Source organism: Abrus precatorius, unplaced genomic scaffold, assembly GCF_003935025.1.
Source record: "Abrus precatorius isolate BTA unplaced genomic scaffold, Abrus_2018 Scaffold11, whole genome shotgun sequence".
NCBI lineage: Eukaryota > Viridiplantae > Streptophyta > Magnoliopsida > Fabales > Fabaceae > Abrus > Abrus precatorius.
This window is the reverse complement of record NW_020874303.1, coordinates 2,463,269-2,532,318: the sequence shown is the minus strand read 5'-3', so window position 1 is coordinate 2,532,318 and position 69,050 is coordinate 2,463,269. Positions and strand designations below refer to the sequence as shown.

Below are 69,050 nucleotides of genomic sequence, written 5' to 3'. Positions count from 1 at the left end.
GGGAAGATAAAATTTTTATTGTAAGAAAATAAATTTCAATTTAATAATTTTTAAAATGATACATTAACATAAATTCAATATATTTTATCATATAGTTATCATTGTAAATGGTAAGAAAATGAAGAGAAGAAAATGAAAAATATTTGGGAAGAAATAAATAATATGCAGTAATCTAATAGACCAATATCCATCCAATCTTTTTTCATTTATGTCCAACATAAAAAATAAAATAAAAATTCTAATTAATGAAGGGGAGAAGTGGAACAAAAATTCTTTCTTCAATCTCCTTCAAGATTTTACCCCATACCCTATAGGAACTAGCATAAAATAAAACAGCATACATAGCACATATGGTTCTGATTTTGGAATGGCTTAAAGGCTCTTAATGGCCTTACATAATCTTTGCTATTGCTTGCTCTTAGATTTTTTTTGCTTGGTACTTCTTCCTATCTCTGAGAATACAAACATCACCATCACATATAAACTCCTTGGATTCTGAGGACTCACAGAAGCAACAGCAAAAGAAAGACAAAGCCATAGACTGATCAAGCTTCAAGCCACAAGAAAGAAAACAAGTGGCTTGTTTCTTTGCATTCCTGGTGCTAGATATATATATATTACATGATATGAACACACATTTTTAGTTTGTAGTGGGGAACAATTAGCATATGAAAAGCATTAAAATAATGGTCAAAGATTGCACAATCTGTCAGTGTCAGCAATCAAAACACGTTTTGCTTTGTTGACAACTTGTCAGGGACAAGAGTAGTTGTCACGAATCACGTTGGATTGGCATGGTAGCTGAAGCCATAAATCTTATGGAGACAGCTCTCAATTCAAGTATACCAAAAGTAGGTAAAATGATTGGACCAATTTCGATTAATCCTCCTAAAATATGAAATTTAGATTGAGGTCTTGACTATTAAAAATGGGAGGATTTAGGTTTTTCTACAAGACATGAATTACTTCAATAGTATCCTCAAATGTTAGAACTCAAGTTCTTTATTTTTTTGGTTGGAACTCAGGTTAATTATGATTAAAATATAAATGTTGTACGAGAAATTCTAAATTTTACTAATATAATTTATCTCAACATGACCCAATTGAATCCAATTTCACAAATCGTGACATAGAGATCGCTCAATTATGAGATGATAAGAGACTTGAAGAGATGGGGTGTGAGAATAATTGAAGTTTGAACATTACTGGCCTTAATTATTAGGCAATAAGAAGGATGCGACATTTTCATATGTATAGCACTAAATAAGAAGTAAATTTAACAGCAGTTTAAATATCTTTTAGTCTGTATAAATATTATTTTATGTGATTTTAGTTATTATTGTTTTAAAAAATTATAAGAAATAAAAATAATAAAAAAATTTAGAAGGTTAAAATTATATTAAATCATATTTTTAACAAAACCCTATTTTAATTTAAGAAATTTTTTTTTCTTTTGACCCAACACTTGCAAATTGTGTCCATTGAAGGGTAATTGTGTGTTATGATCTTTTTCTTTTTATTATGACCCTTTTTACTGTTGATGTATATGCAGAAGGAAGCATACATAATGAAACACTTATAACTGCCAAAAGTTTAATTATATTTGTAATAATTCACAAAAATAATGATATTTTGAATAGTATTCTTTCTATCCTGATCGATGGGCTCATTTATTTAGAAAATATCTTCAAAAGCAAAAAGATAATAAAAATTGTCATCCTCTATACCCTAAAGAAAAATATATAATAAACCATAAAACATTAGCATAATTCAGAAATAATTTGTGCGTACTAAATAGAAATTATAGAGAATATTAAAATTTAAAAACATTTCAAATTATTCTTCAGCTCTAAGATTAGGAACACCATACCCTAACATAAAAAACAAATTTAAAGGAAAAACCTAAAGATCAAACAAAAAAGAGACTAATAAAAACACATTTAAAAGGTCTAATAACAAGAAAAAGAAGGCAAAGTTAGAAAAAAAAAGGAGCAAATAAAGACAATCTGTGACTCTTTTTTTAAAACACGAGCCTAGGCTATAGATAAAAAGCAAGATCTGTACTTTTTAATACTCAAAATTGAAATACAACATAAGCTAGAGTGTGAAGACAAAGCATAATTTAATAGTTCAGTTAGAGGAGGTGTTATATTAAAAATAAAATCTTCATATTAATGGGTTAGAAACAAATAAAAAAAGTACATAAATTAGATAATAAAAAATTCCAAAGTGTCAAAATTTAAAATTTGATGCACTATTATAATATATATACAAAAGGGTATGAAAAAAAGAGAGAGTGAATTACGTTTCATGAACCAATCTACAGCATGCTGTTGATGACAGAAGCATGAGTGATGATATCACCTTTTTCCATAAAGACGAGAAAATGAAATCCTAAGGCTTTGCTTTTTCAATGGTTTTTCCTTCGGATTTCTCAGAACACAAACATTGCCATCGCATTTGTATCCTTTGGATTCTGATGAAGACTCAGAAAAGCACCACCCAAAGATGTTTGATACATACAAAGCCATTGGAAATTAGATATATGAATAACTCTTAACAATTGCATTCTGGTTTGTATTCATAGACCTAACCACTTGTTGACTTATAATATTTTCTCAATAACTTTATATAACAATTTTTATAATAATATTTGTTCTATCATATCACCTATTTTATAGCTTTTTTTCTAATTTTCTAAATCAAACAAAAAGTATAAATTTAAAATTTCTCTAATGCATTAAGTCTATGAGCAAAATCTGAGGTCAATTTTGGGCAGCTCATAACTTGTGAAATTTTCGTTACCATTAGTCCATTGGTTTACTATTTTGTGTTAAAACGTGTTAGACTGGTTATTGTGTTGCTCTTCTTTTTCAATTTGAATTTTCTTTTATTTTTATTTTTTATTTTTATGTGGAAACTACTATGTAGTATCAAATTATCACAGAAAACCGTTTACCAAAAGAAAATGAAAAAAAAAAAAGTTTTGAAAAACTGTATAACACCAACTTTGATTTTCGTCAAACACTCGTTTGTTTTTTAATTTTATTATTTAAACCACTCATTAAGAGCATTCGTTAAATTCATGCAATTTCAATTTGAACCATTCACTATAAAAAGAAAGTTATTATTTATCAACAAATCTTTTATGAATTTAACTTTTGTTAGTATATTATTTTTTAATAAAAATAGAATTTTTAACATATTAAATGTTTTTAATTTTTACTAACAATACAATATATTCAATATATTATATCAACATATAATTTTATTAGTATAAAATATTAATTTATATTATTATTAATACACAAACGACAATATACTGATCTGTTGATATAAATGACTTATTAACAATTTAATTTTTATTAAGCAAAGAGTACTATATTAACAAAAAATATTCTAATATTTAGAGTTTTTTATTGTTAGTAAATGATGATTTTTTATTTTTATTTTGTTGGTAGTGATTGAACACTTCTCTTACATACATGTATTTTAACACTCATCTTGGATGTCTACACTAGACACCCACTATTTTTGGGTGTTAAACTATTATTTTATAATTATTTTATATTATTTGTATTATATTAATATTATTTAAACTCTTTTATACACATAAATAATTTTAAAAAATTATTTCGATACCAAAATATATTAGGTTTCTAATGTAAACATTTATTTTGGGTGTTAAAGACTAGTTCACACTTTCTCCACACCATTTGGTTGATATTCCTCTGTGACATGGATTGTGGACACATTTTCTAAGAGACATTTATAGAATCTTTTATGACAATCAACCATGGTGTTAATTATAATCTTCAACGATTAACCTGATATTAGGATTGGCTAATATTTCTAAGATATATATCACATCAAATGACAAAGCCAAAAAGCTAGTTACCTCTCTCTTTAGTGAAATTTTTGTAAAATAAAGAATTAATAAATAAATAAATATTTTTTGAAAATTTTTAATTTAATTTCTTTAAATTTAAAAAAAAAGTATTTTAAATTTTTATACTATTTTTTTATATAAAAACTTTTTTAGAAGTTTCCTCAATATATATATAATGCGCAAATAAATATATTTTTCTGTTCAATAGTAAAAAATAATAAATAAAATCCAAAATAGTGAAAATATGTAAAAAACAGGTTATCTTATAATTATTTATAATCTTAAATGAAACAAAAGAAACACAAAATTTATATATAAACATAATATTTATTTAAATACACTATCCCTTTTCAGGATCAAATGTATATAACTTTATTCTAATTTAATGTGATAAAAAAAAAATTATATAACCATAAAATGTACTACAATGGTATGTTAAATTTTAAATATTTTAATTTAACATACAATTGCAACAATTTAACAATATTTTAAATTGCTCTACATGGTATGAATATAATTATCAGTTATGTGAATATTTGATATTCTGAAATATAATAACATTATCAATTTAATGATTATTCAAATCCTTTTATATCCCGTAATTAATGCTCTCTCTCTATCATTAATACCTTGTATGTTGCCTGATAATTTGAAATTTTTAGAAAATTGTTAAAAACTTAACCAAAATATATAGTGAGTTGGTTAAAAGAAATATAAACAATGAAATAGCAATGTCACGATCACATGGACTATTTTAGATATCATATAGTATAAATTAATAGATAGTAAATTATGACAATATTTAATAATAAGCACCTTTTATTTTGCTTACAATTGACAAATGTTGCGTAAAAGTTCAAATTCATTTATTTTAGCACATGTTTAGATCAATGAAAAATGATAGAACGGATTCAAATATATTAAATAGAATGGAGTAAAATGAAACATAATGAAGTAAATATTACATTTTATTATTAGTTAGATATATTATAACCCGAATGAAATACATTTTTCATTCAATTGTTTGGAAATCAACAAAATGGAATAAAATATTTTTATTTATATTATTATTCTGTAGTGATATTAGAACTTTATAAATATGGGTTAAAGATACACTAGTAATTTAATAATTATGGAAATAAAATTAATTAAAATTTATTTTCTAAATTGGGAGAACAAAAGTGAGAAATTTAAATAAAAAGGGATGGAATTCATCGTATAAAATATAATCTCATTCTATTAATATTTAATCAATTCGAACAATGAAAGCATTTAAAGTATCATTTTATTTCATCTCTTTTCACTAATTCAAACTCTAAGCTACTAAATTTATTGAAAATGACAACGCTAATTAATATCTTTATGCATTAAATTTAATTGTTCATATTTAATTTCTCTAATTTTTAAAATGCTAAAATTATTATTTTTTATTGTATTTTATATTTTTAGTTAATATTTTTTATTTATACAAATTAATAAAATGTCATATTTTCATTATATTTTTATTGGTTATTGAATAGAATTTTAGAGTGAATAACTAATAATTTAGAAAATTAGAGAGACTAAATGTGAATAATTAAAACTAAAACAACTAAAATTATTTATACATTAAAAATAGGAATCAAAAGTGTAATTAAAAAATATTGTTAAGAGTTAATCACATCATACTGTGAATTGTGAATCTTCTCATTTCAAATAATATAATTCTTACTTATTTTTTCTTATTTTACACGTCTCATTAATCATTTTAGGAGGGCTAAATTCGTTCTAATTATATGCCATAAAATCCTAAAAGAAGAAAAAGGTAATTGTGATTTATTTTTCTTTTCCCTTTTGATGACAATGCAGTTCCATATATCTAATCTTGCATGTAAAGTGTTCACATAATTTTAGCCAATATGTTGCTTTATTTCTTATAATGGCAGCTGTGCCTTATGTATTACAGATAATTGGGCAGGTGCACCTTTATGAAAAAAAAAGTGTATAATTAAGTAAAAAATAATTTAAAGTTTTTAAAAATTTTAAAAAATGTATCATTCTTTAGAAAAAAAAAATGAATCAAAAACTTTATCTATGACAATAAATTTTTCTCTAATTTAACATGCAAGAATAGTTTTTTAAATATGCATTTGTATGACAAAAGTAATCGTGCAACCATTTAACATTAATTAGTATAAAGTATACATAATTACATGGAAGACGCTTATAAAGAGAACTTCTATAATTTAACATTCCAACTCAGTTTCATGGCACCTTAAATGGAACACATAGGACTATGGTTGTCTGAGAAGTCTAAGTGCATGCCACATGTTTACACACACACATTCCAGTGTTGTGTGATGGATTTGCTATTTTTAGCAGCAATCTTTGTAGCCCAAAAAATCCTGGCTTGTCTCTTCTGTTCAATTACCACATTTTCCTTTTATAGCAGCAAAAAAATTTGAGTTGTTAAAAAGTGCACATTACAGGTAGGACTACGAAGAAAATGCATGCATGTACAATTCACCACCACTGGTTCCAAGAGTTTTTCGGAAACGCAATTTTAGCACTTCCTCTAAATTGGTCTCTTCAAAAACCACTGTGAAAACAAAGAACCCTCATTCAGTTTATGTTTATTCATTCTGTTGTCATCTTCTCAACCACGCTCCTCCACTCTTCACCACCGTAGTTCCAATCACCAGCCGCCGCCGCCGCCTTCATAAATAACTTGAATTTCAAGTTACAACCTTTTCTCTCTTCCCAACCTCTAAGCCTAAACTTTCCATTTACATAGTACCAATTTTATTCTTTAGATTTTGCTTAGACATTGATAAACACATACCATTTTATTTGATTCTGATTTATAAATATTTGAACAGGGTTGGTATCACTTGACATTTATTTTATTTTATTAGACATTGTCTCAAAGAGGGAGAGAGGGATATATATATATATATATATATATATATATATATATATATATATATATATATTATTTTGGAACATAGTTTATCTACCAGATTATAGAAGAAAACACAGTGAGAGAGAAAAGTTGAAAAACTAATTGCCTACTTTTGGAGGAAGGCTAGATGGAGCGTATTAATGAAGCTGCAAATTGTGAAAATGGGTTGCTTGCGATGGCCGGTGGCAATGAAAGAGGCGGCGGTGTTGGTGGTGAAGGTGGTGGAAACGTGGAAGAGGTGACTCTTAAAAAGGGTCCTTGGACAACCACAGAGGATGCTATTCTAATAGATTATGTAACAAAGCATGGTGAAGGAAATTGGAATGCGGTGCAAAGGAACACAGGGCTTAATAGATGTGGGAAGAGTTGTAGACTCAGATGGGCTAATCATTTAAGGCCCAATTTGAAGAAGGGTGCTTTCTCCCCTGAGGAAGAGAAGCTCATTGTTGAGCTACATGCACAATTTGGCAACAAATGGGCTCGAATGGCTGCTTTGGTATGCATTTATCATACACCTACATTTAACGTAGCCTCTAATGTACATGACATGTCTTGATCAAATATAGTGTGTATATATCTCTTTTCTAATATGATGTCTATTGGGACAAAGGTAGATACAAAATTTGAACACTTTTAAGTTAAAATTTAACATAAGATGGTACATTCCATGACTTCGATTTTTATTTGTTGTGTGCCGTAGTTACCTGGAAGAACAGACAATGAAATCAAGAACTACTGGAACACAAGGATCAAGAGGCGCCAGAGACAGGGTCTTCCTCTCTATTCAGATGACCATGATCATCATTCACCATCCACACCCACCAACACCTCTTCCCCATGTGTCACCCCAACAGGATCAAACCCCAACACTGCCCCAAAGTTTGAGTTTTTAAACCAACATCAACACCACCCTCTATCTCCAACTGCACCACATCATTATTCTCCTCTCACTTCCCCTCTCCAACATAGACCACCCTCAAACTATAATTCACCTCACACTTTCTTAGACCCTTCGCCTCTTCCACTATCCTCATCTTCACCTTCCCCTCTCTCCTTCACATTCCAAAGACCTGCACCAGTTCTATGCACTCCTCTTCGCTTCAAGCGCTACCGTTCCACTCCAAGTTACAACCTCCAAGCCCCTTCCATCACCCCTTTTTCATCTTCACTCTCTGATCCTACTTTGACTACCCATTTAACTGATCCTGAAGGTTTCAGGTTCCCAAGTTCAAGTTTTTCTCAGTTTTTTCAACCCAATTTGTTAGACTCCGATCGAGGGGTTTCTTCTTCTTCCTCTTCCTCTTCAATTTTCCCGACCAAGTTTGAACTCCCTTCAAATCATTTCTCAAAACCACTACTCCAAGAGCAAGATATTAAGCTTGATATTGAGTTCAATGATCCTGCTTTTCAAACCAGTAGTGGCTTGCTTGAGGATCTTCTCTTGGAGGCTCAAGCACTGGCTTCTGGCCAGAACATAAAGAAACGAAGTTACTTGAGTTTGAATGAAGGAAATGATGTGTTTGATGGGTGCCAAAGCTTTGAGGACTTGCCACTTAGTTCTGTTTATTGGTCTTCTTCTACTCCAGGTAAATTATTCCATTGATTCGTTGATTTTTGTTGCATTTTCTCTATGGTGTAAAACTTTTTTTGGTGAAGTTTAATAAATTTATCAATGATTCTATTTGATTGATCTATGCTAGGATCCAAACCAAAGGAAGAAGCACCAGACCTGAGCAAATTTATGAATGAGGACTTGTCATCATTGCTTACAGTACTTCCTTCTTCCAATGCTCCAGTTCAAGATTGGCATAATAACAATGCACCAGAAGCCTCCAATGTCCATTCCTCTGGTAGTGTCATGACAGATGACAATTTTGGACTTGACATCAAACCCATAGCTTCTTTGTTTCCTCTTACCAACACAACTAACCATAATGAAAACCCTGGTTGCTACACTTGGGACAATTTACCTGGACTCTGCTAAGGTTCATTCAGATTGAAATAGTTTCAAAGTTGTGTATCAAGATAATTTTGGAAGCTATTTGTAATTTTAATAAAGTTTGGTGTTTGATCCAAATGATATCAATTGTTGTTTGAAACCGTTAGGGTAGACATTAATTTTGTTTGATTTCACCCCTTAGGATCTATTGGATTTAAGTTTATTATTGTAATTTAATGTTAGGAGACATGCTGAATGTGAAAAAAAAAAAAACTAATTAAGCTAAATTATGTTACCTTAATAGTTTAAATATAATTAGTTTAGTAGTAAGTGGAATTCACTAATGTTTTATTTAAAAATAAATATACATATAATTTAATAATTAAAGAATAAAATTTTAGATTTTGTAAATAATTATATATATAATTAAATTATTATAAAAAATATTTTTTAAAAGAATTATTTTGACTTAATTTTATTGTTACAAATAATACGTATCAAAGTGATAAAAATTTAATAGAATTAAATAATTTTAAAATATAATTTATTTTCAAATACTTTTATCATAGTGTTAAATGTTTTAATTAAATGTTAATAATTATTTTTTATTAATAATTTTAAATTTAAGAGATAAGATTTATAAAAGTAAATTTTAAATTTGATAAAATAAAAAACTTAAGATAACTTTTGGAAATATAAAAATAAATATTTTCAAAAATATATAAAAATTTATATAAAGTAAAAGAAAAGTGTTAACTAAGTTTTCTGTGTCTTTGGAGCTTCTCACTGGTTAGATCTCTCTTATTATGATGATTTTTAATTTCTAATTTTCTAATAAAATAAATAATATCATACTACTCTTTAATACATTCTTTGAAATCAAATGAGTTAATTAGGTTGGCTGAATATCGTGGTTTTAAAAGAGTTGTAAATTTTTTTTTAAGGAATTTACTTTTAATACCATGTCAATATAAAAACTTTTATACTATCAATCAATCAAATCAAAATACACAATAAATATGAATACATTAATATATATATATATATATATATATATATATATATATAATAAAAGTAACATATCTCATTTGAAAAAAATAAACGTTTCATGTATTTATTAACTAATATAATAAAAAATATTATAATATGATATACGACATATAATTTTAAAGATTCAGGTCAAGATTATTAGTTATTTTTCTTAACTAGCTATACCATTTAATTACTGATTTTTTTTTAATTTACCTCTTATTTAAGGTATCCTATCCAAATAAAAAAAAATTATCTAATTTTGAAATTAATTTAAATATAAGTTATTTAATTTTATATTATAAAATAACATTTCATTATAGAAAATGTGTGAATTACACTTTTTTTGTAATAATTTTAATTTTTATGTACACTTTTATTAATTATGTTCTAAATTTTAGAAATTTAAATTATTGATTCAGTTTTCTTTATTTTTTTATATAATTTTCATAAATATAGATTTTTATATTTATAAAATTATCTTTATTTTTAATTTTTAATTTAAAGTTTAATTTTAAGATCTTTATCTCTTAACTTTATGATTATATATATATATATATATATATATATATATACAAACTATTGATATTTAATTACTTTTTTTACACTGTACAATAGAAATATAATTTTTTCTATAATTATTAAATTATATATATTTATTCTAAAATAAAATATGTTTATTGTACATGCTATTAAAATAGTTTTAGAAAATAAGGTAATCTCATTATTTAATGAATAAATATAATAAAAATAAAAATTAAATATTACATAAATTAATATTTAAATTTTGATTTATTTATGTTAATTATATAATTATGTATAACTGATATGTATATATATATATAATGATAGTTTCATTATTTAATGAACGAATACGATAAAAAAAATCAAATATGTCATAAATTAATATTTAAATTATGATTTATTTATGTTAATTACATAATTATGTATAACTGGTATATATTTAATGATATTTTCATTATTCAATGAATGAATATAATATAATATAGTTTTAGAAAGAAAAAAATAGTCTCATTATTTCATAAATTAGCTTCTTTTTTTTTTAAATGTCAAAATAATTTTTAAAAATAAATAAATTACAAAAAGTATTAGAAAGTTTGTTAAAGGGAATATATTATTAAGATTTCTTTTTTCAGCTTTCAATGCTTTTATGAACAATAGGATCAGACTTATTATTTATAAGAAAGAATTATTTTTAATATTACTCATTAGCTAATTAATAACTATATTTCATATTAATTTTCAAAATTTATTAAGAATTGAAAATGTTAGTATAAGAATTTTTTAAAAATATTTTAAATTAATTTATTTTATATCTGAAATAAAAAATAATTGTTAAACAATATAAGTGTTGGCCTTATTTAGGAAGGAGCCTACGGCCTTAGTATCTATTGAAGTGCACACGCTAAAAGTAATAAATATTAGCTTTTTGTTAAAATTTGTAATATTTAATATTATCTATGTATTCAACTCATTAATATTTTATACTTTTAATTAAAAATTTAATTTTTTAATATCCTTAATATATTTAAAGAATTTATAAATTTAATAAATATAATATTTAATGCTTTATTAATATTATAATGCATTCAAATTTAAATCAAATTTAACTCAATTATGTTTTAGGAGTTAAAAATAATTTAAAATTCAAATATTAAACATCTCTTACATTATTCTAATATAATATATTTTATAAAATTTATAATGATAATTATTCCATCTTTTCATATGTATGCTAATCTCATCAGATATATCTTGCATAAATCTTGCATAAGATAACACATATAGATATTTTAGTTAATTTGGAAGTTTTTTTGTGCTGTCAAAGATTGAGTCTCACTTTATACTGTATTATTTCTCAGAGATGCTAAAGAAATTTCATAATTGATATTACAAATTTTTTTCTTTTATTTGTTTTTTCACTTTTCCTTGCCAAAAAAGTTTAATATTTTTAACTGCATATAATTTTTAATTACTAATGTACCTTAAATTTACCTCTCATTTAAAGTATCTCAGCTAATTAAAAAGGAAATTATCTAATTTTTAAGGATTTTCGGTACAAAAAGATTCATGAAACAGAAATATCAGTTACATAATTAAGAACAAAGAAAATATTAATATTACATTATATTGTAAATCAGAATCCTGACAAACTCAATCTTCTATAAATTTTCTTCCCAAACTCAATCTTCTATCTGATAGATCTATGTGATCGTTACAAAAGGATGCTCAACTGTGAAACTTTTTAAGTGCTCGACCCGTCTTGGTATTCTTCTTTCTCAATCTTACTTTTTTTTACACTCACCGGGTCGAAACGTTTCTGTTTTCTCTTTTTCAATACTTTGATCAATTGAAATTATTGTTACTCATTGCTTGAATGACTTAGATAAACCCTTTTTCCAATCTTTCATTATTGAATTTCTTGTACAATGATTAAATGAATTTGTATCCTAACAGACACACATGGAGCTCATAGGAAGAGAGAAAAGGCCAAAGAATCAATGTCTTCCTCCACCACAACACTACCCTTGGCTTCTATATTTCAATGGCAATGGTGAAGAAAAGAATCAAACTTTCTGCAGCATATCAGATCCAACCAAAACATACTCAAGAAGTATTCCAGAACTATCCACATCAAATCTATGGACTGTACAACATGGTTGGTGCCTTTTGGAAGATATCAAAGGAAGTTTTAGCCATTTATTTCTATGGAACCCCTGCAACCTTCAGAAAATAGAGCTTCCACACCTTAAACACAAGGGCATTAGTGATTGCATTTTATCATCCTCTCCAGCAGCAAGTGATCAAGTTTGCTCCATATTCTTATTCTCTTACTATGACACTAAAACTAAATCTGCTTCAATATACTACTGTGAACTTGGAAATAAGCGATGGACCCAAGTAAACTATCATAAGAACCTTGCAAGGACTTTAGCCATAGAGGATCCCAACTTTGGCAAGTATGGTTTTCTTGTTAACCCAGTTTACCGCAATGGTTGCATATATGCAGAATCAACTTCTGGCAGTGTTCTAGTAGTGATAGAGAAACATGCACCTAATGACCTTAGAATTAAGTCCACAAGTGTTTTGGTGTCGAACTTTATACGAACTAGGTATGACATGAAACTCCAGTTGTTAGAATCAAACAATGAACTGTTTCGAATTGGAATTCTGTTTTCAGAAGATGAGGTTATTGCTGTTGTTGTTCATAGATTAGATTTTGGTCAAATGATGTGGGGAAAAGTGGAAAGCCTCAATGACAGAGTCATTTTTCTATCATGTTATCACCATCCCCCTTTTGCTATTGAAGCAATGGATCCAGAAGCTGAAGGGGGTCGCATTTATTTTGTTTTACGACCCAATGGCCTTCTCTATATTTACAACATTGAAGATAATAGTCTTATGGTCTCTCAGCATTTCTCAAATTTACCCAAAAACCAGTCCAGTCCTGGATGGTGGTTCATGCCAGATCTAAGGTAATATGTTTTGTTTACTTATTTTATAAATTATCATTGCATAGATATCAAAATCAAATAAAATTAGTGTCGTCCCATATTTGTCCAAAATACAATGAGATTTTCTAAACTTTGAACTGTTGATATTAAATTTGGGTATGTTTCATGTAATAAAGTAAAATGATGTGTATTTTTGTTGTGTAAATTATGTAGGATAACGGATTCATTGAAAGAAGAAAAAGGAAGAGCTCAAATCACAGGAAAAGAGAGTAGGGTTGATATATATTCAAAGGAGATTGAGGGCAGAGCAAGAAATGGATTTAAACTTCCTTTAGATATGGTGGAAAAGATTTCAAAACATCTTAATATACATGATTATTTGCAATTTCGAGCTACTAGTAGACTCTTACGTTTAGGAGCACCACCAATTCAATGGAGATCAACCTATTCAATGTCAAGATTTGATGATAAATCATTGACACCACTATTTGTGTGCATGGAAAAAGACAATGTCTTAACAACTGTGCATCCAAAGCATGGTCTCAAGTACAAATATAGCATTAATTTGCCCCAAGTCCTATCAGATTGCACAATTAGATATTCAAAAGATGGGTGGCTATTAGTATCAGTAAAAGCATTTTATTCATTTTTCTTCAATCCCTTTACAAAAGAAGTGTTACCACTTGCATATGGACCTACAGAAACAAGGAACATTGGCTTTTCACACACCCCAACCTCTTCACAATGTGTGGTCGTTGAGTTGCATCATTTTGAAAAAAGAAAGTTCCATCATTTTGAAAGATCTCCCAGAATGATGGCATTTACTACTCACCTTGGGGATAACGAATGGTATGATTACTTGTTCGAAAATGAAGATTTCCCTCTCAGTAACACGAGCCCTGTCGTGCACAAAGGAGCATTTTACCTTCTTAGCATAGAAGGAAAGTTGGGAGTCCTAAAAATGGAAAGAGAAGATGAAGATGAAGCAAATTGGAAAGAACTTAGGCCTCATGCTCCATGCACTGATTACTACAGGAGTTTTTTGGTAGAATGTGATGGCAATCTCTTGTCAGTGTTTGAAGGCCATTTTGGAAAGTGGGTACGTGTTTTCAAGTTGAATGAATCTACAATGACATGGGTCAGAGTTGAAAGTCTTGGAGATTACATGCTTTTTGTTGGTAATACATCATCATTTTCTGCAGTAGCAAACATCCCTGGAATGGAAAATAAAATCTATTTTTCTAGATTCTGTGATCAGAACATTGTGTTTTATTCACTGGAAACAAACAAGTATCAAACCTTTGGTAATGAGGAAGAAGTCAATTTTCATCGAACAAGAGAACATCTTAACAGCACTTGGATTCAACCAAAGTGGCACTGAGCATTTCAATTCTGTAGAACAGTGACTTATTTGGAAAATATAGATTTAGTTACAAATTTTATTTGTTATTCTTTTGCTGCGTAGAGAATATTTTGTTTCCATGTCATTATTGTTACATTTTTGCTTGGTGTCTTTTATCCATTTATGGTTTCTATATTTTCTCTGTGAATTTTGTCTAATTTCCATATTCCTATTGAAAGCAAATCTACATGACGTAACTAAGACTATATATAATTTATTTAGTTAGCAAGTTTTTATAATTTTTTGATAAATAAAAAATAGACCATAGCTTTTAAAATATTAATTTTTAAAAACAATATAAAGAACCGTTTAGCTCTTGAGAGTTTACTTATTTTTACTCTTCAATTTTTTTAAGTACTTACTTTTCATATAATTAAAACTCTACATATGTATATTAATCTCATTATCTTTTTTTATTTTCTTAATAATTCCTTACTTTTTTTTTCTATTTTTTATTCTAATTAAATTTTGATAAGATTATAAATAACCATTAAAATATAATATATTTGTTAATTATTAAATAACTAACGATATTTAATTAATTTTTTTTCTATCCCGTCTTTTAACTTCTAAGGGTCCATTTGGTTGGTGGATCGAAATGGATATGATATGATAAGTTTTTATTATATTTAATATTTGCAGATTTGGTTAAAGAAAAAATATGATATAAATATGTAAAAAATAATAAAATTATTTTTTATTTATATTTATTAAATTAAATTTTAATTTATTATTTTTATAAATTATTTATTGTTAATTTATAAAAAATATATAAAAAATTTAATAATTTTTAATTTAAAAGATACATAAGAATAAAAAGGAGAGAGAGGAGAGAGAAAAGAGAGGGAATAAAACAAATTAAATACATTTTAAGAAAGACAATTACTATTATTTTCTTCCTCTTTAAAAAATAGGATAAGTAATAAAATAAACTAATCCTATTATTTTGACTTAGCAAACATTTGATATTTTATTCTATCTAGTCTTATCTTAGCTACCAAACAAGTTTTAGGAGTTATAGATGATAAGGTTCTATTTATTTTGATTTAACATTAATGATATTACTACTTTTTATTAATATTAATAATAAAATTAATTTATGCAAAATATTTGTACATATATTTTTGGTAAAAAAACACACGATACAATTAATCAATTAATAAATATATGTATTATTTCTTTATATATCTGTTAGTAATTATTCACTAAAATTTTGCTAAAATTTTAAAAGTAATAAGTCAATTTCAATTATATTGTTACTGCAAATTATTTTAATTATCAGTATAATACATCTACTCAAAAATATTTAATAAAGTAATAATAATAATAATAATAATAATAATAATAATAATGTATTAATTTATTTGTAATTTAAAAAAAATAAGTCAATATTATTATAATTTTATAATGATAATATTTTTTATTAATTAATTTTAAATTTGATTAAGGGTAATAAACATTAATTAGAAAAAATGTCTACAATATTCTATGTCTAGAAATATAATTTTGAAATATATTATTCTTTATAATATAGTTAAAAGATCAATGGTGATATGAAATACATTAAAATTTGAGGAATGGAGAGTATCTATTGCAGTGACTACAAAATTTGAAGGGGGTTTTCTGGTTACTATGGTAGAACGTGTAAATAGAAGAGAAGGAGGTTGTGAAAGAGATAAATAAAAAATTAAAGTTTATATTAATTTTTAAATTTTTTTAATAATTGATCAATAATAATAAATTATCATTCTCTAACTCTATTTACATGAAAAAAGTTAAACTGGAATATAATTTTGTCAATACCAAAAACAAAAACGAATGACTTAGTCATGAATTATATCTATTTAACCTCTAAATAATACCTTGAATACATTAAGAGTCTAAAGCTTAATAATGCAAATATATTATAATAAAATAAAATGCATGTAAATGTAAAAAAGAAAGTCAAAAATTTGAATCAAATATTAAAATTTTAATTAAAGGAAAAGGAGCTTTCAAGGAAAAGAAAGACTAGAATTGGAGAGGTAGAATATTAAAAAGAAACTATGGTCAAAATACTCATCTTCTCGTACGGTGGGTCATAAGTATGGTATTGCATAAATATGAAAAAAAATATTAAGTAAGATACTTATCGTTAGTGAATCTTGACTTTTATAAATATACACAAATATTTGTTAATATTAAGTGTTAAATTTAACCAATAATTGAATATTTTATATTATCTCCATAATATGTATTTCAAATTTTATATAATTTATTTATTAGTAGAAATGATATTAAAAAATTAATATTTAATTATATCTTAAAAAAATATAATATTTTTTAAAATAAAGTAATGTAATGAAGTGTATATTAATTTTGTTTTTGCATAAGGTTTTATAAAATTGATCTGCTTGATAAAAATATTTAAGATAAAAATATTCAAATTAGTAGTAATATTGATTAATCTTAAATGGAAGAATTTTTTAAAAGTGATTTTAAGGATTATTTTTTTAATTGCATTAAGTGATTTTTTTTATAAAATGTATTTTTAATTTAATTTTTCATTATTTTTGTTTTATTTAATATTATAAAGTTTTTATCATTAATAAGTATAATATTTACTCTTTTTAAATTTCTAATTTTTTTAAAAATTTAAAAATTTATATATTTAATTGAAAAATTTAAATTTAATGATACAAAATGCAGGGGAAAAAAAACCAGTAATGTGAAAATCTCACTTAAAAGAATACGTATCTTATTTGTTCCAAGGTTTTAATATGACAATAAAATGTCACATTTTAAGTTTAAATTACTTTCAGTTGCTGATCTTTTAATACCAAACAACTATATCTTATAATTCAATCTCATTTTAAGCGATAAAATGTGACAAATCTCAGATAAAACTTGCAATAATACTTACAAATTTACAGCAAAAGTTAGTTTTAATGAGGAAAAAAAATCTCTAACCCAATCTCTCACCAGCCATTACCAAACTGGCTTAAGAAAATCTTTGTTGAACCGAAGCTTGAGAATTATATTTACTAATGATAACATTATATTACAGCCATTAATTCAATCATTGGGTGCATCATGTTTTACATTGTAACATACTAAAAATAACGTTTCCAACGTATATATGTTCTCCACTTTATGAGGTTATGGTGCTTTTTAGCTAAATAGATTAGACCCTAATCAATCATAAGTGTCTTTTGCATTTAATAATCCGTATGAAACTGAAACAATGGGCACTAATTTGGATCTTTGAAAGTCAAGAATGATCATGCATTGCGTATGTGTAAGAGCTTCTATGGAATTGATCTTTATTTTTATGGAGATCAACATTTAGTGTTGACAGAGACTAGTCGATCTTTTCTCCTCTTCCCTTTATCACATATCATTAGATAATAAACCTTGTTCTTTTCAACAATAATTAAAGACAATTAGTTGGTGGCATGTCTCTCTCAATTTCCCACACTATGTATAATTCAATAATTGTACAACTGCAACACAGTTAAGTTATTTGAGTTATTATAATGCATGTTTCATCTAAATTGGCTTTACAGTGAGTAGAGTTTTAACTTTAATCACACAAATTTTATTCAAATTTATATTATTTCAAATTCACTTTTGTTAACATCATTTTAAGAATTTAAAAGTAATAAACTTTTGCTCAAAATTATCATAAATATTAATCACTATTACAAAAACTACAAATATAAACAGATTTTATGGACAAATTTTAAATGATTATAAACGAATTTTAGTGTTACAGATAAATTTATAGATGAATAAATTATATCTGTAATTTTGGTGTCGGTAATTTATATAGACAAATTTTTAAATTTGTCTGTAATTTATAGATAGAAAAATCTACCTGTAAATTTATAGACAAATTTTTTTTATCTATAAATCCGTTTATAAATTTAGAGATAGATTTGAAACCAGAAAGCATCTTAAACATTACGATACGAGCTAACAGGAGTTAGTTGCTAGCTACAAGCCCTTTAGCTCCTTTATCATCCGTGCTCCTGACTCGAGGATCACTCACTTGCTTGACCTGACCCGTTCGCTCACGTTAAGAAGCTCTCTCTTGGGTTAGGACTCTTGGTTTGACTCTCTGGCCCTTCCTCTCACTTTTTGGGCTAACAGAAGGGCCAATGAAGAAGAGATCGTTCCTGCTCCACACCCGTGGTTCAGTCACTAGCTTAGGAAGTAACTTATTAGCAACACTTTCCCTGCGGGGCTAGTACACTCTTTCCCTCTGAGGGAGTTACCAAAAGTGGTTAGTATTCGCTCCTTCCCCTCAGCCGAGAGTAAAGAGCTAACTTAAATGTCTTAAGTGGTTGTGGAAACTAAGTGTTAAATCTTCAGTGGTTAGATCCATCTATCATAAATATATTTATTACAGATAGATTTTACTCTAAAATTATAGGCGGATTTTTTTGCCTGTTATAATTAATTTATAACAATTATTTCGTTCATAGTTCTTATATCACTTCATCAAACGCATCTTCTATTATTTTTCTCATCTTATTCTTCACTTCTCCAAAACAACACTTCTCATTCTCAAACACTTTGTTTCCCTCACACTCCAACACTTATTCTTCTTCAGCTCCAACCTTATTGTATCTCCGTAACTCCCACCTTTCTTTAATTTGATACATTCACAGTGACTCTCCCTCCTTCATTATTGCTAAGTCCACTGTAGATTTCAACCTCCTCCTGAACCGCAAGATGTTCAAAATTGATACATTCTCTCGTATGATCCATCTGTAATAAACAATTTATAATAAATAAGTATATATCCTACACCAAAAATAAAAAAATAAAATCAATTAAAAGTTTGAGTATAATACCATAAATATAATGACGTAATTTGTTTGCAAAATGGAAGCTCAAATCAGTAACAATGTGCATAAAAGCGAAGATACTAGAGAGAGATTAGAGAGAGAGAGAGGAAAATAGATAAATGAAGAAGGAGAAGACGCGCTTTTATACTATTTTGTATATTATAGACGAATTTTTCCATTATAAGTGTATTGATTAAATGTAACGTTTTATTAATTGACTTATAAATAAAAAAATCCATCTATAACTCTATTTATGGAATACTGTGTCTCATTTATGCATTTACAGACAGATTTTATTTATATAATTTGTGCCTAATATTTTTCGTTTTAGTTTCAAATTACAAATAAAAAAATCAATCTGTAAAATTCATTTGTAAAATTATAGACTAATTTTTTGGTATGTAAATTTATCTATAAAATTACAGACAAATTTTTTTATTTATAATACAGAAAGAAAAAAAATTATCTATATTTACAAATGAATTTTTTCTATCTATAATACAGATGAATTTACAAATGAATTTATCCAAAAATTTAAAAAAAAATCTATTTTTTTTTAAATTTAAAATCTATAAATTTATCTATATTAAAGATAAAAAAAATTCATCTATGAAAAATTATCTGTAATTCACGCATTTCTAAAAGTGAATGTTAATATTTTCTTTTAAAATTTACCTATACTAGTGAATTTTTTTTAGAGCTGGTATATATAAAATCACTGAGTTTTGAGTCATTAAGAGCATAGGTACTACACAAATTAGTTCAGTACTATTAATTCCAGTTCAGTTGGGTCACGAGTTATTCAATCAAGCTACAGATTTTACTTTTTCTTTTGGTTCTTATTTCCTTCTGATCCAACTAACACACCATTACGTGGCTTTTATTCAATTATATATGTCTTCTAACCCAAGAAGAAGAAAAAAGAATTAGAGGTGTCAAAGATTTGGACAAGACTATTTTGTCTCTAGAAAGAGTACACAAAAGTGAATTTACGCTAAATTTTACTATGTAAAGTGCATCATGATTTCAACTAAGATGTAAAGGTAAAATATAACTTTGCTTCTTTAATTCGGAAGCAAATTCAATTTATACTTTTTTTCCCCTCAAGATCTAGGGAATAACTTGGGACAATTATTATGGCAATGGTCTCAAACACTTTTGTGCTTCTAAATGATTAATGGCTTTATGATTCAATTTTAATAATTAACCCGACACATCCTTCATTGTTTCTGCATGAATGCTCTAAACAATATAAAAGCCAAAAGGTACAAAATTTCACATAACTCCATTTTAAATCAACTTTTATGTAAGTAGTTATATAAGAAAAGAAAAATTACAAGTTAAAGTCAATTTTACTTCAAGCTTAAGGAAAATTAAATGAAAGAACTTCTATAAAAATATATGAACATAAGTTGATTTGAATATATAAAAAATAATAATTTATTGTTTCTTATTCCTGAAAACACTTTTTGAGTTGCCACAACAGGATATTGAAATGAAATCACTTTTGAGTTGCCACAACCATGTCCAATCATTGTTTTTTCATGGTAAAATGCCTAAAACTAATATTTCGTACACATCCATGCACACAATCTCAATAACTAAGGAACAACTAGAACAAATCCCCCCTATACATCACAAATTTTATTAATGGAAACCCCTTCACAGTGATTCAAGGAAACCAGTTTTTGTGAGAACAGCATTCCTCACTTTGCTAAGATCCCTACCTTTGAGGGTCCTCCCAACACCTTCAAAAACTGAAAATGATGATATTTGACTCCTTGCAAGCCTTCTTGCAATAAATTCATGAGGAGGGAGCTTGGTATCATATTCATCCTCTTCCTCTTCTTCACCATCACTGTCTCCACCACCATAATTGACAAGACCAACACCATCACCTTCATCATCAACAGAATGATAGAAATCATCATAAACACCAAACCTTGAAACATTCTTAGGGGTCTTACTTTGCTTGTTCCTATAAATCTCTGACCAGTCAGGAATATTGACAGGTGCTGATTGCTGAAGAACCTTGGTTTCATGAGAGGAACTAGCACTACTATTACCACTACTAGTCCTTGGGATCATCCTTGCAGCACTTGGGAGGGTTCTAGGAACAGCGAGAGGAGAGGACCCTTTTTCCTTTGGCTTTTGAACTCCTGAAAAGTAATCAGATTTGTCCTTGATAACTGCCCAAACATCTTCTTCTTCAAAGTCTCCATCTCTCAAGGATCTCCATATCCCACTATGCTGCCTATTAAGACTATACTTATCCTCCATTAACCACTTCCTACATAACCCAAATCAGTAAAAAAAAGAATTACTAGAAATTGAATCAGAATTGGGCTTCCTCCAAACTCTATGATTGTTAAATATAATTGACGAATTAGAAGATTCAAAGATGCATACATACATAAAGAGATCTAAAAACCTGATTATTAAAAAGGATATTTAATATTCCATTAAACTAAACAATAATATACCTTACCTTGAATCAGAAGCTCAAAAGACCCAACTTTATGTTAATTCTATATTTCTTTTCTTTTCCTTTCTTTGCCCTGCAATATGGAAAAATTAGAAGTTGAAATCAGAGATGAGTCAATTTTGATTCTGATATCAGAATTTGAGGTTGACAATAAATAATAATACTAGTACTTCCCAAGTTCTAAAATTCCTTACCTCTATATGTTTGAAGGAGTCTAGTTTATGATAGGTTTTATGGAGCAGGAACACACCCCACAAGAGCTTAACACAGCAACAAGGCCCCAAGGGGCAAGAATAAGACAGACCTGACTTCTGCCCCTAGAGATCCTCTAAATGATGGATCTCTCTCTTTCCATCTATTTAACTCTTGGTACCTGAGAAGACTAACTTTTGACAAGGAAAGGTAGAGAGGGAAAGTAAATCTTTTTTACTCTCTTTATCTGAAGTTGTATCTATTGGAATCTTTTATGCAAAATAGAGGAAAGGAAATGTTGAATTTCATGTGACTTAGACCTGAATAGAAGTGGATGCTTAGTTGTTTTTGGTCATTCAAATAATAAAGTTATGTATCTTTACCTTTTTTCCTTGTGGCATTCTCAGGGCTCATGTTTCCTTTTCTGTCCATTTATAGCTTTCACAAGACCACTTGTCATGGCTAGTTCCATGTTTCACTTTCTGTCCTTCAATTTTACCATTTGGTAATTTGATGAAGAACAGAATATTGGCTTTTAATGGAACACCAAGGGTGAAAAAAACTGACTTCTTTATGGCTTGTAGTACAATTCCTAGATCCTATAGCCTATGTAAAAAGAGAAAAATATTAATTTTTAAAAAAAATTTACATAAATTTTATAATTTTATATTAAAAATATGTGTTAGTGCATGTAATAAAAATATGCAGAACACAGCAAATGAGGGTCACAGAAATGATGGGATTGGTACATGCTGTGCCTTGTGAATGGACGGCTAATAGATAAAGAGTGGTAATTGTCTAGGAAGCAGACAAAGTGTCTAAGTTTTCAACGGAAAAATACAAGTGCTATTTATTTGTATTAAAAAAATAAAATAAAATAAAAATTGCACACAATCACCTTTTGTTTTTTCTGTCTGATACCACTGTCCATAATAATGTTAATAACATAAACATACTATGAATATGCAGAGAAAGAGAAAGAAAATTGACACACGGAAAATTCTCTGACGTGGCACACATGACTCTCACAGTATTAAAAACAAAACACCAGCGTGTATTGATATGAGTGGAAGGAGTCAACATCTTTGAGCATGCAATTTCCCTATTTGTACATTTTAAAATTATTTTCTTTATCTAATATTAAATATCATTTTAAAATATTAATGATTTTTTAATAATATTCTTCTTTTTTAAAAATAACACCGTTACTCTTCACTATATTTTTTAAAATGTTAAAAAACATATTAGAAGTCGATAATCTTAAATATAAAACCATTTATAAAATTGTAAGATCATTTATTATTTTAACCTTTTAATAATCAATATAATAATAAAATTTGACTTTTACTAAAGATAAATCTAGAATTTTATATTTTTTAAAAATAATATATTAAATACATGAAAAATAAATAAATATGTGTGATTTAGTTAAGAGGTTCTCCTAAAAAGAATTAGAGAAAATATTACCCTAAGAATATTTTTTTTATCAACAAAATATTGCAATAACTTTAATATTTTTAATCAGAGTTTTAGTAAAATCAATTTATCCTATCATAGTAATTGATAAAATCAATCATTTTTTTTAAAATTGTGTGCATTAGTATTAAGCAACATCTAATATAAAATGAAGGGAGTAATATTATATATGACACACATAATTTGATGGATCTTGCTAATAAACTAGTTAAAGAATTCATAAATAATAAATTTTTAGGTTTAAATAAAATTTTGATCCGTCAAAAATTTGTGATTTTCCTATCTAATCTTTCATTTTGATTTTTTCCTTTTTCTATTAGTTATTTATTAACTTATTTTATTATTTGCTTATAGCATCAAGTCAATTCATATAATTTTATTGAAAAGTAATATGATCAAAATGTATCATTAACATAATCACATCGTTTATATTTTTTAAGAAAATTTAGATTATAAGATTATAACTTTTGAAATTAAAATTTAAAAATATATAAAATAAAATTGAAGGTGTAAACATTGTATCCACGTCAACTCCATGTCATATAATGTGAGACAAGTTAGATGGCACTTGTGCAAATAATAAAAATTAATTAATGAATGATTAACATAAAGACTATATTAGAATAAAAGTTAATTTTTGAAGAATTTATTTAGAAAAGATAAAAAAAAAAAAAAAAAACAGATACTAAGTAGAAAAATTATGAATTTCAATATAACAGGTCCCACAATTAGGGTTTAATGTATTCAATATATCAGCACTTATTTTACAGGTAGTTAGTGGGAGCATGAACTCTATTTTAATTTTTATATAATTATTGATTATATATATTGGATTACTGTAAAATACAAAATTGATTAGAGCATATCTGAAAAAGAAAGATAAAATATTAACTGAAGTTTTAGTTAAAACCTGAAGAAGTTCTTCCTGGAAGTTCCAAATGTAGAACAACGTGATCCACATGCACCTATTACCTAGCCGTCATTCATCGAATTTAGATACCTAATGCCAAAGCTGGAGAAGAAACAAGACACTGTCGGTGTCCCAACCAAAACAACTATCTTAGATTAGTCCTAAGGTTCAGGTGAGAATAATGGCAACTTAAGAATCTCAAAATTTTTCCAACGCTGGAATAGAATCATGGTTCTGAGCTTCACTCCTCAGCTGCATCGTTCATTTTGAATGGCAGCTGTAAAAGGGAAATAACATGGGACCAAAAAAAGTAAAGTTATCACATAAGCACAATTAAATATTCATGTTAAGGTTGATTTTGTTCTTTGTTGGTGTAAGTAAAGTTGGAAACTTTTTCCTTTTGATATTGAACTTTATAACAAGGAAAATATTAAAAACTTTGACCCATGTGGAATGTTGTTACCACTTTTTATGCAAGTTGTTATTTACTTAATGTAAATCATAGAGCATTGTGACTATAATGTGTCCAGGTATTATTGAAATATGTGCCATTATGGATGAGATTCAGACATCTCAGCCTGATTTCTGGAGCCACACCACTCAATTATGGCCTATTATACTTGAAGTGTACAAATTTTCTTTCTAGGACATCAATATCACAATGAAATCCTTCTTGTTGTTTTTTTCTGAAGTATAAATTCTTGAAGAAAAAATAATAATACCCTCTATGAGAAATGGCATTTTCCAAAAATGGGGTTCATGTTAATGACAAGAGCTGCCATGTATAATTAGTTAGTAGTGAAGCTATTCCTGCATTCAGCCAAAAAAGAATCACATTTTTAATTATAACAGTACCAGACCACATGAATCGAGGATAGATTTGGTTCAAGCTAGAACATTATCAACTGAGTCAATTTTGGCGGGGCCTTATAATATATAACCTATATATACAGTACCAACCTTGGTCATTTTTTTCTTTACCCTTTTTACCAACCATTAGTGGTGTATGTATTATGTGTACAAGAGTGGGGGAGAAAGAGTGAGGAAAAGTCAGCATTATAATTCTAATACAGCAAAAGAATATTCAGTTATGCTTTCTGGAAAAACCAAAAATTAACATTTTGATATGTTTAGTTATTTCTCTTTTTTACCTTCTTTTTACAAAACACATTAAAAAAAAAAATACTCGAAGTACAGAAACAACTGAAATTATCCTCTAAAATCGTTCAAAAAACATTTCTCTATAATACTTTTATCTATTATAAATTTTGAAAAATGGGTCTCGCTTGTATTTATTTAAGATCCAACGAAGTTACAAGTTTAAAAACTTCGAAGTCATTTAAAATCATGCTCCTTGTTGAAAAAAAAAACCTTTATTGTGTTTAAGAAAGTAACTAATGACTTTATTTGTTTTACTAAGTGTGCTTGAACATACGTTAAAAAATTTATAAACATAAATCATAAACTTGTTAATAAATTTTCATTTTATAAAGTTTATAAGAATTTATTATGTATATACTCAAATGTGCCTAAAAATAACATAGTCTAACTTAAAGATGAACCATCAAACCTTATGCCTCGACTACACATCTCATAAAGCTGTAACTTTCAGTTTTTTACTCTTCCTTTCATAAGAACATAACTAGCAGTTATTTTGGTCCACCAATTTCAATGTCATGCAAAAGAATGTTTATTTCTTTTAAAGCCTTGAAGCAGCACGTGGTCTTTAACCCCTCTAAATCTAAATTGTACCTCCAATGCTGAATTACAATAGAGGAACTAACCAAAATGCCAACCAAAACCAAGGAGTGTGGGTCAAGTATCGTTTGATGTAGACACCCAGACATTACCAAAGCACGCGTGAAGATCTTGTCATTTCAAGGTGAACTATATTTCCAATCGTCAATTATAGGTCCAAAAGACACTTTTCTTGAAAAATTTTCACTTTTCCAATCAGCAGCACCTTGATGCATGAATCAGTTTTATATACGTACTTTAATTCCATCAATAACTCAAACACAAAGCAACTTTATATTGAGTCCCTTTTGAATCATTATGATATTTAATGTTCAAGTTAATGCATGGCAACAAAGAAAGACAGAGGAGGGACCAAAGTTTTGCTTTGATCCTGCAAGTGTTCTTGAAAACAGATGAGTCCAAGGTGTTGCTTCGATTCTCTCTTAAGTTTTCCTTAGATCAAAGTTATAACTCAACCTACATTTCACTTTCAAAACAAAGCATGCAACTAAAAATGCATAAAGCATTGATAAGAGATAATAAAGAAAAAGTATTGAACTTTCCAGAAAACGGGTCAAAAATCCTCACCTGTATTTCTCAATCAACTTTTAAGAAGCTATTAGTGAAGTTGGGAAACTCTTCAATCCCATATTGTGTAAACTCACTTTGACATCTGATATTGTAAGCATTTTTCACTTTAATCCTAACAAAACTCTCATTTTAATCCCTGATTTTGCAAATGTTGCAAAACACCATTCATTTAATCCTTTTTCACTACATTTTTAATCGCATTAAAGACTAAAGTAAATAATATTTTCCAACGTTTTACAAAATTCAAGACTAACGTGAATAATGCCTAACTTTACAAAACTCTCATTTTAGTCCCTGACTCTACAAATGCTACAAAATGCCATTCACCTAATCCTTTGTCACCACATTGTTCAGTGACAAGAAGAATTAAAGTGAGTAACATTCTACAAAATGCAGGACTAATGTGAACAATGCTTGCAATCCAAGAACATAAAAAGCAGCAATGTCAGCAATTCTACAACAACACAAGAAGATCCAAATCCAAAATAAAATCCATATTAGTCAATCAATTTGTGGCAATGCCTCAGCTCCAGCAACAATCTCCAACAACTCCCCAGTGATCTTTGCCTGGCGTTCCCTATTGTACGCAACTGAGAGACTCTTCTTCAACTCAACAGCATTATCAGTGGCAGTAGACATGGCACCCATTCTAGCAGCAAGCTCACTAGCCACAGATTCTTGCAACCCCCTCAAAATCTGACTATTCAAATAAAGAGGCAACATGGCATCAAGAATCTGAACCGGGTCTTGTTCAAACTCCATAAGGGGAAACACCTCATCACTCTTCTTCTTTCTCAACCTCACAACATCCCTCTCCACAGATAACTTCCCATCTTTAGAACTCAACCTGAAAAACTCATCCTCCATTGCATCAACACAATTCCCATTCACATCACAAACCTCTCCTCTTGCTGACAAAGGCAACAAAGTGTGAATCACAGGATCAAACTTCACCAAAGACACAAACTTTGTGTACACAAGCTCAACCTTATCAACTTCCTCACTAACAAAGAGTGAAAAAACATCATCAGCAATAACCTGAGCCTCTTTTATGGTTGGAAAACCGCCACTTTCGACGAACCTATCAACTTCGACAAAAGGGTCGTTTTTGTGACCAAAAAAAGAGTTACCCTTTTTGCCAACACTAATAACAACACACCCCACATCGAGTTTCTTCAATTCTTCGATTCGGGTAATGGCCTTTCTTATCACTGAGTTGTTGAAACCGCCGCAGAGGCCACGGTCACCTGTGATGACTACAAGGGCGATTTTTCTGACGGGTCTAACGACGGTCAATGGTACAAAAACGTCGTCGTTTTGGAGATGTTGGTTGATGTCGTTTAACATTTCGGTGAGTTTTTGGGAAAAGGGTCTTCCGTTAACGACAGCTTCTTGAGCTCGACGGACTCTGGCGGCGGCTACAAGCTTCATTGCTTCGGTGATCTTTTGCGTGTTCTTCACCGTTACAATTCGTTCTCGGAGTTCGCGAATGCCGCAGCGAACCGGGGTGGGTTTGAACCGGGTTTGGTTGAACCGGGTTTGGGGGAAAGAAAAGATGGATTTTGAAGGGACCTCACTAGGGAGAGTGAGGGAAAACATGGGATTGTGAAGTGAGGTATGTGAGTGTTAGGGGTTCAGATGGGGTAGTGGTGGTTTTACTGTGGGATGGCGTTTCTTCATTGTTGACTGTGCTAAGGAAAGTCAACGTCGTGGTGCGTTTGGTTTGCGAGAAAAACATTAGGACAGGGAAGTGTTATGGTTGGTTGGGCTTTCTAGATTCCAAATGGTAGGCCTTGTTGGGCTCAACATGGGCTTCCATAAACAAAATTCTTGGTCTAAATAAAAATTAAGTCATAATTATTTTTTTCTTTTTTTATCTGATTTTTTTGACAAAAAATTCAGAAAAATAAAATTTTCTTATCCATATAAAAATTATTTTAAAATCTTAATTAATGGACAACATTTTAGAAGAAATTTGACATCATAAAATTTTATTTTGTGATAAAAGTTATTAATGTATTATTTTTTAATTAAAGAAAAAGAAAATGTGATAATCGAAGCACCAAATGTATTAAATGAGAAAAAATTATTTATCATGAAAGTAAGAAAATTAAATATTAATTATTTATATATAAATTGTACGATCTAAATTTATTTTTTAGCTTTCATATAAAAAGGAATCTCTCGTTAAATATATCCCTAACAAAAATATATACGTCTTCTTAAGTTAATTATTTCAAATATAATTTTATATAATAAATTACAATGTGTTGTTTTGAGAGCGATTTTCTTAGTGTAATATCTTTTTAAGAGAATGACATATGTTATTTTATATTTTATTTTTTTAAAAGTATTTATGCATACTTATGATTTAAATATTTTTCTCTTTTAATATTATTTTGAAATTTTATGAAAATTAATTTATCATATTTTTAAACATATTTTTAAAAATTTATAAATTATAATATATGTTAAAAATGTATAAAAAAATTTAACAAAAAAATCAAATAAGATTAAGTGACAAAGTTATTAAACTTTGAATATCAACTCAATATTTTACAAGTTTAGAAGCCTTATTGGATTATTTTATTTTACATTTTGAGGAATTTTATTATATTTTTAATTCAAAATAAATTAATTTAAACATGTCCTGAGATATTAGTACGTGAAAAACAACGTTGAAATATATTATTCGTTCATTCTTTTATTCTTAGTTCTTTTTTATTTCAAAGAAAATTGAAAATGGACAATTTGGTACAAAGAACCGGATCATGGGTGGTCCGCAATAGATCCGAACCGGACACAGCGAACAATACCAAACTCGAGATTTTCCGTTTTCCCCGTCGCGCACACACTCCCTCCCTCTCTAGAATCAACGTTGAATTGCAATTGTAGCAAAATTGTATTGTAATATTTCCAATCTCCAACGTTGGATTTTTCCAACGACGATGCTGTCACTGCAACACATTTGAATTTCTATTGAAAAAGAATTTAAATTTTTTTTTAAAAATGCGGAGGCTGCTTGGGAAGATTGCTGGGTTCTTGAGCAATCGAACTATGGTGGGAGTCGATAAATCAGGGAACAAATATTTCACTAGAAAGGAAGAGATTGATGGTATCAGTAAGTCACTTTCTTTCTCTCTTTCTCTTCTTGTGTTAATATTGTTTAGTATGTTGAGTGTGTGTGTGTTTAATGTGTTTTATTGTGTTTTGAGATTCTGGCTTTATATATGTACAGTTTGTTTGCCTTGTATGAACATTTTGTGTTATCTAGCAAAAAGGGTGTTTTTGGATTGCAATGATCGGCACACTGTCAATACTTTACTCATATGATATACCTGATATTCTTAATTTTTTATTATTAAAAATGTGATAATGAACCAAAAAGGTTGAATGTTGGGCTTTGAGATTGGTGGAGGTGGGGACTAACTGTGCAGTTGTCATAGGTTTTTTGAGGTTAGTAGTTCTTGTTTGATGTTTACTTTGGTGAAATTGACATGATTTTGGAAAATTAAATAAATAAATTGATTTATTGGCAGCTAAAATTTGGCTCCATTTTCTGCTGCTAGATTGAATCACTTAAGGATTAAGATACCATTTTAGTGTGTGAGTATGAATTTGGAATTTAACTCCAGTTCTTACTCTTTCTTTTTCGGTGTGTTTTTGCGTTGTAGCTCATTTTACAATGAATCTGTCTGATTCTGCTATTTTGTTTTGGTTTACTAGTGAAAGAAAAAAGATGGGTGATATTTAAGGGAGAGGATGATCCTACCTCTATTCCAGGTATACATTTTACAGTAGCTATCATTTGACTGCTAAATTATTGCATTTTGATTCGGGGGTGGATTCAGTTATTTTATATGTTGAGGATATTCAGAAAAAACCCATGATTCTTTATCCTATTTCCCCATTCTAAATGGATAATTACTGTTTAATTATTTCAGTTGAATGGATATGTTGGCTGAATGGACAGCGTAAAAAGGCTCCAACTCCAGAGGTAAATTGAAATGCATTTTATATATTGTATCATTTTGTCAGTGCAATAAAGCTATGTAAAGACAAATTTATAGATGCTTCTTTGAATGTTCATGTAGTGGATACACTAGATAATATGATATATTGCTTACAATGATTTTTTGTTAAAGTTATGTTTATCTTCAAAGATTGATTTGCAATGAATTTATATTGAATGATGTTATCTCTCTATCACATTGTAAAACTTCAAGTCTCTTCTTTTACAGAAGTAGAATAGGACAAAGGTTATCTTCACCAGAAAAAGAAAAATATGAACTAAGGAAACAAGGAATGCAATAGATTAACCATTCCTTTTGAAATTCCATTCATGTAATAACCTTACATCCAGCACAGTAGTATAGGCAATTTTATTTAAAATATGTCCATTGTTTATCAATTTGCTTCTGAGACAATAATATTTAGATTGGACCAATGACTTTAAACTAACTCCGTCAGCGTATTTATCATAAGCAAACTAACTTGTTTTGCAATGAAGCGTTCTAAAGATGGTACCTTGTTGCCCTTGAATTGTGTGAATTCAATAGTATAATCAGACAAACATATGAAAAAGGAAGATTACTTAACTTAGAGACTATTAGATTCAGACTCAGTCAATGTTATATTGTTTTTCTTTCTTTTACAAATCTTTTGGAGAAGTCATTATTTTTTTATTTGTTGAAGTGAATTTATCTCTGATCAGTTGATTGCAGTAGTTGGATCCCCCCACCCTCACCTTCTCTTGTACAGTTGTTCTATCATATTTTATCCACTTTTTCTTTATTTGGGGTTTTTCTATTAAGTTACTATGCAGTATTATTTTACAATACTTTTCTATTCAGGAAATGATAGAATTGGAAGCAAGACGTGAACGTGTTAGACAGAATGTTGCTCGTATGTGTCACTTATACTTCTACCTTCACAAATCAATATGTTTGAATTGAATACTTTGTTCTGATTAGTTATATCCCTCTCTTAAGTTTGTCCTCATAATTACAAGTGATAGTTCTAAATGTAATGAAAGAACATTCTAGACCAAGTTTAGTTCTGTACATAGACCTTAACATACTTTTTTTTCATTAAGTTCGCAAGAAAGAAGAAGAGGAAAGGATGGCCAAAGAAGGCAGTAGAGGCAAACGTGCCAGCACTGGTCAGTGGCTTCACATTTTGTTTGTACTGCAATATTCTTCTTTACGTACCCTTGGGAGTTATTGACTAATTCATAATTTTCTTGCAGGAAAAAATGGTGGTCCAGACTTGAAAAGTTTTATTCGGCAATTTCCAGTTCCTTCAGAAGGTCATCTTACTTTTATTTTCTTTTTGACAGAAATATTGAGTTCTTTTTCATTTTCTTTTTGAAAGAAAGTGTTTGGCTAAACCGAAAGTGATTTTTTTTTTCATTTTGAGGGAGTAAAATGTTCCCCTTCCCTTCATTTAAAAAAATAGAATTTTAATTAGTTCATGCAAATAATTAGAAAAATGCTAGTAGCATATTCTCTTTAATAAACTCTTTACTATTGGTTAAAATTTATTGAAAACTACAGAAATATGTCGAGAAACATTAATTTAGGAGTGAGAAAAAATGAGACTCACATGAGTTTTGTAGTTTTCAATAAATTTTAATCAATAGTGAGAAATATGTTAAAGAGAGTATATTGTTAGCATTCCTCAAATAATTACGTTTACTTGTTCATAAATAGATTTTTGAGATTTTTTATCCCACCCACCCCTCCTAAAGAAAGAGAGAAAGCCTTCCCAAAAGAGGGGATTCTTGCAATATCTATGCATTACATATTCTTTGAATAAAATTTTTGACACATTGTCTCCACCGTAGGTAATGAAGTTGAAGAATCACCTAGTGCAAAGGGTGGCTTAAGGTGAGTCTTTTTTTTTTTTTTTTTTTTGCTATTTAAATGAGGCATAAAAGCCCAAAAAAACAGAAACCTATCTCACACTTGAGGTGAGTCTTTTGAAATTGATAATTTATTACCTAATATATTGTTTAAAATGCATGCACTTGTTGTATTGCAGTCTTGGGTCAGCATAGCAGTTTTAATTCTTCTCTTATGTCTAATTCAGGGATCCGAATCCAGTCTAATTAATGCTAGAACTGAACGTTCAGTTTCATTTCTGTTTAAGCAAAAATGCAGAAAATAATAATTTTTTTATATAAAATTAGTTTAAGCAAATTATTTTGTCTTAAAGTGAATTTTATATCTTTTCTCTCAATCTTCTCTTCATGCCTAACACTCCTTTCAATTTTCATATTCAATCCTCTTTAACTTCCATATTTAACCTTTTTTTCTCTCTTATACTCAACTTTTCTGTTCCTCTCCCAACTCCCTCTTTACTCCACCCCATGCCCAACTCCGTTTTTCTTCTTCTCACCACCCCTATACTATCACTCTCTTTATCTCCATTTATCCTCAGTCTTCTCTTCCCCTCACACTTAGCTTTCATCTATTCAAATACACATAATTCACTTAAGTCAAAAAAATTCGCTTAAGTTAAATTTGCATAAAAAAAAAAATTTATTGTTTTCTGCATTTTCGCTTAAATGAGTTTATTTTTGTTAAAGTAAAAATGAAACTAGACGTCTAGTTCTCGCATTAACGGGACTGAATCTAGATCCCTAATTCAATTATCAGAATTTGATGGTAGTTTAGCTTTCCTTTTTCTTCCCATCCTTTTATTAAAATATTGTCAAGAAGTTGTTTGGTATTCTTCTCTTTATTCATGTTGCAACATTTTGGTTTATTTTCCATAAGGGTACATGCGGTTTTGGAAGGATAGGGAAGGAATGGTAAACTTTTTATTTCTAATAAATATTCTCTAATTTGATCATTTTTAAAAATAAAAGAAATAAAAATAGCATAAATTTGATAATATTTTGTGCCTTCTTTAAATTGATGGCTGTGATTCCTGTAATATCCTAGAGATTAAAAACATTTATGCTTTTTCCAAATAGACCAGTAACCCCCACTATCTATTATACATATTTTATGTAAAATCAACGTTGCTAATTGTTCTACATGTGAGAGGGCATAGAATATCTTTTTAATTTACAAAGCACTGTAGAAATTATTTAAACTTAGTGTCTTAAACTTTTGTTTATTTTTATAAACATTATGTAACTCTTCATTTAAAATTAAAAAAGTTGTCCTGCCTTCCCTTTCCTTACAACACTCCACTCCCAAATATACATCAAGGAATAAAATCTATATAGAGAGTAGATCCAGTGACACTCTTACTAATAAGCATACACATTCTTTGGTTGGATGGTTTTGATTTGCAGTGTCATGGTCTTGAAGTCCATATTCATGGTCTTATTCTGTTGTAGATGTTCTTTCAACCTGCAATTGTTGTTTGTGTCCTCTATTTTCGATTAAATCTAGTTGTTTTCGTTTGTAAAAAATGGTTTAGGCATAATTATTCAACTTAATAGAAATCATATGATCTATCTGCAGGAATCCTAGAGAGGGCTTAGCTGAGAAAGCAAAAGATGAGTCCGAGTAAGTCCAAATATGTATATTCTTAAGTCTGGGAACATTATGATTGAGCAAAGCCTCTATAAATCTTAATTTTAGTTAATGAAATAAAATCTATGCTCTTACCCATAAACCTTGAAGCAAATTTCAATTGTTTCGTAAATGTTAAATGATTTTATCAGAGATATCATGTGTGATATCATTATTATACCTTACCTGTTCATAAAACTTTGTCTTCAGGTCTTCAGAGCCAACAGGATCTGGTGCGTCTTTTCGACCAGGAACCTGGCAACCTCCAACTTGAGCTTTCATTACAACTAAGAAGGACTTGCTGACTCCAACATTCTTGTATTAGCCTCACTCTCTGTTTTGAAAAGCCGTGCATGATATTTATTTGTTCCTCAAGAATTTTGATATAATTCTTGTGTGCACGTTTCAAGAAATTTTAATTCATTGATAATTTGATAGACATTTGTCCAAAGAATACGACCAATAAGACAACCTGATGCTTTCTGCATTTGCAATGCGTCTGCATACTCTACTGAGTAATTGGGTTCTTCCCAAGTAGATTTTGTTGCAGCTCTCAAATCAAAGTTTTGTTAACTATGCAGCTCGTTGAGAAAGGCATTTGTACTTTTGGTTGCATTTGCAAGGACCCTTGCCAGAGCCTGAACTGTAAAACCGAGATAACACAGAACTCAAGATTAGTAGCCTTAGTTATTTGTCTATGAAAAAGTGGATTTGAATCCTGGGTAGTTGAATTGTAGATGTAACTAGAATGAGATAGACAAGAGGTGAATTTCGAAATTTACGAAAGAATCTTGCTAAGTGCTAACCAATGCCTTTATGGTACTGGATAAAGAATCAATAAATAAATAAAAAGATTATTATTAATTATTTTGATAGTGCATTAGAAATCAGAAAGTGGAAATTCACATTTTTTAATAGAATTTTGTTATTTTATTTCTTAACTAGTATCTTTAAAGTATCAGTTAGCATTCCTTTTCTAAACAATGAGACCTGTATGCTCTCTGTATCTCTCTCACACCGCACATGAAGTTTGAGTGTACAGAGGATTCAGATCCATGAATTTCTACACGTATTAGATTCCACCCATGTCTGATCCAGAAACTTCTGGTTGCGGTCTCATAATTTAAGCCTTGCAGGTTCCAAAAAATGAGACCTGAAAATTTTCTTCGTCCAAATGCGGCTATTTTTTGAATCATAGCCTGTGTTTGAATTGTGTGTTATTGATTATAACTTTGCAATGAATTCATGTTAAGTTTTTGAACGTGTTATAATGCTATGATTAACCAATCGCAAAACGCTACTCTCTGTAGTTAAGAAAAGGCGTGTCTCAGGTTAAAAGATACAAAACCAAACATGTGAGTAAAATGTTGTTTATAGTATACTCCTAATTCTGTAATAAGCTGTTTTATAATTTAAAGTGATAGTAATGTTACCTCAATTTATCTCTTTCCATTCTCATTTACAGCCCCCAAATTAATAAAATAACTATGAAATGCATGGTTGAAATGTGCCTTGCTGTTTGTTTTTATTACACTTAGAACTAAATAAATTTGGCTTATATTCAAACACATTTTTTTTATTAAATATAATTAGTGGATCTTATGACTAATTACATTGAATTTTTATTTAATAAAATTATCCATTTTTTTTCTAACAGGACTATATTTTATTTCTTAACGATTGATAAATTTTATAAAGTCTATATGCTTATTGTTTATTTAAAAGTTAAGGTTTGATTATTTACATAGTATTCTGCGAATTTTTAAAAGACTAATGTAATAAAATATGTAACTTTAGAGTATCAAAGTAAGAATTTTCTTGAAAATACCCACAAAAAGCAATCAGAGAAATTCTAGACTAAAATCTTATTTCGTATCTAGACACATGTTATCAATTTAGTAATTTGCAAAGCAAAAATTATCAATAATATTTTTTAAAGATTAAATCTTAATATATCATTATTTAATCATTAGTTGAATTGAATAATCAAAGAAAATATGAAGCAAACTTTTAAAAAATAATCTTAAAATTTTATTTGACAAAAGTTTAGCAATATAAGACTTAAGGATTTCATTTAAAAAATTTAAATTGTTCAATATAATTTATCCTTTAAAATATTAAATAATTTGATCAGTTTACGTTATTGAGAGCACTCTTTCTGTGTTTTATAAGAGGATTCTTGTACTAGTCCTCCCCTTGTTCCATTGAAGAAGCTTTAACCTAATTTTTTTTTTAAGACAGAAATTATTAAAATAAGTTGTATATGTTATAAATAGCTAGTATGAAGAGAAATAAATGAACCAATATATCTATTTTGAATATTTAAGGTTAAATATTTGTATTTATAATATATTTTAGAATTTCCACCAATTGATAAGAAAAACTAATTTAACTACTTTTAAAATTTAATTAAAATAATTTGACTTACATTATCATCTAATAATAAATTATCATCTATTAAAATTATTAATTTTTATGATAATTGCTTAAAAGTTATATTCACCATAACTTTTAATTAATTAACAGTGGCAGGATATCAAAATTCAACTATTTTCACAATCGAGATATCAAAAGGTAAAAAGCATTTATGTTCTAATTATCGATGAAATTGATAGTATCAAATTTAAGATGTTGATAATATACATATTGATAATATATATATTACAAAATTTTAAATTTTGAGTAAAATATAGAAAATAAATTAAAAATATAAAAAAGTTGAATTAATTCAAGTAAAATTGATAAATTTAAGTTGTAAGATTTAAAAACCTTTTAGAAAAGAAATAAATAATTTTGAAAAAATTTAAATTAAAAATTAACACACACAAACACACGAGAAAATAAATTTGAGATATAATATTATATAAATGAGAGTATAAATTTTTTATAAGTCAAAATAAAATATAATTTAACATGAAAAATATATTAAATAACCTGCATATAATAATAAAATACAAAATATAAAAGTAGGTGATGAACAATTGCAAAAGTTACTTATAAATTATTTTTGCCAATTTCCTTCACGTTTTTTAAAGGCATTTTCCGTCACCTTAGTAAGTTTATCTTAAGCCATTTTATTAAAATGATTTTTCAAAATATTAGCATGTTTTGGTTTATTTTAAAAAAATTATTAGTGATCATTGCCACGTTCACTTTTACAAAATTAAATAAATGTATTTAGCCACTATTTTTTAGTTTTTAATAATTAATCAATTTATTGAAATTCTTTAAAATAAATTACTTAATAGTACAAAATCTTTTGAATACAAAAATAATGAAAATTATTAATAAGTAGCATCCCTTGATTTTTGTCAAATTAATTACCGATCTTTAATTTTATTATTTTGATATTTAACCAATAAGAAACAAATGCATTTCGTGTTTGTTGGAATAAATCGTTGGTATCATATAATATTGTTGAATTTTTTTAATATTTATAAGAGACAAAAAAGATAATACCTCAATTAATTTTTTTAAAATAATGTTATTAAAAATAAATTGAAAATTATTATAACTGTATATTAATAGAAGTTTCTAATAGTTTGATAATTTATTTATTTTATGTTATTTTTTCTGTTTGATAAATCAATGTTCTTACTTAGCATGAAGAACTGATATGTAGAATAATCGAAGGGGAAAGGAAGAAGCAAAGCAAACGCTGTGGAAGTGTTGTTCTTCTTCTCTCTGAACCATTCATTCCTCTCTCATTCACATCATAACATGCCCTCTGCTCAGGATCCATTTTACGTTGTCAAGGCCGAGATTCAAGATTCTGTAATTTTTTTAATTATTACTATTATTCGCAAATTACCTAGGGTTCGCTTTCAGTCTAATTCGAATAAGAAATTTAATTTTTCAATGGATAATTCGTACTGCGTATTTGAGTGAAAGATTGCTATTAAGTTTTTATTTAATTGTCTTATCAGTAATTGACATTTCATTTTCTGTTTTCTCTGGTTATTAATCAGATTATGCTTTTCCCTGGGTAAATTTGGGATTCTGAACGGAACCCAATTGCGATCTGTTACTTTGTCGTGTTTACACTACGCGATTTCTTTGTGGATGTATTTGTGATTTGAGGTTTGAAGCAGAGAACAGTGAATAGACATACTATTTGTGAATTTAGAGTTTTGAATTAAAATTGAAGTTGGATCTGTGACTGAAATAGGAAATTCTACTAAACAGAAATGTGAACTGATGATTTGTTATGGTGTTGGGATTTATTTTTTGATGGGATGGTTTTTTATTTTTTAAGTAGGATGATATATTTAATTGTCTGATTATTTTTCCATTTTTTGCTAAGATTGATAAGTTGCAATCTACCTTTCACCAATGGGAAAGAACTTCTGATGCTGTGGAACGAGGACATCTTACGAAGGAGGTTGTTGCTGGATGCGAAAGCTTAGAATGGCAGGTAGACTTACAGCATGCATATGCAGAATCAGTGACAAGTTGGCTTATCTTTCAATGATATTTTCCATTTTTCCAGCATGCTCTTGCTGTTATTTACATGAATTCGGAATCATTAGATGTGCTTTGGTGGCAGTTGGTGCACATGAAACTCCAAATATTTCAATGCTAACTTTTCTAAGTTCCTCTATCTTGGGGGATTTTGAAAGAGAAAGAAACCAAGTTATTGTAATTTCGTTCAAAATGTTTCTAATATCATTTTTATACGATTTTAGTTTTGTAATGGTACTGTAACTGATTATTAATAAATAACTCATTTGTAAAAATGTATCATAATTAATTTGTTATTATCATTTAGCTCTTCTTTTCCTTCCCTTGTTTATTGAAATATCTAGTTCTAGCCTAGAGAAATAGAAACAATCATTTATCCTCCCAATCCCTTATACTTAGCTTTCCCACCCGATTCCCTAACATACCCTAGGTGAGCTAGCTAGAGGGAGATGCAAAATAAAGAGTGAAGTTAAAATAGAGTTGGATGGGAGGATTTTGATTTTCAAGCATCTTGCTTGGTAAAGCGTGGAAAATGGATAGAAAGTCACTTTCAGCCTTTTTTATGCTATACAAAAGTCCCAAACTTGTGGGAGGGGAGCGAAAATGAGTTGCACTTCACTTTCAAGCATTGTACAATTTTGTATAGTACTGAGAGCTAGTTTAAAGTGATTTCGTCCAAAATTTTCCACCTGCTCTTTTCAGCTCAACAAAGATACATTTAGTCTTTTAGGATTGAAGGCCTCTGTCATTCCACATAAAAAACAGGGCTAATGTTTGGAGTAAATCATTCTTTGTTGCGCATGGTCTTTTCTTCTGTAACTTAACCTATATACGATGGCTGAAGTCTGATTTTTCTGATAGAAAGGTGGATGAATTGGATAAAGCAATTGCTGTAGCATCTAGAGATCCTTCTTGGTATGGCATTGATGAAGCAGAGGTTGAAAGCCGGAAGAGATGGACAAACACTGCTCGTACTCAGGTATCCAAAATGTATGCCAAATTTTAGGAAGGAAGACAATCAATTTTTTCAAACTCAATAGACAGTTTCTGTTTATTATTCCGGCTAGTCCTTCTTATAAGGAATCTTTAACTAAATTAGACAGACCAATAAAAGTTGTTAAAGTTTGTTGATTTTTTTTTTATAAATATTATAACATGAGAATTTTACCCTTATTTAATATCATTGAACCTAACTCCACTATCAACTTTTACCCTTCTTAGTTTTAATTTAGGTTCCCTCTAACTCCATTTATCAAAGATAAATGAGAAAATATAATAAATACTTCATAAAAACTGCACAGTGCCTTATAAAATGAACCACCAAAAGCTTCTATAATGTGTCTTAGAAAAAGGATCAGAGGGAGTATTATTATTTTCTTATTAATATCAAACATAAAAGATTCCATTGTTGCATTATTAGGTTGGCACAATGAAGAAAGCAGCAGAAGCTGGAAAAGGATCAAGTACAATAAACCATGCTAGTGTAAATGGGATGCGTCGAGAACTCATGAAGCTACCAAATTCTCATCAAACCAATGCATCCAACCAGTATGCTTCCCAAGATAATGATGATTTCATACAATCAGAATCAGATAGACAGACGCTTCTTATAAAGTACTCCTTCCCTCTCTCTCTCTCTCTCTCTTTGAAGCTGGATTTTGCATTTGTCTTTTGTTCTACCATGGCCTGACATTATTATTCTTTTTAATTGACCTTTGCATATCTTCTTCTAATCATGGCTATTTTTCTGCATATTAGGTAGAAAAGAATGTCTTGTTTGTTTAGTTGACCTCTTAAGTGGATTAAATTGTATTGCTCACTCCTACTCCTCCCTGGTGCTTGCTCAGACATAAGTGAGGGACTGAGATCCTTCCTATGTGCATGAAACTTGTGTGAAAGTGACATGTTTTTTGAGCTACTTCTGTTGTTGAATGAACTGTGATGTTAAACCTAAGTGATTGCTCTGTGTGTGATTGTATGCAAATTTTCTACCATCATCATTTCATTAACTGCTTATAAATTTATGGTTGTGAAGAAAGTTTCTCTCATTACTATTTTTGCTAATTAGAGTGATATTTGGATGTACTCTTATGATTTATTTAGACTCAGAACTGACATGGTCGATTTCCTTTTTCTTTCTTGTGGAATAAAAAAGAAAACAGAAAGAAAGGAATAAAAGCCAATAGTAGGGAACCTTTAGGACATGAATCACACTGCTCAACAGTAATGAAAACATTATGTGCATGCCTATCCTTTCTGGAAATACAATCTGCCTCTGGTTGCTATGTAGTTTTGATTTATATCTGTTGGGCTGACAGGAGACAGGATGAGGAATTGGATGAGCTTAGTGAAAGTGTACGGAGAATTGGAGGTGTTGGACTTACAATACATGATGAACTTGTTGCACAGGTAATGGTTTGAGCGGTTTTACACTCCATGATTCTTGCTATTTTAATTTATACAAATATTTGAAAACAGGAAATAGAATTAAATAAGAAAACATTTTCTGAAACCAAACAGCTCCTTAAGTCTTGATGTGTTATATCCTTCATTTTTCTTGAATAAAAAATATGTTTTCATGCCTCTGTAACTGTGAAATAAATTCTATTTATGTCAGAAATTTCTGATTCTTACACCGTCAAAATCTTCAGGAAAAAATTATAGATGAACTCGGTACCGAGATGGACAGTACAACAAATCGTCTTGATTTTGTCCAAGTGAGTTTCTGAGTCTACTCTTCATTTCTCATTCAAATCTTCATGTTTGGTTTTATCTGACTTTTGGAAATTTGTTATTTGGCGGCTTTACCAATAACAAATTTGAAAGACAAAAAAGTTGTCACTCTTTGTTGTTATTACTTACTAGTTAATAACTCTTGAGGAGGTGAAATGTTGCCCTTTTGTTATGCTTACAGAAAAAAGTGGCAATGGTTATGAAGAAGGCTAGTGCAAAGGGCCAGATCATGATGATATTGGGTTTGTTGGCCCTGTTCATCTTCCTCTTCATCTTAGTATTCTTCACCTAGGCGTTGAGATGGGACCAAAATCTGCGCTGTTTGTACATGAAAAGAGAGATCATTTTTTGTTGAGATGCAAGATTAATAATGGAAATGCATTTTGTCTATTTCTGAGGTAGTAGAAAGTTCTGATTGTGATGAAAACCTGAAGCAATGTACTTAAAAGGTTTATAATAGGAATATAGGATTTTGATTCTGCACACTTTGGATTACGTAAATGATGTTAGTCACATTCTTTGGTTAACATAAATCATTTTATGCTCCGTGTAATGTTTATTAATTGTTTGCATTGCTTTGTAAAATATTGGCACATTCACTTGAAGGGGGGACAAAGGATATTCTTGCAATGGATTAATGAAATAGTTTTTTAAGGAGTAATAATATCAATTTGGTCTTCACATTATTAAAATGATTTTTTTTTGCTAGAATTAAAATGATTTTTTTAATGTTTGGTCCTCATAAGTTTTTATTAAAACTTATGGAATGCATTAAAAACTATTAATAATATTAAATGTTATAATAAATTTTTTATTATGTGTTTTTGAATATATTACCAAAATTGTTATTAGAAAATAAGTTTAATCATTGAGTTTGGCAATCATCAATTAATTTGGTTGTTAGTGTTAAGTGTGTGTCAGTTATTTATAACCAAGTTTTTATATGACATGTTAAGTATCATCTTAATATATACATTTTACATAGCAACTCGCATACAGCACTGCAACATTTAGCTTTTGCTGTCAAAACAAGTGATCATAAAAAGGTTTGAACTTGGTGATTTTAACCTAGAAATGAAGTTTGTAATCACTGAACCATTAATTTTTATTGTGTACTACGAGCATATTTTAATATATATTATATTATTTCATTTGAATATAATAAAAATTTAACTTAATATAACAAAATATTTAATATATACAAAAGCATGTTAAAATAAATTTATATAATAAATATATTTATGAAAATATAATATATTTTTATTATTAATTTGTAATAAAATTTATTAATATAAATTTAAAATATACTAATGTACGTGGAACAAAATTTACAGGTTCATATTTTAGTAAAAGATAAAATAGTTTATTAAGAATAAATTTTTATTTTACCATGTTAGGTTATAAGTGTCAATTCTTTTAATTTTATGTAATGTTTAAAATCTTGACATTTTAAAATAATATTTACTTTAATCTTTATTATATAAAATGATAAAATAATAATTTTTATAAAATTAAGGATAAGATTTTATAAATTTAAAAGATTAAAGTGGTTGATACATTTAATTTTAAAAATTAAAATGAGTTTACTTTTTTATTTATCAAACTACGTGCACTTTTCTACAATAACTTTGAATTTTGTAATAGATAAGTGTTGTTGAATATTGTACAAATTAATAGATAAAATGAAAAAATTAGGGTTGATCAATTTGAGAAATTTCATCCTAAAAAAACATATAACAACTTGGACTAACACATTATATTGTAGGTAGCTAGCCATAGATAAGCAGCATCATTTGACATTAATATATTAATTTTATTTTAACAAAAGCTTAATAACATCGTTAAGTATGTAGATTGTTGTTACAAAATATTACATTGAAACTTAAACTCACTACATAAAACATTCCATATGTAAAAAAGCTATATTTAGAGGTTATGAAACTTTCATATAGAAAAGTCAATTTGATTGAGTTTGTGAAGTTGGGTTCAAATTTTCTCCTTCACAAATGGCATAGGGTGGGACAAATTTAAGGTTATCGACATGCAACTTCACCTCGTTCTTTCTGCAAAAAGCATCATAGTAGTTGCTGTAATGACAACAAAGTTGCTCTCTTTGAGGCTCCTCTTTGCCTCCTTCATCCTTTACGAGTTTTCTTCCTTTTTTTTGAGGTTTTTTGATTTCTTGTTTGTAGTAGTTTCTATCCACATTAGATATGTTTGTAGTATTTTCTATCATTTACTGAAGCATCTTAGTAGCTGTAACATTTTAGTTAAAGCACTGTTGTATAACATTATCAAATTTATTGTCATTTTTATTATAAAGGTTTGGTGGTTTTGTGTTAATCCAAAAGAGAAGGAAAAAAATCGAGATTTTTTTTATTTCTTGAAATTCTATAAATGTTCTTTTTTTTATCAAATGCGTAATTTTAAGTTTTTTTTTCTTTAAGACTGTAAAATTATGTTTGGATTTGAGCATTCCACACTTATTTGTTTTATTTATTTATTGCATAATATTATAATATCCATGTGATTTAGCACTTTTATTAAATCACTTTTTATTTTTGTAAGTGCCATTAAACCTTTTCATTTATAATCTTGTAAAAAAAAAAAAAAACTCAACTCAATTATAATTAAATTAAAGTAATATTAATTTATAAAATTAAACTTCTTAATAATATAGTTGGACTCTTAAGTTTTATACATTCTTAAGATTCTCAAAGTTTATTTTTATATATTATTATACTTGAAATATGTTTAGAATTTTAATTTTAATACAGTATTATAAATTTTTTATGCTATCAATTAAATAAAAAAAAATAGTAGCGCAGAAAAAAAAAAAACTTACTAATAAATATATTATATACTTCAAAGTACATTAAATGACTATCAATTAATATTTTTTTAACTTCTTAAAACATAATTATAAGCACAAATTAAAAAAAAAAGTTAAAAGTCGAAAGATAACATGAAAAAGAAAAAAAAAAGGAGGGAGTTTTCTCTTACTTGACAAATGGATGCTTCATTTTCAAATTTTTTGGATGATGGGATGGTTGGAGTTTGAGAAGTGAGATCTTCAACTTCCACTTCATTGAACTTGCCTCTTCTTCAAGTCTAAGGCACAAACCCCAGTAGTGATCGATACCGAAAGGGGCTGTCTTCAAACGACACCGTTTCGATCAATGGTGAAGGGACTGCACGGCCAGAACCTCCCCGCCGACGTGGCGCAGGTGGTTGATCAGCTGGAGCGCCACTGCTTGGCTCCCGATGGATCTCTCATCTCCAAGCCTCTCTTCAACGATCTCCAACTCGTACCTCTCTCTCTTGTTTCTAACGACATCCCATTTTGATTTCTCTGTGTTTGTGAAATTTCCCACCAGAATTGCAAAATGGGTGCTCAGTTTTGTCTCCAAAAATTCAAACTTTTCTTGACCCATTTTGGCAAATATCCAAATAATTAAATACAATCTAGTTGGGTGTTGATTTTGTGTTAATTTGCAGGCCAGAGAGGAAATGTGCAGGGAAAGACTGCGTTACCTGGAAGCCATGGTAAAGGTTTTTCTATATGTGATAGTTGAATTGAGAATTATGATCTTGGAGTGAGAGTGTTTGGTTTTTGGTATTGCTGGAATGTGTTGGTTAAGTGTAGTGTAAGTGTTTGTTTGGTGATTTTTATTTATCTCTCATATGGTGGTTGGGTTGCAGGCTATATATTCTGAGGCCATTGCTATGGTGGAAGAGTATCAGCAAGCCATTTCTGTGTCTAACCTTGGTGGAATTAGAGATACTGGAAGTCTTTATCCGCAGCTTGGATTGAGGAACACTCCTCAGGTTTTGAATTATTATTTCTGGAAAGTCAGATTACTTTTCCTCTGGGAAAATGCTGCTGATTATGGACTTAGAAAGTTTTAGCCTGTTCAGTCTGTCCTTATATGTTTTTTTGTTTGGCACATTTGTCTACATTGGTTTAAACAAAATCTACATGTGTATTTATTGTCAGGTTTATCAGACTTTAGAGCATCAAATGATTGTTGCTGAAGCAGCTCAACGATTGAGACTACCTCTAATCTCCAAAGATGGAGAAGTTCGTGATGAAGATATTGAAAAGCTGAGTGTAGTGTCTCGAACATCCCTTGACAGTACTAGCAACAGTGCCCTGATCAACTCAAACACGAATTCTTCTAATTATAACACTCCAAATAGCTCTGTTAGCGGGGCTAACTCTTCTCTTGCTGCTTTGGATCCAGTGGAACCTGGAGTTGGTGGTGTCCCCAATCGATTTTTGGGAATTACACCTGGTTATTTGTGGCAAACTCAGCATCAACAAGCACCATTATCTGTGGTATACTATGTAACTGTGTATGAAAGTCAGTCAGCTTCTAGGAGTGCTCTTTTTGTGTTTTCTTTTTCTTAAGTAATTAATATTATGTTTTTCATTATTGACACATTAACAATATCTTTAGGATATGACAGAATACCGCATGGCTCTTTCACGAGAGGTAGAGGCTCGCTTGAAAATGAAATGTGAAAAATTATCAGATGCCTTTATATTGGATGACAATGGTAAGTGAGAACTGCTTCTTACTGTATAACATGGAGATGTGAAGGAGAGTTGGTGTTTTTGTGGTTACCATTTGGTATTTACCTGCTGGTCGATTCCTCATTTCCCCATTTATTGATTCAGATCCTTCATCTGCAAGTCAAGGTTCAAGTTCTCGGCTTCCAGAAAGGTTTGAGCTCATTGGAGTAGCCTAATCCTTTTAATTTTTTCAGCAATTCTTATTCACTTGTAGGTTAAAAAATAAAGATTCCTTAAAGGTGTGGGTGTGTGTGTGTGTGTGTTGAAGCATGCAACTAAGGCTTCTACATGAGTTTAAGGTCTGAAAGGCTACAACCTAGTTTCAATCATTTGTCTCCAGAAATGAGACATGTTAGTTTTTGCACAGACAGTCAACTATAATTTAAAGACCCACAAAATCATATCGATATTTTTGTGAAATTTGTTGGAATGAGGTCAGATCTTTATTCATACAATTTTAGATTAGTGTAATGATGAAAGTTACAAATGCAACTGATATGACTAATAGGCTAAAAGTTTGCTTTAATCTTGATGATCTGAGTAACAAAGATTGAAGTTTATTTGATTTCTGGTTTCTTTGCTCCACTAGATGGAGGGCTTTTGCCTTTTTAAAAATAATTGCCTTTTATTTTAAATTCTAGATGCGGACCAACCTTATATTTTCCATTACTTGTCTCTTATGCTAATTACAAATATTTGAACTGGGAAAGGTTTTCCGTAGTACCAATGTGTTCAGTGCATGCTTCTGTACATGTAAGTTCCACACAGGACATATATCTGTAGACTAAAATTTCTTGCTCTTCATATCTGTTACTTTACCAGGGTAAAGCTGTTGATTGAGGAGATTGAAAGAGAAGAAACAGCACTGCGCAATGACCTGTATTCTGCAGATAGAAAATTTGCTGAATACTATAATGTATGTGCGTAAGGAATAATACAAGAATAATCTCTCTTGCTGGCACAAACATTTCCAAAACTCCCACATTAAGTGTCACTGCGTGTGTGTGTGTGTGTGAGAGAGAGAGAGAGAGAGAGGTTTCATTTGTGGTGTATCATGTATTACAAGTATATCTTTTTGGTAAACATGTTCAGTTTGGCAGGTAGATACTGAATGCTGTTATTCTTAAATAGGTCTTGGAGCAGATACTTGGTGTGCTTATTAAACTTGTCAAAGATTTGAAGTTGGAGCATCAACATAAATATGTAAGTTATACTATTTAATAAATACCACTATTTTGATCACATGTTTACTTACCCCTATGTATTTTGTAGGATGAGCTGCAGAAGACTTGGCTCTGTAAAAGGTGTGAGACCATGAGTGCAAAATTGAGGTTGGTTTGTTATCTTCTACCTTAATATATTTTCGTTGTTTTTCACTATAAATATACTATCAGGGTTTTGAAATAATAAGGATGATAGTAGAAAATCTCAGATGAGATTCTCTTGGTTAAAAAAGAATTTAGCTTTTCATTTTGTAGTAGGTTGTGTCTGAAATTCCAAAATGGATGTTACCTCTTACACAAGTTTGCTACAAAACATTGCTTCCACTGAAAGATTCAGATAATGCAAAACATCTGGACAATGCAAGACTGGCTGAGCATAGTTTTAATTCAAGTGATTTGGGCATAGTTTTGTTGTTGTGCCACATTGTTAGCACCCAACGGCTAGTTTGGAAGGTTGCAACAGGAGAACTAAGAATGGGCTAACCAAGTAGCAGTCACTGTTAGTTAGGGCTTGTCAGTTGAGATGGGCCTTGTAATCTGTTAGAGTAGGTAACTAGTCAAGGCTGTTATAAACAAAGGCTAAGACTAAGAGGATGAGGGGAGGTAGTTAGTTGGACAGAGACAGGTGGTATACTGTATACATTTTACAATCATTCTTTCTCTTCCTTACCTGGTTTTCTTCATTGATCCAGGGATAGAGAAAATCAATCAACAAAATCCCACCTTTGCTTAATTCTTTCCCAATTAGTGTAAATTTCTGATTTAACTGCTTTCAGAATTTTACTGTTTAAAGAACTTTCAAAGAGTTATATTCACATGGTTTGTGTACATGCATGTAGAATAAATAAATAATTTCAAGAAGATTAAAAATGGAACACTGTCATAAGACCCCAACTGAATATGAAAATTTGTTTATGTTCTCAAACCAATAATAGTACATTTTTTCTAATTTGTTTCTTATTCTAATGGTAAGTCAGTTTCATTATTTTGTTACTGTGGTTAAGATGTAAAATTTAAGGAGCTGGGGTTATGGTTTTATGGTTGCAGCATTTTATCGTAGATAATTCATAACTTTGCTGGAATTATGTTGCTTAAATCTGAATCAAATTTAAATTCGTTGTTGTGCTGGTCCTGCTGGATAGTAACAATGTATCAATAGATGTCTTGAATGGTTATAGTTTAACCAATGTTATCAATGGCAGATGGCGGAAACCAAAAAAACTGCCATAAAGTTATGGCGGTTGCCATGGCGGATATAATAAAATATATAAAAAAATACTATAGGTCATAGAAAATGATAGAAAATAATTAATTCAAAATATATGTAGCATAACCTACAATCCAAAATATAATTCAATACAAAATATGCAATTATCAAATGTCAAATTAACAATAAAAACAAAGATGATCAATTTAATCCTCTTCAACTCCAACATAATCATCCTCTTTTTCATCTACCAAGGCATATCTCTCCTCCTCTTCTCCCTCAGATTGTGGAAGATTAATTTTTAATTCATCTTTTGTTTCTTCCGACATCTCCTCATCTTCTAAATCTTCATCATCTTCTTCAAGAACTATTTTCTCTTTTCTTTTGGCTGTTGAACATGCCTTGATTTTAGAAATTTTTGTAGCTTTGATAGTGATACCACTTGATGGACTCTTTCTTTTCTTAGAATGACGCCTAGTATATGTTGTAGGCTCTCCAATTTCAGAAGCTTCATAAACAGTTGCCCAATTTAAAATGTTATCACCATAAAAAATTAAGTCATTTTCAGCATCCTCATCATAAGTATCATCATCTATTTCTCCAACAAACCACTCATTACACTCATCAATGTCATTGAGTGTAATTGGATCAATTACATCTTTAAGATTGTAACGTTCTTTGAGTTGTTGGTTATATTTCACATAAACCAAGTCATGTAATTTTTTGTGATCAAGCCTATTTCACTTCTTTGAATGAATCTGTAACATGAGTTTAATTAAAAAAATATTAATTAGTTTCTTTCTAATTTTTAGAAGAAAGTAGGCTTGATAGATGAGAAATTACTTGCTCAAAAACACTCCAATTGCGTTCACATTCGGATGCACTACATGTCAATCTCAAAATTTTGATAGCTAGTTGTTGCAAATGTGGAGCTAAATGTCCAGACAATAAATTCTGTACCATTGAACTATAAAATGAAAGATAAATTATAACTCTAAAGATGAATTATAACCTTAAAATCAAAAAGTTGAAGATTTTGATGAATTACCAGGAGCAATGCTTTTTCTTTGTGATTTTGCAAAGTCGGACCCAAAGAGACCACCACCACTCTTATAAATTGGTAATTCAAGTAGTATGCTTTGTTACACATCCCGACTTGACACTAACCTCTTGATACAATCATACAACCTATTTGTAACTTCCAAATCAAATTCTATTTGGGGGTTGTCATAAAAGAACTCCGGATTTAAAATGTGACCAGCTGCATGTAATGGACGATGAAGCTAACAAGTCCATCTATTATCAATGATTTCAAACACATCTTTGTATTTGCTTTTATTATTTTTGAATGACTTCATAATAGCTTCTTTACCTTTCTCCATTGCTTCATAAATATATCCCATGGCTGGTCTTCTTTCCCCATCAACCAAACGTAACACCCGAACAAGAGGAGTCATGATTTTCAAAGTATATACCACATTATTCCAAAATACAGGATTTAATAGAATTTTGGTTGCTTGCTTTCCTTTAATTTCTTTTGACAATTTGTTTTTACACCACTCCTTAGAAGTAAACATCTTTCTAAGATTTGCTTTTTCTTGATGAAGCCTTTCTAATGATAGAAAAGAAGTTGCAAATCTAGTAATTGCATGCCTCACCAATTCCCTCTTGTTTGTAAAATTTCTCAACAAACTCAAGGTACTTGAATGACTGTAGATAAAGCCAACAACAGATATTCCCCTTTAAATTGTCTTCTTTATCAAGGGAAGCTTTCCAATATCTTCAAGCATAAGATCTATGCAATGAGCTGCATAAGGAGTCCAATAAAGATGTTGTCTTTTTGCTTCCAACATCTTACCAGCCAAGACATAATTGCTTCCATTATCGGTTATCACTTGCACAACTTTATCTTCTTCAATCTCCTCCACAAGAGCATCAAGCATCTCAAATAATTTTTCACCAGTCTTCACAAAATTAGATCCATCAATGGACCTCATAAACATAGTCCCAGCTAGGGGTGTCCACGGGTCGGTTTGGTTCGGGTTTAGGAGAAAAAAAAATCCGAATCGATCAAAAATTGATTGGTTTGGTTTGGTTTGGATTTGTAAAAAAAAATTGAAAATCCGAACCAAACCGAACCAAACACGAACGGGTTGGTTCGGTTTGGATCATCGGGTTGTCCGATTAAATAAACTAAAATAAAATATGTATAAAAAAAATAGAAAAATATCAATATTTTTCATTTGAATAATTTTTTACACATAAATTTAACACAATTACACAACATTCTAATACAAATATATAAATTCAAAATAAGTCTCAATCAAAACAAAAAAATTATATTCAAGAAGTGGATATATTGGGTTGAATTTGAACATCTGTAAATGCTTCAGCTTCTGCCATCTCTGAAGCCAAAATAATTCAAACAGAAACATAAAAAGGGGAAAAAAATTAGTTCAAAACGAAATAAATATAGAACTTTGAAGATATAGGTTAAAAAATTAACAAGTTCAATACCTTCTCCAAGCATCGTAAGTTGATCCATTTCAGCCTGTAAATCAACTTTCTTGCTAGCTTTTATCCATTTTTTGGTACAAATTAAAGCTTCAACAGTTGTGGGACTTAAACAACTACGAAATGGGTCAAGAACTCGACCTCCTGTGCTAAATGTTGACTCAGAGGATACAGTGGACACTGGAATAGCCAATATATCTCTAGCCATATGAGAAAGAACATAATATTTCGTTGAGGACTTTGATTTCCACCATTGCAAAATATCAAATCCGGGAGCATTGTCTTCAACATCATCCTCCAAGTACCTTTCTATCTCATTCCTTTTCACTTGACCTTGCTTTTTTTTCACATTCATTCTAAATTCATCCTCCCATGCATCATCATCATCATTACCATCATTGCTAATATCAAGATTAGACTGAGAGGCAACATTACTAGATTCATCAATAGGATACTGTGTCATATAAAGTTCAACCAATTTATTGATGAGGTCCTTCAACTTTTTCATCAATTCATTGCATTTTTCTACACCATACATCCGCTTAAAACAAAACTCAAGGTACTCAAGCTTATAGCGAGGATCAAGGAAAACAGCTACAAATAAGAGATAATTTATAGTGTCATTCTCCCAATACTTGCTAAACTTGACTTGCATATTTTTGGTCATCCTTTGTAATACAATATCATTACTTTGCCTCCACTTATTCAATGTTTTTTTAATATCTTTCAACTTATGGAAGAAAGTATTAGACGTAACATGCAATGATCCAGAAAAGGAAAGAGTTGCATCAAAGAAAATTTTCAGAAACTTCACAAACATGCGTGCACGAGTCCAATCATCGCTATTAGGACACCCCCCTTCACTCTCAAGATTTATTAAATAGGCAGGATCATCATACTCAAGACGACTAAATGCTTTCTCATATTTTTCAGCAACTTCTAACATTAAATAAGTGGAGTTCCACCTAGTGGAACAATCAACAATTAACAATGCTTGACTAGGTATATTTGCCTCTTGAGCACACCTTTTAAAAGTGGCCAATCTAAGCGGAGATCCCTTAACAAACTTACATGCAGCTCTAATTCTAGCAATTGAGATATCAATTTCCTTCAAACCATCACCAACAATTAAGTTCAAAATATGGGCACAACATCTCAATGCATGTACTCTCCATTTAATAAAGTTCTACCATTCCAATCACTCATGCCCCTAATTAAATATGAAATAGCCAAGTTGTTAGCACTTGCATTATCAACAGTTATACAACAAATCTTTGAAATCTCCCAATCTTTCAAGCATTTCTCTAGGTATTTACCTATGGTGTCACCTTTGTGGTCAGTAATCAACCCAAAGCTTAATATCCTTTTATTCAATTCCCACCCAGCATCAATATAATGAGCAGTCACACAAATATAATTCATGTTTTGAATTGAAGTCCAACAATCAGTCGTAAGTGAAACCATTTGATCGTTTTTAGACAATATAGCTTTCAACTTCTCCTTTTCTGATTCAAACAGTAGCATGCACTCTCTAGCAATAGTTTGTCGAGAAGGAATTTTGAATCTCGGTTGAGCCTCAAGCATAAATTTTCTAAATCCGAGACCCTCAACAAACTTAAAAGGTTGCTCATCCATAATTATCATCCTAACTAGTGCTGCCTGGGTTCGATCTTGATTAAAATCAACTAGTTTAAAACTAATAGTAGAGGCATCCTCACTCTCCTTTTCAAGTGCAAGTGTTTTTTGTCTCTTATCAACTATCCTATTTGGGTTTTTCGGACAACACAAAATATGCTTATTCAAGTTTGTGGTTCCATGGGTAGAACTATTAGATGCATATAACTTTTGGCAATAGTTACAAATAGCCTTGTCATTTTGTCTAGTGAAATGTTCCCAAGCATTGGATGGCGGTCGACTAGGTTTTCTTTTTAATACCTTGAGTTTGCGTAGGAGTCTCTTGTCCCTGTATAGGAGTCTCTAGTCCTTGTGTAGGAGTCTCTTGCAGCAATGGAGTGTCTACACCACCTTGCTATAGTTCCATGCCACTTGAGCTTGTTGGGGTATTCTCAGCAGTTTCACTGTTATTTGCCATTTGTGGGCTGCAAAATCATAAGCATAAACATATTTCAGACCAGAGTAAAAATTAAAAACAGAAAAAGTAGAAAAAAAATTAGACATATACTTACTTTGATTCAGATTTGAGATGCGGAAGCAAGAGAAATCCAAGTTGAGCTGTAGCGGAACAACAGTTTCACTGTTATTTGCCATTTGTGGGCTGCAAAATCATAAGCATAAACATATTTCAGACCAGAGTAAAAATTAAAAACAGAAAAAGTAGAAAAAAAATTAGACATATACTCACTTTGATTCAGATTTGAGATGCGGAAGCGAGAGAAATCCAAGTTGAGCTGTAGCGGAACAACAAAACAGGTTAATGGCGGTTGTCTTCACCAGCGGCGTAAGTGCGTAACTAGGTTAAGGGGTGCAACATTTGCAGAGCGGTTCCAATATAACCGCTCTCCGAACCGCTCTCCAAAGGTCACTTCTGAGAGCGGTTTGGATTGAACCGCTCTCTAAATATCACTTCTGAGAGCGGTTATATTGGAACCGCTCTCCAAATGTCACTTCTGAGAGCGGTTATATTGGAACCGCTCTCCAAAGGTCACTTCTGAGAGCGGTTCGGATTGAACCGTTCTCCAAAGGTCACTTCTGAGAGCGGTTGAAATTGAACCGCTCTCCAAAGGTCACTTCTGAGAGCGGTTGAAATTGAACCGTTCTCCAAACCGCTCTTCAAAGTGAATTTGCTCGGGTTCATCGGGTATAAACACGGGTTATCGGGTTGATATAGTAATACCCGTTATCCAAACCAAACCACGTCGGGTTTAATCGGTTTGGTTCGGATCGGACCCGTTAAGCATTGGTTTGAATTTTTTTTAGTTTGGATCGGTTTGGATTATCGGGTTTATTGGTTTACCCGATCCAATGGACACCCCTAGTCCCAGCAGGAGAATTGACCAAGAAATTAATCAAACATCTTTGCTTTCGATCTGTCCATGCATCTGACATGATAGAACAACCATGTTTGCTCCATTGCTCTTTATGATCTTTCATCAAAGAATTAGTATATTCTAGCTCTTAAGAAGTGGAACTCGAATATCATGATAACTTGGAGTTGGTAAATTTGGACCAAAGGCACCAACAGCTGTGATCATTTCTTGAAAGCTCTTTAGTTTAACAAGGTTAAAGGAAAGGCCAGCTTGATACCAAAATCGAGCTATGTATTGATGGACCCTTGCCTTGGCTTCTTTGTCACGTTGTTCTCTTATATTTGTTTGTCTCAATTTTTCTTTTTTCTTTTCTCAATTGCACTTTCAAGCTTTCTACAAAACAAGTCCATTGGCCCTTTCTGATTTCCAATGGCAACACTACGGGTTTGGGTATCCTCTTCATCCTCACTTACATCATAGCTTATACCTTCAAAGCTTCTCACATTTGGCATCTCAAAATTATTTTGATTCTTTTTTTCCTTTTGATGTCTCAATCTCTTTTCTAACTTCTTCTGGACACTTGGGACAAGCTTTCATGTTAGCCTTCTTTCCAATTAAATGTTGTTTCACTCTAGTGATTCTAGCACTCATAACTTTTTCACAAAAGTCACATACAATGTTGTTTGTATCTCCATCCTTCGAATGAGCATATTTCCATCCCGGGTCAGAACAATTAGAAGTTCTTGAACAATTTGATGAAGACTCATGTTGAGCCATGTTAAGAGTAGCTGAAATAAATAGAATTTTTTTTTTTTGAGAAAAATCAGAGAAAAAACAGAGAAAAATAGAGATGTGGGAGAGGTAGAAATTGAAAGATGGAAAGGGTAAAATTTAAATGGGGGAAATAAAGAAAAAAATGAGAGGAAAAATGACAAAAAATAGCTACCAGAAAAATGGAGTCGTCGGAGATGGAGGTGCAGTCGCCGGAAATAGAGACCAAAATGCACCAAAACAGAAACACAAAAAGCCCAAGACAAAATGAGATCTCAGCACAGAGATCTCAGAGAAAGCAGTTGCAGAGAGAGAGAGATGGAGGGCAGAGAGAAAAGAGGTGATGAGCAGAGTGGCGAGTGAGTGGAGAGTGAGATCGCAGAGAGAGTGCGATTGCAAAGAGAGGAAGAGTGAGATCGTAAGGAGAAGAGAGAGAAAAAACCTGGATTTAGGCAGTTGGGTTTTGAACTGGGTCGGGTTGGATCTGGCCCAAAAGTGCAGAAAATCCATTTTTTTTTTTAAAAAAAGCCATTTATCATGATTTCCGCCATGGCCGGCCGTTACCGCCATGCTCGTAACGGCTGCGATGGTGCCGCCACGTCATTCCGCCCCGCCACGCCACGCTATCTTCATAACGGCGACTGTCATTTCCACCACGCCAAACCGCCATGGCGCCGCCATAACCGAAATTTGACAACACTGAGTTTAACAAGGACCATTGGACAAAAATTGGATGGAATTGAGTGGTAAATAAAAGGGGCTTGAATCTGAAACTTCAAGGCATAATTCTTGAAATTAATTTGTACTAATTTAAGATGACAGGAGTTTTATTGCATCTCCCAAGTTCCTTTTATTGTCAGTTTAACTGTTTTGGTGTCTGAATTGTACCTCCTCCACCTCGAAGCAGATGGAAGCATGATTTGTCTTTGTCCAAAATGGTAATCAGATTATAAGTCTAGATTAATCTGGTTTACCTTATACATAGTTGCATAGCATTTATTTTATTTTCTTTTATATTAGCTGTAATTTGTTAGTTTTGTCAGGTTCTGTAATGTAATAATTGTGATATTTGTCATTGCTTGTCAGGGTTTTACAACACGTTCTCTTGCTCGAAACCTACACCAAGGATTCTATACCTGCCCTTCATAAGATAAGGTATCAATAACGAAACCTCTGTAAGTCTGTAAGCAGTTCCTGTTTGGTGTTGATAAACCACTTTCCCTTTTTAATTTTAGGAAGTATCTTGTTGAAGCGACAGAAGAAGCTTCTATTGCATACAATAAAGCGGTATGTTCCTATGTCCACATGCATGTTAGCACTTAGGTAATTTGGCAGTCACTGACTTTAGTTCTATGTGGTTTCTTGCCATGAATTGGGCTCTTCACAAAAGAAAATGTGATGAGACATGAGGCAACTTTGTGAAAATAGCTCAGAATATGTCATCCCTGTAAAGAGCAAATTGTGAATGCTATATCATCTGCATCATGGAAATGCAAATTCACTGGTGCAGATGAGCATGAAAATTGTAATGCGTGTTTTTAATGTTGTACAATGCATTATGGAATATGAGCCAAGGATTGTTGGTTATACTTTGTTAGGTATCCATGATTTAAGAGAGTTTGTTGACAGAGAAATAAAGGAGTGAACTTTGACTCTCTGAAATAATTTCTGCACATGGCTTTGGACTTATCAATACCTAAAAATCTATTCACTTTCTCATCAATTTCTTTCCCTCTAGATTCTCTCTTTTCATTTTCTTTGTCAATCCAGACAAAGCATTAATGTCTTATCAATACCTAAGACATGAAAATGTGTTCTATCTTTGAAATAATTTCTACGTATAGCTTTGGACTTTGGTTTGTAATTCTATGCTAGTAGGAGGGTATAGTTGAGCTACTTGTAAACTATTTAAGCTCGGCTCATTAAATGCTTGGCTGGATTTGTTTATTTAATTAAATAAACAAGCTCAGGCCTCATAAGTTGGACATTAATAACTCATGAGTAGCTTGTGTGTGTATATATATTATATTTTTTATTATTGTTATCATTGTGCTTGTGTGTCTTTTATTTATCTAATTTTAATTTTTAAGAGTTATATTTTAAACAAGTAATCATAATTTTTGTAAAGAAATATACTCTTATAATAAAAAAAATTATTTTTAACCTTAAGTCATTTTCATGTAGATAAAATTATATTCTATTATCATTTTACTTTACTTTTTAGCATAAAAATATTCATTAAATACTAAATCAATAAAAAAAAGTTATTCAAAACTTATAAAAAATATTATAAACAAGCTAATGAGCCAAGCTCAAGTTTCAAAATTTGTTAATCAAGCTCAGCTAAGCTTTCAATCTAGCTCATTTAAATAAATGATCCAAGCTTGAGCATTCTCTTTTATTTTTAGTAAGTCAAGCTTGTGCTTTAAATACTTGGCTTGGGTCATTATACCCCTACATGCTAGTCATCTGGTATCTAATTTACTTTTGTCTTCCCTCCCTCATTTTGATCATTCATCATGTTTGTCGTGTACCAGGTTACTCGCTTGCGTGAGTACCAAGGTGTTGATCCTCACTTTGACAACATTGCAAGGCAGTACCATGACATTGTAAAGGTGATACTATTATATTAATAGTTTTTCATTCAATTCCCTCATTTCTATTCTATTTTCCTGAAACTTCTTATTTGGGATGACAATAATTATAAATTAAAAACTTTGAGGATATAATAGTTGAATTAAATTGAAATTCCTTGAAAGTGAAAAGGAAGAGTTTTATCATTTCAATGTCTTTCAGTTTATGTTTCTCAATTTCCTATGCTGATGTGCAGAAATTGGAGAACATGCAATGGACAATCCACCAAGTTGAGATGGATCTAAAACGTTTGCCAGATAATCCCAGCACATAAAAGTTTTATGTTTTGTCTCCTTATCATGTTTGAATCTATATGTAAATGGTATTAATGGAATTCCCCTCCCTTAACCCTGCATTAGTTATGTCACTAATGATTAATTTGTGTGCATGTTTGAACACTTTAACTACTATGCATTAACTGATAAGAGGGGGGAAAAGAGGATTAACAAAGTCCTGTTTCTACTATTTTATGAAGTTGTGGAATTCCAGTATTGGTTGATGTAGATATTTGGTGTATAAGTTCACTTTACAAGCTACAATGACCAGGCTTGTTGCTCAATAGTGTTCGTTTATTGGATTTTTTAAAAATGATTAATGTTATGTAGTCACAAAAATTTAATGATTATTTCTAATGAAAATGGTTAGTTTTGTATGAATTGGTGAACCATAGTTTGGATTCTAATTTAGAAAAGGTCCATATTTAGTGTACAATCATGCTGAATAAGATTGCTTGCATATGTTTAAGAAAATGAAAAAAATCAATATTTTGGTCATAAAAGAGTAGTTCTTAGATAAATCAAACTACTGAATATTATTTAATCTTCAATCCTTCACTTATCAAAAACCTATAGCGGCAAAAAAAGAAAAAAAATACAAAATGCTTGGCTGTATAGTATTTTCTTCCAAAAATATATTGAGAAATGAGTATATAGTATATACTTTCCAATAAACAAAAAATTTCTAGCATATTCCCGAAATAATTGGTTTTTTTTTTTCAAGTGTGGTTGGGTGTATAGGTTTGGGCTTACCAATTAATCTGTAAGGCCTGCATTTACTGCGAGATTGGGCCTAGAAATCAGTGATTTGTTTACAAAATGAGTCTGGCCCACGAATTTGCGGGTTAAATGGATTTGATTTGTCGATTTGCAAACTAACTCGCAGGTCAATCCTCACCATTGTTGCAAAAGTTTGATAAACTTTCGATTGCATCTAATTTTTAATCCAAATTTGAAAATTCAATACACATTATGTCTATATCTTTTAGTTTCATAGTGTGTCAAAAGTTGATTTAAATTGAAATTTATTATGTTTATACTAGGCTTGGTTTAAAATCTTTTTATGTTAAAAAAATAGTTCTTAAAAAAAATGATATCTTGAATTTAATATAGTTATCAAGAATTAAAATTTTAAGTTTAATTTAAATATAAATTGATATGATTAAATCAATAATAGTAAAAGAAATAAAAGTATTAAATAAGATATGTAATCTTTTAAAAAATATAAATCAAATTAAGTAATTGATTCCAAAATTAAGAATTTTATTATATTTTGTATTTTTATTTCAAAATAATATATATATTATTTATATAAATTAATAAATATTATATCTCCATTAAATTATATTAATTTTAAAATAAAATTGTAAGATGAAAATCTTAATTTTAGCGTTTAAAAAAAAATAAAGAATAAGTAATTAAAAATAGAGGAATCAAAATTACAGATAAGTTAGATAAAGTGAAATTAAACTATGATACAAGATTAAATTTTGTTTTAAAGGCTAGTAAGATAAAATTAAAATTTCCTTTATAAAAGATAAAACGAGATTTTTTTATTTTTGTAACAAAAAGATAAAAATATATTTAAAAACAATGTAAAGATTACATTGATTTTGAGTAAAATGATAAAATGTATAGCCTTAATTTGATCCTAAATAGGTATTATTTACCCAAAAGGATTGAAATTAAAAAAACAAGAAAGAAAGAAAGAAAAAGAAATGTTAGGCATAACAGCGAAAATAGAACACAAAACCAAAGAGTGAGAGAATAATGTATGCAGTGCTCTCTGGACTCTTCCGTGTCTTTCTTTACACTTTGGTGGCCCCACTCTCCAATTATGACCTGTTTGGATGCGCTATTCTTTATGAAGCAAAAAGCGCTTTTAGTTGCGTTCGTTCCACCCTTCTCCGCGTTCAACCTACGCGTGTACCTTATTCTTATCCCCAATAAGAACACGATTCTATGTCCAAAATCACTTCCCAATCGTAAAACCAGATAATCACCGTCCACGTGTACGCATCACGCAATCTCATCCGTTCAAAAACAAGTGGCCCTTCCCCACTTGCGCACACACTGGCACCGCCTCTTCCACGCACTATATATATGCGTAACCCCCCTTCACGTTTTTCCATATCGTTGTTCATTGTCTTCTAAGTCTCTAGAAGTCTTTTTCTCTCTCTATCTTTCAGGTTCCTTCCTCTCTCCTCTTTGTCATTTTTGTGATCTGCTGTTTGTGGGAAACAGCGGTTTTGTGTTCTGGGTGCGTGATTTTTGAAGTTTGTATTGTTGGCAGGTTAATTGGGTGTGGAGGAATGTGTTGAATTAATGATCTTCTACTAGGTTGTTCTGTTTTGTTTGTTTGAATCATGGATGGTATCGAAAGTTCGTAGATTTTTATGGTTTTATTTGTGGATCCTGAATTTACCTGAGATTTCTATGTTTGATGATATCTTATGTTCCTATCGTTGTTTGATGATATATCCATGGTGTTTCTTTGTTGGGGTGGCAGCTGAGAATTTTAACTTCATTTTTTACACGATTGAGATTCGAACTTTTTATGCTCTTATTGTTGCCTCTTAGGAATTTATATAGTAACTTTCTATTAAAAATTATAGAATTCAATGCATGGTATTGGATTTTATATTTTTCACACAAATCTACTATCTATCAATTTTTTATCACATGAAAAATACATTTTACTATGAATGGTCGTAATTAAAATATAAAACCTACGTGATCTTTTAATTTGCTTTAATCTTTGATCATATCATATGCATGGCTATGGATATATTAGAAATTTTCATGGATTTGGTGTATATGTTGTGTTCTAAAAGTGTGATGGATTGTTCCTTGCAGTAGCTTTCGGTTACAAAGTTTCCATCAAGCAAAGTACATGGTTGATTTGGAAATTCAAGTTCCCACCCCATTTGATCCATTTGCTGAGGCTAGAGAATCTGATGCCCCCGGAGCCAAAGAGTATGTTCATATACGAATTCAGCAAAGGAATGGAAAAAAGAGCCTAACCACAGTGCAAGGGCTGAAGAAAGAGTTCAGCTACGAGAAGATCCTCAAAGACCTTAAAAAAGAGTTTTGTTGCAACGGCAATGTTGTGCAAGACAAGGAACTTGGCAAGATAATTCAACTCCAAGGTGATCAACGCAAGAAAGTTTCTCAGTTTCTTGCTCAAGCTGGTCTTGTTAGGAAGGACCAAATTAAGATTCATGGTTTTTGAAGAACTTGGTTTCGTTTCTGTTGTTTATGGTATTTGAAGTTGGTGGGTTTGTTTTGGTTCGTTTCATTTGATAAAAGATTAAAGTGGTATTGATATGTGTGCTTTGAATTTGCTTTTTTAATGATTGAATTCCATGGATGATGTTCATCTTGAATGTTGTATGTCAAGTACGTCATATATAATAAATAAAGATTCGGTTTTTAGAATATGTTGGCTGTTTTTATTTTGATTTACTTTTATCTACTTATTAATTTCGTTGTCAATTTGTCATGCCCTTTAGCAGTGAAATTTGTGATTGTTTGGTTTAAAATTGAGCACGAGTGAAATTGTTTTAAATCGTAAATTGACTATTGTAAATTCGTTTGAATTAATGTTTTTATTAATATATTTTAGAATGTGCGAGAATTTTTGAAATCTAAAATTATTATTTTAAACTAAATTTAATTTAAACGTAGCCTAAGAATAAAAATTTGCTAGTTTTTATTTATTAAGGTAAATTCGGTTGAAGCTGTTTATCCTGCATTTTAATGTAATAACTATTTACAAATACAACTTAAAGAGATATGTGTAAATGAAAAATAATAAAAAAATTATTAACCGTTCAAAGTAAGTTAAGTTGATGGAATACTATTAATCATAACATATATTTTACCTTTTAATTCATTTTTTTAAAGAGACAAATTTTATATAAATTGATTTCTTTGAACATTTTCAATTGGAGTTTTCTTTGGGTTTTCAATTAATCAAAATAAAAATCCTTAATGGATAGAGATTGACATTAGGTCTTCTGCACTTGCACGGTTTTCTTATTTTTGGTGCATGTTCCGTTGATTGGTTAAACTCGCTTACAAGGCAGATTCTTCCATGGATGAATGCTCAAGCTCGCTTGACATTTGTTTTTTCATTTGATTCAATTGAGAACTACACTCTGGGAAGACCATGAAACCAAATTCATGATGTTTTTAGATGAAAAATAAGTGTAGAATGACCAAAATGGCTCTTAGAACAATTTAAAATTCATTTTTACCTGATGTGGAAAATCAAACTCTAGAAAATTTTCGACCACGCCCATTGCCAGCTAAGATAGCTTGTAATTTTCATTCAAGCCAAAACGACTAAAAATAAAATGAAGATTTAAATTGACAGGGGAGAAATATAGTCTCTGTTTTAGTTTTAAAAGGAATTTGACCCACTTTAAAATAAATTGTCTTTCTATACGGGTCCAAGGTTTCTATATATATATATATATATATGATCAACTAGTCTAATTTACATGGCCATTTGAATATAAATAATTCTTTCGAATCTATCTTAAGTTAGTTTTCGATTAAACGAATTGAAGAAAAAGGACAAAACTATCTAAATTGACTTGATGTATCTGCCAAAAATTGTTTCTTTCTTCCTGCTGAATCGCTAAGGATGGGATAGCTATTGGGTTTATTTGCCTACTGTCTGTCTTTTCCAGGTTTATTTTCACTTACATGTTCTATGCATTATGCAAACACAATCTCACTTTCAATGATCTTACAAAGAAAACGAAATGGAATTGTGTTACTGTCAGAACCAATCTTGGTTTGCCATAATTTGGTTGTCATCAGATAATGAACCAAGGTTACCCTAGTTATCACTATTGGGATACATCCAAGTTTGCTTAACTAGACAATGAAAGGCTAGAAAAGACATACAAGGTTTGATTTAACCATTAAACTACTCTCGTAGCTTGCAATCCTTAATAAACAATAGTGGTATAGGATTTCAAGTGCAAAAACTTGTATAACTTATTGAGATAACAACTTTGCTATGTGAGTATACTTCAGTGTCCAAAACAAATTCAGAGGACTCAAATAAAATGTCAGTGAAAAGGAAAAAGAAACCAAAAATGAAACAAGAGAGTTGATCAAAAGTCATGTGGAACATCATAACTCAAAAAACATTCTAAACAGAATCTTTACATGCCTACGAGTGGTATAAACTTTTGGAAGTACTTCTCAGAAGTATAAACCTTGTCCCTAGGCGGGTCTTGGATATCGGAAACTCATACTGGTTAGAGATTGTGTGTTTTAGAATAGCTTGGCTTGCTGATTTCCACTCCTCATCATTGCACAGAATTCGTCATAGTTGATTCTACCATCCTGTGAAGCCACAAAATTGAGTATTAACTACGGAACAAAAAGAGAAACTTGTAGCAATCCCACTTAATAAAAAATAGGCTTACATGATCTGTATCTACTTCAGATATAATTGTATCAACTTCAGATATAATTTCCTTGATTGTGGCTTCATCACCCATACCATATTCATTCATGGCTGTTTCCAATTCATCTCTTGTAATATACCTGTAATGGAATCAAATTAACACCAGAGTAGATATGTCATTGCTCATGACATTCCTATCCAAGTTTAGCTATTTATCAATTGATGATTTTGTAAACAAGGTTGCTGGCCGCTGTGCCTTATTTTTTTATTAAATACTCTACAAAATGTATGAAATTTAGTAGACATACATGACATTAATGGCAAATTTAAAACATTGATCTCAATAGTTAAAAGATTCGTAAGGATGGCATAATGTAAAGTCCAAAGCAATTGGAGGAGAAGACAAAGTTGAACAAAGTAATCACGTCTTACCCACTGTTGTCTTTATCAAAATATTGGAAGGCCTTGAAAAGTTGATCATCTCTTTCTAACTTGTGTCTATGCATTGTAGCAGTAATGAATTCTATATAGTCAATTGAGCCATTTCCATCAACATCAGCCTACAGTTTAAGCCATGAAATATAAGTTTGGAAATCATTAAAAGAAAAATAAAGGACAAAAAAATAGCTTACAGCTTCCATAAGCTGCTTCACTTCAGCCTCAGTAAGCTTTGAGCCAAGTCTTTGCAATCCTGCTTTCAGTTCTTCATAGGTGATTGTACCACTCTTGTCAGTGTCCATATTTGTAAACATTGCCTTCAAACCTTGGATCTCTTCTGCAGACATGTTCTCAGCAATGACCTAAAAGAATATTCAAAATTCAGTGAATGTTTTGAATTCAGAGACCTAGATACTCATGCACTATAAAGTTACATAGATTGGTTTAACCGAGAGTCATAACAAGAACACTAGAATGAGAATGAAATTTTCCATATCTCAATGTTGTAGCCCCTATTAACCGACATATTTAATGGTTTAAAATTATCCTTTCATAATTTTTAGCCATGGTTAACTATAGAAATAGAGGTATCTATTATGCTATCTAAGGAAACAAGCGCTAAAGATCACTTTGGTCTCTCTTCATGCAGATTGTGGATGGACATACCTTCAGGGCAAGTTTCTTTAGTTTATTCATAGCTCTGAATTGCTTCATTCTGGAAAGGACTGCACTGTCTATTGGCTTGTCTGGAGCATTTCCATCTTTAATCCACGGGTGTTCTGATCATTCATACAATATATAAATCAGTTAGAAGAGAAAATAAAATCCATTAACCAAGAAAATATTAAGGATGCTAAACCCATTTGATCAGTCAACAAGAGTTGTAATAAAAAACTGGTATTGATTACATCAGAAGTTCAAAATATTGTTATTTTTTTTCTGAATACTACATACATACATACATATATATATATATATATATATGATATAACAATACATGAATGGTCAAGATTAAAAGTTTGGTAATAGTCATGTAACTACTTAAAAAAGTCGTTTAGTGTTCTCATAATCTTATAGTGAGAATTGTTCTCATTGGATACATTCCCATATGTATATATATATATTTATATAATAAATAATTGACATGCTGCAAGATAATAGAAGGACTATTATATTTGTGATATATTGATGAGTTTTCATGTAATATTTCTTGTCTGACAAATCTTAATTCTTAACAACTAGTATGTTCACTTGCAGTGTATGTCTGTTGTCATACCTGTATAGTGGTAGAACAGTCTGTACAGACATGATTATATGAAAATAAACTTTGGATTCTGCATGCTTTTGAGCGAATTCAGTTTTTTCATGCATTACAATTAGCTATAATAAGTTGTGCATATCACTAGTCCCCATCAGCTAATAATCCCCTCTAATAATTTATCTTCTCAATCTTGCACACACACACATAAATTGACCACATGAGCAAGAAGTTGAAACTTAAATACTATTTGGAGTTCAAGAAAGTTTAATAAACTTCAAGTGTTTAATAAGGAATAAGGAGAAAGGAGAAAACACAACGAAAGTTATATACCAAGAACTTGAGCAGAGGTAATGCGTTTCTTTGGATCCTGTATAAGCATCTTTCGAACAAGATCCTTGGCATTGCTTGAAATTTTAGGCCACGGTTGACTTTCAAAATCAATATGACCTTCCAATATGGCATCAAATATTCCCTTTTCAGTCTCTACAGCACATATTTGATTAAAAAAAGTTAGACAACTAACTAGTAAAAGGGAATAGAAAACGAAATAAATGTGTTTTAAAATTTTAGTTCATAGTTGTTCTATTCTATTATGAGAATCAAAATCTCAGTTTACCAGCCCAAAATGGAGGGACACCGCTGAGTAGGATATACAATATGACTCCTGCACTCCATATATCTATTTCCTTCCCACATCTACGGCGTAGAACTTCTGGAGCAACATAGTAAGCACTCCCAACTATATCTCTATACACCTTTCCTGTAAAATATGAGTAAGAGAAATTTATGTACACATTTAAAGACAAAGATAATCTTCCTTTTACACAGAAATCATCTAGTGAAAAGATAAATAGTTGCCAAAAATACAAGTGCATGCGTTGCATGGGTGTGTGTTTGTGAGTGCAAGGCACTTCAAAGCTAATGATGGAAGTGAAGTTTCTCAACAAGCTATAGTTTTATTTCCTAAGGCTATAACTAAAATTTGACATAACATCTCACATTGAGGAATAAATAGAACTTTCAATTTTAACATTTCCATTTTCCACACTACTCAAAGATTAATAAGTCATGAAACCTAAGAGCTTAATGTGTGTGATGGATGGAATAAATGAAAATGGAAGATTCTCGACAGTTGATCAATCACACTGCTGAATGCTGACTAATTAAATAAGATAAACTATGTGAGTAATTTTCTGTCTACTAAACCTTACATTGCTTCATGCCACGTCTGAAAGCTAGCAAAAGACATCGATGGGATTACAACAAACAAGCATATAGTCAATAGGATTTTTTGGAACAAGTTATGAAAACTTAAAAGAATCTCTGTTTGCAAATACAAAGTCAGCATGCTTGTGAATTTTGGGTATAGCCAAATCTTAACTCATAAACACAAGATGGGTCAACCATATGACATTACTTTCCATGTCACTTACAAAAAATATGATTGATACATCAAAGTGCAAACCAGATAGCAAAGACATTACAGAAAGGCATAGGATTGAAATGTTATAAATCATATGTATAATTGCAGCATACAATACGTGTGGAGAGGAAAGAACAATGATATTAAGTTTTTGTTAAACTAATTGGAGGAATTAATTCCAACCTACATCTTTAAGAAAACTGTGTTATCAAGCAAGTTTAAAGGCTCTCAAACTTCGTACCAATGTTTTGACTAAAAAGGACAGCCAATAACAAGGGCAATAAAGCTACTTTGTAAGAGTCTCCCCCACCTACCCCACCTACCCTTTAAGACAGAAGTAACTATTTGTTCTTGTGTACAAAATACTACGACCAATATAGCTAAATTTCTAATCTGAAATTTTCATGAATTTGCAAAAACATTTCTACAAAAGGAAATAATCCAAAGGAAAAATTTGAGATAGAAACCTTTCAAAAAGTTTTCCAAAGCTAACATTTTTCTATGAAGATCCTTCCATTGGTTAATCTGAAACTTCATAGATGAAGAAATTAGAATAAATAACCAATGAATGAATCAAAACTTTACCTTCTTCAATGAAAACGGACAAGCCAAAATCAGTTGCCTTGAGAAGTGCATTTTCATCCTTACTAGATAACAAGAAATTCTCTGGCTTAAGATCCCTGTGCATCACACCCATGAAATGGCAGATATGAACAACATTAACAATTTGTCTGCATATTGATGCAGCAGCTCTTTCACTATAATGCCCCTTAGCAATAATCCTATCAAAAAGTTCACCACCTGCACAAAGCTCCATCACAACATGAACTGAATGCTTATCCTCATAAGCACCTTTGAACTCAACAATGTTTGGTTGACCACTCAAATGCTGCATAATCTGAATCTCCCTCTTTATATCTTCTTTATCAGATTTGCTTACAAGTTTCCTCTTTGAAATGGACTTGCAAGCATACTGCAACCCAGTTGAATTCTCAGTGCATAGATATGTTACCCCAAATTGCCCTCTACCCAATTCCTTCCCAAGTGTATAGAACTGTTTCACATCCTCAAATTGCTTCCCAAGGATTGTGTCTTGCTTAACAGGTTTTGGACTTGGTGCAGGAACAGAAGGCTTCCATGGTGTCTGAGGCACTGTTTGAGTAGTTGATGCAGCATGCTTTTCAGGTAACTGATAAGGCTGATTTGCAGGTACTCTTGATTGGTTGACCAAAGGTTCATGAGTCTTCTGGTTGTGAACACCACCAGACCCAGCTTGTCTATAACCATTGTGTTCTGGCTCAGAATCTTTACCTTTACTTAGACAAGAACCCATATCTAGATTCTCAAATCCAAAGTACTATTACAAAGAAACAAAGAACAAAAGTTGGCTTTTTGTGTGTGTGTGTGTGTGGCAGATACACACCGCTATTAGAAACTGGTTCAGTCCAAACACCAAACAGGTTGAACCCAGATGAGAATTCAATGAAACTATACTAACTTAAGCTTTGGATCAGAAATCTATAAGTCAATCATTTTGAGAGTGATAAAAAAAAAAAAAAAAGAGAGAGAGAAAAACTAAGAAACTGATCAAAAAGCTTGATAGAACAAAAAGTAACACTTAGAAAGGATTGAGGAGGAATATATGCAGAGGATGTGAAAAAGAGAGATAGAAGACAAGTTTGATACTGTGATGAAGAAATGTAAAAGGTATTATAAAAGTGGAGCCTAGAAAGAGGGTGAAAGAGAAAGGGTCTATTAAAAATGAAATAAATGCTAGTTGTCCATAAGGTGGAAATTAATATTGTTAAATAAGAGAGAAAAATAACAATAATAAAGCGAATGATAACTGTTAAGATGTTACCTATTTTTTGAGAAACTTTGTGGGTGAGTAATACCAGAGACAAAAAATAAAATATTTTTTTAAAGTATATTTAATTTAATTTTTCATAAATTTTAATTAAATAATAAGACATCTATAATATTAAAATTACAAAAGTAAATTAAATATTTTATTATATGTTTACGAGACACGTTAAAGAAAATGAAAAAGTAAAATGGGGTAATTGGTCAACTGTTTGATACATGTTATGAGTGAAAAGTTGCAAGTCCTTGGTTTCACAAGAAGCCAGCGGTGACCAGAGAGACAGAAGAGAAGAGAAGCTTCGTTGGCAGCTGCTAATGACTGAATAAAAGAAAGCGTATAAGAGATGCATCTCTCACATTATTCTCCTGCTTCTTCACCCATGCATTCTTTTTCCATCTTATAATCTTCATCACCACTCATCAAACACAAAAATCAATTTATTTTTCTTTTAAAGGAATAATAAAAGATGTGTTAAAGAGTATGTTAAACTTTCTCAATTTAGAAAAATTGTGATAATCCTTTTTTTTTTAACTTATCTACTTTACTAAAATTAATAATACGAGTAAATAATATAATTGTATATGTTGTTAAAAAAAGAAACATTATATAATATGATGTAGATCCAACTTTTCTTAATTCACACTCATAGAATTGAAACTAAAACAGCACCAGCTGCAAGTTATTTTTCAACATTGATTGTTGATTAAGAATCTTTGACATGCTTAGGTGTATACACTTTTAAAATATAAAAGAACATGAAAAAATGAAAAAAAAAAGTAATAGATGAAATATATAGAGTTTTTTTTTAAGAGATTAAGAGGAACATG

At 30.2% G+C, this 69,050-nt stretch overlaps 8 protein-coding genes across 16 annotated transcripts; 5 read left to right on the top strand and 3 right to left on the bottom strand.

Annotated features, from left to right (window-relative positions):
* Nucleotides 1-6,957: 6,957 nt before the first annotated feature.
* LOC113854307 (transcription factor MYB97) lies at nucleotides 6,958-8,814 on the top strand. Its single transcript, XM_027485244.1, has 3 exons — nucleotides 6,958-7,326; nucleotides 7,531-8,416; nucleotides 8,531-8,814. The coding sequence occupies exons 1-3, from the start codon at nucleotides 6,958-6,960 to the stop codon at nucleotides 8,812-8,814; spliced, it is 1,539 nt and encodes a 512-aa protein (XP_027341045.1).
* A 12,099-nt stretch (nucleotides 8,815-20,913) lies between these two features.
* Nucleotides 20,914-22,495, bottom strand: LOC113854882. Of its 5 annotated transcripts, none has more exons than XM_027486177.1 (3): nucleotides 22,188-22,482; nucleotides 21,997-22,066; nucleotides 20,914-21,798 (listed from the first exon to the last, which is right to left on the bottom strand). In XM_027486177.1, exon 3 carries the CDS (start codon nucleotides 21,786-21,788, stop codon nucleotides 21,171-21,173), a length of 618 nt encoding a protein of 205 aa, XP_027341978.1. In that variant the 5' UTR covers nucleotides 21,789-21,798; nucleotides 21,997-22,066; nucleotides 22,188-22,482; the 3' UTR covers nucleotides 20,914-21,170. The 5 variants fall into 5 exon arrangements, with proteins under 5 accessions (XP_027341978.1, XP_027341981.1, XP_027341980.1 ...); XM_027486180.1 differs by having other exon boundaries at nucleotides 21,024-21,798; nucleotides 21,992-22,066; nucleotides 22,188-22,495; XM_027486179.1 differs by having other exon boundaries at nucleotides 21,026-21,798; nucleotides 21,997-22,069; nucleotides 22,188-22,484.
* A 4,555-nt stretch (nucleotides 22,496-27,050) lies between these two features.
* LOC113855423 (ATP synthase gamma chain, chloroplastic-like) lies at nucleotides 27,051-28,553 on the bottom strand. The gene has a single exon (XM_027487062.1). It carries the CDS (start codon nucleotides 28,496-28,498, stop codon nucleotides 27,401-27,403), a length of 1,098 nt encoding a protein of 365 aa, XP_027342863.1. The 5' UTR covers nucleotides 28,499-28,553; the 3' UTR covers nucleotides 27,051-27,400.
* Nucleotides 28,554-29,686: 1,133 nt separating this feature from the next.
* LOC113856190 (NADH dehydrogenase [ubiquinone] 1 alpha subcomplex assembly factor 2) lies at nucleotides 29,687-35,142 on the top strand. The gene is made up of 9 exons (XM_027487909.1): nucleotides 29,687-30,020; nucleotides 30,626-30,682; nucleotides 30,844-30,896; nucleotides 31,753-31,804; nucleotides 31,995-32,060; nucleotides 32,148-32,207; nucleotides 32,745-32,787; nucleotides 34,378-34,422; nucleotides 34,639-35,142. The coding sequence occupies exons 1-9, from the start codon at nucleotides 29,909-29,911 to the stop codon at nucleotides 34,700-34,702; spliced, it is 552 nt and encodes a 183-aa protein (XP_027343710.1). The 5' UTR covers nucleotides 29,687-29,908; the 3' UTR covers nucleotides 34,703-35,142.
* Nucleotides 35,143-38,038: 2,896 nt separating this feature from the next.
* Nucleotides 38,039-42,180, top strand: LOC113855114 (syntaxin-61-like). Of its 2 annotated transcripts, none has more exons than XM_027486598.1 (7): nucleotides 38,039-38,202; nucleotides 38,732-38,842; nucleotides 39,755-39,868; nucleotides 40,310-40,503; nucleotides 41,208-41,298; nucleotides 41,541-41,606; nucleotides 41,804-42,180. In XM_027486598.1, exons 1-7 carry the CDS (start codon nucleotides 38,149-38,151, stop codon nucleotides 41,912-41,914), a joined length of 741 nt encoding a protein of 246 aa, XP_027342399.1. In that variant the 5' UTR covers nucleotides 38,039-38,148; the 3' UTR covers nucleotides 41,915-42,180. The 2 variants fall into 2 exon arrangements, with proteins under 2 accessions (XP_027342399.1, XP_027342400.1); XM_027486599.1 differs by having other exon boundaries at nucleotides 41,541-41,610; nucleotides 41,804-42,098.
* A 2,496-nt stretch (nucleotides 42,181-44,676) lies between these two features.
* LOC113855226 (AUGMIN subunit 4) lies at nucleotides 44,677-58,027 on the top strand. Its single transcript, XM_027486774.1, has 13 exons — nucleotides 44,677-44,930; nucleotides 45,121-45,168; nucleotides 45,325-45,450; nucleotides 45,620-45,961; nucleotides 46,083-46,182; nucleotides 46,304-46,349; nucleotides 47,021-47,114; nucleotides 47,330-47,401; nucleotides 47,471-47,529; nucleotides 55,987-56,055; nucleotides 56,136-56,187; nucleotides 57,438-57,515; nucleotides 57,731-58,027. The coding sequence occupies exons 1-13, from the start codon at nucleotides 44,802-44,804 to the stop codon at nucleotides 57,806-57,808; spliced, it is 1,293 nt and encodes a 430-aa protein (XP_027342575.1). The 5' UTR covers nucleotides 44,677-44,801; the 3' UTR covers nucleotides 57,809-58,027.
* Nucleotides 58,028-59,941: 1,914 nt separating this feature from the next.
* Nucleotides 59,942-61,243, top strand: LOC113853723 (protein translation factor SUI1 homolog 2). Its single transcript, XM_027484284.1, has 2 exons — nucleotides 59,942-59,998; nucleotides 60,666-61,243. Exon 2 carries the CDS (start codon nucleotides 60,703-60,705, stop codon nucleotides 61,039-61,041), a length of 339 nt encoding a protein of 112 aa, XP_027340085.1. The 5' UTR covers nucleotides 59,942-59,998; nucleotides 60,666-60,702; the 3' UTR covers nucleotides 61,042-61,243.
* A 1,482-nt stretch (nucleotides 61,244-62,725) lies between these two features.
* Nucleotides 62,726-68,125, bottom strand: LOC113856057 (calcium-dependent protein kinase 2-like). Of its 4 annotated transcripts, none has more exons than XM_027487680.1 (8): nucleotides 66,945-68,088; nucleotides 65,553-65,696; nucleotides 65,267-65,419; nucleotides 64,342-64,454; nucleotides 63,870-64,037; nucleotides 63,670-63,797; nucleotides 63,257-63,377; nucleotides 62,726-63,173 (listed from the first exon to the last, which is right to left on the bottom strand). In XM_027487680.1, exons 1-8 carry the CDS (start codon nucleotides 67,690-67,692, stop codon nucleotides 63,102-63,104), a joined length of 1,647 nt encoding a protein of 548 aa, XP_027343481.1. In that variant the 5' UTR covers nucleotides 67,693-68,088; the 3' UTR covers nucleotides 62,726-63,101. The 4 variants fall into 4 exon arrangements, with proteins under 4 accessions (XP_027343481.1, XP_027343483.1, XP_027343482.1 ...); XM_027487682.1 differs by having other exon boundaries at nucleotides 62,884-63,173; nucleotides 63,272-63,377; nucleotides 63,855-64,037; nucleotides 65,267-65,458; nucleotides 66,945-68,125; XM_027487681.1 differs by having other exon boundaries at nucleotides 62,884-63,173; nucleotides 63,272-63,377; nucleotides 65,267-65,458; nucleotides 66,945-68,125.
* Nucleotides 68,126-69,050: the final 925 nt, after the last annotated feature.

Coding starts and splice junctions, on each gene's coding strand:
- LOC113854307 (XM_027485244.1), top strand. CDS start 6,958: ATGGAGCGTATTAATGAAGCTGCAAATTGTGAAAATGGGTTGCTTGCG. Junction 7,327..7,530: donor GGGCTCGAATGGCTGCTTTG/GTATGCATTTAT, acceptor TGTGTGCCGTAG/TTACCTGGAAGAACAGACAA. Junction 8,417..8,530: donor TTGGTCTTCTTCTACTCCAG/GTAAATTATTCC, acceptor GATCTATGCTAG/GATCCAAACCAAAGGAAGAA.
- LOC113854882 (XM_027486180.1), bottom strand. CDS start 21,788: ATGGAGGATAAGTATAGTCTTAATAGGCAGCATAGTGGGATATGGAGA.
- LOC113855423 (XM_027487062.1), bottom strand. CDS start 28,498: ATGTTTTCCCTCACTCTCCCTAGTGAGGTCCCTTCAAAATCCATCTTT.
- LOC113856190 (XM_027487909.1), top strand. CDS start 29,909: ATGCGGAGGCTGCTTGGGAAGATTGCTGGGTTCTTGAGCAATCGAACT. Junction 30,021..30,625: donor GGAAGAGATTGATGGTATCA/GTAAGTCACTTT, acceptor TTGGTTTACTAG/TGAAAGAAAAAAGATGGGTG. Junction 34,423..34,638: donor AAAGCAAAAGATGAGTCCGA/GTAAGTCCAAAT, acceptor CTTTGTCTTCAG/GTCTTCAGAGCCAACAGGAT.
- LOC113855114 (XM_027486598.1), top strand. CDS start 38,149: ATGCCCTCTGCTCAGGATCCATTTTACGTTGTCAAGGCCGAGATTCAA. Junction 38,843..39,754: donor GCGAAAGCTTAGAATGGCAG/GTAGACTTACAG, acceptor TCTGATAGAAAG/GTGGATGAATTGGATAAAGC. Junction 39,869..40,309: donor CAAACACTGCTCGTACTCAG/GTATCCAAAATG, acceptor TTGCATTATTAG/GTTGGCACAATGAAGAAAGC.
- LOC113855226 (XM_027486774.1), top strand. CDS start 44,802: ATGGTGAAGGGACTGCACGGCCAGAACCTCCCCGCCGACGTGGCGCAG. Junction 46,350..47,020: donor AGTTCTCGGCTTCCAGAAAG/GTTTGAGCTCAT, acceptor TTACTTTACCAG/GGTAAAGCTGTTGATTGAGG. Junction 56,188..57,437: donor CTATTGCATACAATAAAGCG/GTATGTTCCTAT, acceptor GTCGTGTACCAG/GTTACTCGCTTGCGTGAGTA.
- LOC113853723 (XM_027484284.1), top strand. CDS start 60,703: ATGGTTGATTTGGAAATTCAAGTTCCCACCCCATTTGATCCATTTGCT.
- LOC113856057 (XM_027487682.1), bottom strand. CDS start 67,692: ATGGGTTCTTGTCTAAGTAAAGGTAAAGATTCTGAGCCAGAACACAAT. Junction 63,798..63,854: donor AAGCTGTAAGCTATTTTTTT/GTCCTTTATTTT, acceptor CTTAAACTGTAG/GCTGATGTTGATGGAAATGG. Junction 63,174..63,271: donor TTGATACAATTATATCTGAA/GTAGATACAGAT, acceptor GTGGCTTCACAG/GATGGTAGAATCAACTATGA.